Genomic DNA, 70,344 nt, shown 5'->3' with positions numbered 1-70,344 from the left:
TGTCCTTGATGTCATCACATCTATGTATTTAGTAAAAAGAATTTTTTTTCAATGTATTCAAGAGCTGACCCTAGAAGAATTAGCCTCTGAATAAAGACAGTGTGTAAAAACTCAGTGGTTAGATAAAATAAGACTGATCAGAAAAATACATTAATTTAGGTGTGTAAGATCTAATGTGAATTCATCATAAAACCATGATCTCAAAAAGACAGAATTTTTTAAAACTGGAGTACTAAAAAAAAGTTTACATGGCCATGTTCTTTTTTTCAGAGAGAGAGAGAGAATTTTAATTTTTTTTTTGTTTTGTTTTTTTTTTTTTTCAGCGGACACAACATCTTTGTTTGTATGTCGTGCTGAGGATCGAACCCGGGCTGCACGCATGCCAGGCGAGTGCGCTACCACTTGAGCCACATTCCCAGCCCCCATGGCCATGTTCTTTAGTAAAAGAGTATGTAGAACATCTTTATCAAATCAGAGTACACTTTTAGCTTAGATTAGAGTCAGTTCATTCCATTTTTCTCTTTCTGTGCTATTGCATTTAGGGAGAAACTTGTTAAGAAACCAGACTGGTAGAGTGTGAAAGTAGATAAGATAGCCAGCCAAGCCAGAAGTGGATTTAAAAGGAACACTTTTTATTTTGTCTTAACCAGTTTTCCATAAGCCTTGTAAATCTAGTAGCCTCTGTAATTTACATGTTAAATGTTAGCCAAGGAGAAATAGAGATCTAACAAAGTAAGAAGAAAGGAAGGCTTTTTTAACTATTTTTCCTTTGTAAAATTACTTTCTTAAGACGTGGTGGTACAGTTTATTTTTTCTTGGAAGACCCTGTTGCAGCAGTGACAACATTACTGACTTGGGTATTATAATTCTAATATTGTCCTGGTCAGTCCCCTCTTCCTCCAATTCCTCTTTACTCTCAGGAGGCAAGGGCTCCGGTGGAGGAGGGAAAGGTGCTGTCTGCAACACTTAACTTTTTAAGTGTTTATAATCTTTAATGGTGTTTTTAAATCCAGGAATCATGTCAGAAGCCGACCATCTCACACTTTTAGGAGATGGGTTGGGATAATCTCACACAGAAGGCCATAAAGTAAAAGTAAGCACAGGTATCTTGTCTGTGTCCCCAGCTGCACACCTAGCACACAGCTGTTTTACAAAGTCTCTCTCATTTCTCTACATTTCCTACTCCCTCTTTAGAAAACCAGGGATAAGTTTTAGTAAGAAAATTTTAAAAACTGTGACAACTGTGCCTTCTTTGATTTAAGCATAGTCATAAACAAAACAACATAGATCCCTTTCCCTGGATCCTCTATGTCTCATGTTTTACACCCAGCTATAGTGCATTCCTCACCTTTATTTAAATGACAGCATCCTCCAGAGGCATCCCCTTACCTAATCTTCAAAGATCTCCTGTGTCCGGTCCTTGTTGGGATGCCAACTGCTGTGACCTGAATGGCTAATAATTCAGAAACTGGCAAGGGGTGATGGGGGATTTAAAAAGATAAACAGACACACATAGAAAGCTGAGACCAAGTGGGACATTACATCCAGAGGATAATTCAATTACCCAGACCTAGCTTGGCATGTTTATTGTACAGGTTTTATCATAAAAAAGCTGATTTGTGTCTGAGTTTCAAGGTTAATGGTGATAACTCTGAGTTTTTGAACAGAGTGACCATGGGCAGGCATTGCCATAGCAACTGGGCAATGTTGAATTGTACTTTTGCACAGAAAGATCCCAGTGCAAGTTCACCACAACCACGAGGCAATCATACACCTTTGATCCACATTGCTGCTCCCTGCAACTGACTTAACACAATGTCAACAAAAACTGGGTAGATGCTCAGAGGACCCTGAGAGACTATCAGGTTGGATTTCATATGGGCTGACATTCAAGGACCCTTTTCCATTTGCTGCATCCCTGAGGAAAAGGCCTGTTCATGGGCAGCAGCAAAAGCATATGATGATAAGTCCATGCTCAAGACCATGAATAGCCTGGAGGGGAGGATGTTGTCCCCAACCAAAATTCTTGTTGTAATTATCAAAATCAAAGCCACAACCTTAGTAAATGAACCTATATCATCATCTACGTAATTGGGTAAATGAGAAAATGTGTATATAAATCATTTAAATATGAAACAATCAGGGAGATAACATAAGGATGAAAACCCTTCTCAGGTGCTGTGTGGGATCCCAGGCAGAGCTAAAGAGAAGGCACATTTGCATTGCGCAGCTCAATCAGTGTGCAATACCAGGCCTTTCCCCTCATATGGCTACTATGAGCATAGTTCACACACAGAGAGGGCATATCTTCTTCCATTAGGGCTGCCCAGAAGGACTGAGGATACCCAAGGCCTGGCAAAGCTCCTTTTGATCAAGTGTAGTCAGAAGAGCCTCAAGAAGTCGGCAAATGGTAAGTAAAGATACCAACTTCCTTCTGGATGTGGGGGTTCCATTCTCTGCTCTGCTCAAACCTCCTGGACAACTTTTTTTGATGATCTGAGAACTATCCCTTGGTTACCTTATTTCAAATAAAAATTACATTGAAAGAAGAGATGGAAAGTCAGGTATGCTTGATTTGCACATACTTGCCAAGTCTCACAGGATTCAACTGATTTGATAATGATTTTGATTGATAGATTGGATAGACATACTAAAGCCTCCCACAGAAGCCCATCAGGGGTCTGGCAAGATGAGCAAGCAAATATGAAAAACAATCTTTGCAACTCACTGACCTGGACCACTTTCTAATAAAACCTGCACAATACCTGGTGTTGATGGCACTCCCAGGGCCAAACAATTGACAATAGCTTTACCTTGTAGATTGGGGAGTGAGTTTTTACTGTAAAGAGATTCTCTAGCTTCTCTGGGTGCAACTCTTCATTTAGTACCAAGACATTTTCCCCCTTCCTAGGTACAATAATGAGGCCAAGAAATGATAGAAATATACCTAAGGATATTTTATCCCAAGTAGATCCTCAAATGTGGGGAACTAAAACTTCAGGGAAAGCAATTAAAGCTCAGCCTGTTTCTACTTCCTTAACGAACCCAAAAGTTTATCTCCATAAACAGAAATAACCTATCATATCAGAGGCCCACTGAGGATTTCAGCCTCTCATTACTAAATTCCCAAAATGTGGTCTTTTAGTCCATTATCATCCCTATGTAATACCCCATCCTTCCAGTACAAAGACCAAATGGGGAACACAGATGTGTCCAATATTTCTGGGCAATTAATGACATTATAATCCCACTACATTCTACAGTTCCTAATCCATATATTATTTTGACTCAGATACCAAGTGAATCTGCATGGTTCATTGTTCTTGATGTTAAAGATGCTTTCTGCTGCATGCCATTATATCCTGATTCACAACACCTGTTTGCTTTTGAATGACTGACCCTGATACCATGGAAGTTGCCTAATATACTCAGGACAGTGCTGCCTCGGGGTTCCCGGGACACCCCTCACTTATTTGGAAATGCTCTAGCAAAAAAAATTAAGGTGTTTGATTCTTGGAAAAGGGGCTCTACTCCAGCATGATCTCCATATCTGCAGTCCCACCAAAAAAAACCTAGGTAACAATATCATCAAAATTAATAACTTCCTGGGAACTGCAGAATATGGAGTGTCTCCACAAAAAGCTTAGATCTCCCAACAAAGATTAACTATTTGGGCCACATCCTAACTTCAGGGGAAGGAACCCTCACACCTTTGAGAAAAGAAACCATTTTAAAAAATAGGACCACCACAGACCAAAAGGCAACTTAGAGTCTTCCTAGGGATGGGTGGGGTTTGCAGAATTTGGATTCCCAGCTTTGGACTAATAGCTAAGCCAATCTATGAAACCATGCAAAGGCCTGATTATGCACACCTAGGCTGGATGGGAAAATAGCCAAAAGCCTTTTAAAAATTCCAGGACTTTCTGCTGTCTGCCACAGCCCTGGGAATTCTTGACTTGGATAAGTCATTTACCCTATATATAGCAAGAAGGCAGGGTGTGGCACTGGGAATGCTCATTCAGACACTGGGGAACAGCTCATGACCTGTGACTTTCTTTTCTAAACAGTTGGATTCAGTGTCACGTGGATGGCCTATGTAATAAATTTGAATTGTCAACTTGGTTGGATTAACAGATGTTTAAAATTAATAAGTTTCTCTGTGTGTCATGAAGATGAATCTAGGAATGATTGGCATGTGGGATAGCGAATTGAAGACCCTCCCTAAGCATGGGCAGCACCAGGTTGGAGGTTCTGAAGGACAAGGAGGCAGCAGTCATGAATCCATTCTTGAATGGATTCATGACTGCTGTTGTGATTGTCTGAGGACTCTCACTCCTTACTCTTCCAAAACAGACTCTGCCAGTGATTCTTGGGGAGGTTCCAGAAGTCTTCAGCCTTGGACTGGGGAAGCATCATTAATTCCTTTTGTTCTGAGGCTTCAGCCTCTTGGACTGTACAGCTACTGGTTCCTCCAGCTCTCTGGTCTGCAGATGGCCATTGTGGACTATCATGTAAGCTAATCTAATAAATACCTTTTTAAATAATTATATCTCCTATTTGTTCTGTTCCTCTATAGAACCCTGACTAATATAATTGTGGTGCCTGCAAGCTGTAGCTGCTACTGCACTCAGTAGAAGCTACTGAGTTAACCTTAGGACACTAGCTAGAGTTCCAAACCCATCACCAGGTTCAGAGTGTTCTTGAAATTAAAGGACATCAACAGATAACTGGAGGATGACTAAATAAATATCAAGCCCTAAGAGTTTAGAAACTCCAGGAATTACTCCTGAGGTCTACCAAACTCTAAATCTGAAAATTTGACTTCCCACTCTAACAGAAGGGGGAGATTTGCTTTCCTGTTGTGTGGAAACTATAGAGCAGATCTACTCAAGCATGTCTGACCTTAGAGCTCAGCCTTTAACTCACCCTGATATGAAACAGTGCACAGATGGAAGAGGCTAGATGAATGAGGGAACTTGAAAGGCAGGTTGTTCAGTAGCTGGCCCCAAGGAGGTAATGGAAGCAAAAATGCTTCCTCTAAACACTTCAGCTCATAAGGTTGAAATAACTGTCCTCATTCCAGCTTTGCAATTAGGAAAAAATAATGAGTTACTAAATATACACAGATTCCAAAGATGCTTTCTTAGTTCTTCATGCTCAATATATATATAGAAAAAGGGGTACTCTTAACAAAAAAAAATTCCCCAATAAAACATGGACCCTAAATTCTCTTTTTTGGAAGCAGTTTTGTTTACCTGCCCATGTGGCAATAATGCACTGCCAAGGACAACAAAAATGGCAATTCCCCTATTGTCCAGGGAAATGCCTTAGCAGACGGAAATGCTAGAGGAGCAGCACTTCAAAGTATTTCAGAACTGGCTCTAATTCTTCTAACCCAAACTGAAGTTGAAGACCTCCTGCACAGAATCTGAAAAGGAATGGGAAAATCAATGGTAACATAAATTAGCAGAAAATGGATGGTGGACCAGGGAAAGAGATCATGAAGTATTATTACCCTCAGCTGATCAATGGGGAAGCATTAAAGGGATCCATGATCCCACCTGGGGAGAAAGGCACTGACCATTTTGGTTGCTCATGCCTTTGGAGGGAAAGGCCTGAAGACTACCATTCAAGAGGTCATGAGAGCTCACTCCCTCTGCCTTCATAATATTCCAGCAGGCAGGCTGGGGACACCAAGCCACCACCTTTACTATTTAACCCAGTAGAAAAGTGAGGAATATCCCTTGGGGAAGATTGGCAACTGGACTTTACCCAGATGTTAAGGATATAAATACCTTCTAGTTTTGACTGACACATTTTCTGGGTGGATTGAAGCATATCCTACCTGAACTGAAAAGTCCCAAGAAGCCATTAAAGTAATGAAAAAAAATATTCCTAGATTTAGACTTTCTAGGTCCCATGTCTCAAAGATGACACAGAAGATCTCAAGAGCTCTGGACATCACTTACCTATCTTCATAATTCTTGGCATGCTCAATCATCAGGAAAAGTCAAAAGGGCTAGCTTACATTATCAAAACCACCATGACATGACATGGAGAAACTTCCCAGTGCTGGTCATGTTTACTACTTATTGCTCTGTTGAAAATCAGAATTGTTCCTAAAACTTCTCTCCAACTAAGTGTTAATGAAATCCTTTAGGAAAGACTTTTCCTGACTTCAGATCCTGTCACTGACTGTAAAACACAAGAAATGATTAATTCTTTTATTAGGGGCTGGGGCTGTAGCTCAATGGTAGAGCGCTTGCCTCACATGTGTGAGGCACTGAGTTTGATCCTCAGCATCACATAAAAATAAATAAATAAAAATATTGTGTCCATCTACAACTAAAACATAGGTGTTGAGAGCCACAGCTGAAGGGGCCCCAGCAAACTTCCAGCTGCCAGCAAACTTCCAGCTGCCGGCTGATGATTGGCTCACAGCGACCCCAACAACATCTAGCTGATTGGCTCCTCTGTGGTGATGCTCATTGGAGATGCTCATTGAGCTGTTTCCCTGCCCTTTCAGACTGCCAGCTGATGATTGGCTCACAGTGGCCCCAGCAACATCTAGCTGATTGGCTCCTCTGCGGTGATGCTCATTAGGCTGTTTCCCTGCCCTTTCAGACCACGGAGCTGCTCATTGGGGGACTTTTTTGGCTCCGCCCATGCGACCCAGCCAATCGGCCTCAAGAGCAGGAGGATTGTGGGAGGTGGAGAGGTTTGTGGTTGTGAGAGAGGCTTGTGGGAAGCCAGTGGTGGCATTTGGGCAGTTTTTCCTGAGGAGAGGTTTTGTTTGGCATGTGTGGTTCTAAAAATAAAGTTCGTTTCTTTTGACAAGTGGCTCCTGAATTGTGCCCAGCCAGACTGCGGCATTTGGTGGCTCGCACGGGGAGCGACTGAGGGTAAGTGATAAGGTAAACTGCTCACCCCTGAGGGCAGGGAGAGAGGATGGGTAGCCATTTTAAGATTCCTCCTTTGTTTTGCTTCACTTTTGTTTTAAGTTGCCTGTCCCTGGAGATGAGTGAGACGGAAGAAAAACCGCTCACATCTGAGGAAAAACTATTTACGTCTGAGGAACAGATAGGGAGAAAGGACGGATGCACATGTCAGGAGGATAGAAAGGCTATAATGACTTTTTGTTGTTCCCTTTTTATTTCATTCTGTCTCGGTTTTGTTTGGCATCATCTTGTTGGGTTGTATTATAGTAGAAATATGGGATCAGAAATTAGTAAAAAAACAAACTGAAAGAGTGTTAAGTAAATTGTTAGAGGAAGGAGGCATCTCAGTAAAATCAAGAACAGTCAGGGCATACGTTGATACAATACAAAAATGTAGCCCATGGCTTTTTAAGGAGGAGTTGTTAAATATATCACAATGGAACCATCATGGTGAAGATTTAAAAAGAATAGAAAAGAACAGCCCAGGGACTCTGCCAGTTGGCACATTGCCATTGTGGACGTTTGTATCTGGTTTGCTTAGTCCAAAGCCTTCAGTTCAGACAAAGATAGAGGAAGAAAGCTTAGAGCAGAAAAAGCCATCAGGGGGAACGTTACAAAAGGAGACTGCTACTAACACCTTTCTAACACCAGAGGACGTAAATGTCCAACTAACAAGGCCACCTCCATATGCTGGGAGGCCCCCAACCCCCGCAGTTGATAGTTCGGATCCTGAGACAGGATATCAAGTATTAACATGCCCTGTATTTGAGGTAGGAGGGCAGCGAATTCACCATGTTTTAAATTTCAAAATAGTGAAGCAGCTAAAAGAGGCTGTAACAACCTATGGTCCTCAAGCACACTTCACTGTAAGCTTGGTCGAATCCATTAACAACTTGAACATGACGCCAGCAGATTGGGCTAATATGTGTGTGTTAGAGTCTGTAAACAAGTCAAAATAACACCTGGCATTTTGCCAGGGTAATGTTAGAGTTTGTAAACAAGTCTGGATGGTGCCTGGCAAAATGCCAGAGGGAGTGGTTTGAGAAGTAACAAATGCGAGCCATTAAGTGTGGAGATTCCTGATTGGTTGACTGCTGTATCTAGTTTATGCTAATTAGATAAGCTGTGTGGAATGTATAAATACCGTTCCTGTCCTACAATAAATGTCTCCCTCTCCTGCTGTATCAATCTACACAAGTTGTTCGTCACCCCCCGGCTATTTTGCCGCAGCCGGACTGCGGCAGATGGTGGCCCGTACGGGGAGCCCCGGGACACTCGGGCGTAAGTGATGAAACAAAGCTGCCCATCCATAGATAGGACGGGAGCAAATCTGCTCGTCCCTAGGCAGATAGGGCGAGAGGAAAAATGACCATTTCGAGAAAATGGAGAAGATTGATACAGTATGTTTGTGTCTTGTTTTGTCTCAGTGTATTGTATTGTCTTTGTGATGAAAATATGGAAGGGGTGAGAAGTAAATTACTAAGGGAAGAAGGCACCCCAGTGGAACCAAGAATAGTTAGGGCATGTGTTGATAAGAGCCCAGGAACTCTAGTCAGAAAGAAAAAGAAAGTTCAGAAGAAGGAGGATTATCAGGAAAAAAGTTGCAGCAAAAGGCTATTACTAAATACTTTTCGTTACCAGAGGGTGCGTGAAGCGGAGAGGCGGCTGCCGAGTGTGCAAGCCGGTCACAGCGCAGCAAGGATTTTCCAAAAGGCGGCGGCAACTGGCCCTTCCCCGCCTCCTGGCCGGGGAGCTGGCTCTTCCACTGCCGCAAGCCCAAATCTAGACCTGACCTGGAGGCACAGTCTCGCAGGCTCTTGCTCCCTGTGCCCAGTAGCAGTTTGAGTCCGAGACACTCCCCAGGGCCATCTGGGGCTGCCCAGGCACTACAGCCAGCAGAAGATGCTACTGGTGTCCCTGATGTTTGGTCATTTTCAATGCCAATAACTAAGCTACAATGGTTCTCCCACACCTGGAAGCTGATGAGTAATGAGCACTATTAATGCTTATTTCAAATGCAAAAAAACCTTGAGATAATGTACTAAATTGTTCAGAAGGTTGTTTTCTTAGTTGAATGCTACAGGATTTTCTTTAGCCATCCAGAGTTCCTGCCTTCGTCCCAGTGCCAGTGAAGACAAAGGTGGAAGAATTTCCAGTGTTGCTGAAAACCGGACGAGACTTCGGATTAAGCTAGCTACCTGCAGAACTTACCTGGACTGTGATTTAAGCTAGCTGCCTGCAGAACTTACCTGGACTGTGATTTACCGGGACTGTGAGTTAATCTATTGAGATACTGCTTTACCTGGACTGAGACAACAAACTGTAATCTACAACAAATTGTAACTTTGCTAACGGTATCATTGCTGGTATAATTTTTCCAAGGGCTTCTTGCATGGAGCCATCAAGTGGCTTGGTATTGTGGAATTTTGTATCCTCCCCTTTTGCTTATAGCAGATTATTTATGGTGTTTGTGTAAAAACCACTATGGTCATTATTTAAATTAAACAAAAGGGGGAAATGTTAGAGTCTGTAAACAAGTCAAAATAACACCTGGCATTTTGCCAGGGGAATGTTAGAGTTCGTAAACAAGTCTGGATGGTGCCTGGCAAAATGCCAGAGGGAGTGGTTTGAGAAGTAACAAATGCGAGCCATTAAGTGTGGAGATTCCTGATTGGTTGACTGCTGTATCTAGTTTATGCTAATTAGATAAGCTGTGTGGAATGTATAAATACTGCTCCTGTCCTGCAATAAATGGCTCCTTCTCCTGCTGTATCCATCTACACAAGTTATTCGTCACCCCCCGGTTATTTTGCCCAGCCAGCCGGACTGTGGCATATGTGTAAAGCTGTGCTAAATGGAGGTCAATACCTGTTATGGAAGGTTGCCAATGAGGAATTTTGCAAGGAGACGGCTAGACGAAATGCAGCAGCTGGTTATCCTCAGAGAAATCTAGATATGTTGTTAGGAAAGGGACCTTATGAGGATAAGCAGCAACAAATTGCATATGATCCTGGCGTATACGCACAAATTGCTGTAGAGGCGGTTAGGGCATGGAAGACTTTACAAGGACATGGAGGTTTACAAGGTCAATTATCTAAGGTAATACAAGGAGCTAATGAATCTTACGCTGAATTTGTAGATAGGCTTATTCAAACAGCTACCAGAGTTTTTGGGAATACAGAACAAGCAATGCCATTAATAAAACAACTGGCTTATGACCAAGCGAATTGTTTGTGCAGAGATATCATTAGACCATGGAAACATGAAGATTTAAACACATATGTTAAATTATGTAGAGACATTAATGAACAAGAGCAAGTCGTGGCAGCTGCAGTAAAACAGGCTTTAGATGCCAGAGACATTAATGAACAAGGGCAAATTGTGGCAGCTGTAGTAAAACAGGCTTTAGATGCCAGGCCAAGAACATGCTACAATTGTGAACAAATAGGACATTTTAAAAGGAATTGCCCCATAGGAGGAGGGTTTAACAAAACTAGGTATCAAAGGAGTAGAATACCGGGTATTTGCCCACGATGCCGTAGAGGGAGACATTGGGCTAATGAATGCCGTTCTCAATCCACCATAGAGGGTACTCCATTATCAAAAAATGAACAAGGACCAGGTGTTTATCCACGATATCATGGAGAAAGGCATCGGGCTCCATTGCCAAAAAATGGACAGGGGGGACCAATGCTCCGGGGCCCAAAACCACAAATATACGGAGCACTAGAGGAACCCAGCAACCCCATCAGGGTAGTGCCCAGGACACATTGTCCATCAGATCCCTCATCAGACAAACCAGAGGGAGCGTAGGGTTGGACATCTGCGCCTCCACCAGATCAGTACTAACTCCAGAGATGGGAGTTCAAATCATTCCCACAGGGGTAAAAGGACCTCTTCCCAAAGGAACAGTAGGCTTATTATTGGGACACAGCTCTTCTACTCTAAAAGGACTTATGATAAGTCCTGGGGTAATTGATCCCGATTATGAAGGTGAAATAAAAATTATAGCCAGTTCTCCAAAGGGTATATCAGTAATTTCACCAGGAGATAGAATAGCACAGTTACTAATAATACCAAGCCTACATGATAAATTTTCCAGTCGTGCTGTAGAAAGAGGTTCCAAGGGATTAGGCTCCACAGGTGTAGATTGGGCTATGCTTTCTTTAAATTTAGATTCTCGCCTCATGCTAAAACTAAATATTCAAGGACATGAATTTAATGAGCTACTGGATACAGGTGCAGACCTTAGCATCATCTCTCGTCAAGAATGGCCAAAACATTGGCCATTACAACAAGCCACTCAAACGCTTCGAGGCCTAGGAGTGGCGACTAATCCCCATAGAAGTGCAATGGTATTAGATTGGAAGGATCCTGAAGGATGTGAAGGAACTATACAGCCATATGTATTGGATCATCTTCCCGTAAATTTATGGGGACGAGATGTCCTAGGTCAATTAGGTTTGACATTAACAAATAACATCAACCAAAATGCACCCACTATTATGACTAGACAAGGTTTTAGGAAAGGAAAAAGATTAGAAAAACAAGAACAAGGTATAGCAGCACCAATACAAATAGATCAAGGAACAGACAGACATGGGTTGGATTTTCAGAAAGGGCCACTGAGACAATAAAAATTACTTGGAAATCAGAAAGACCAGTATGGGTTCCTCAGTGACCCCTGACTAAAGAAAAGATACAAGCAGCCCATGACCTGGTCAAACAACAATTAGCGGAAGGACATATACAACCTTCTGTATCTCCCCATAATACTCCCATTTTGTCATCAAAAAGAAATCTGGTAAATGGAGATTATTGCAAGATTTAAGAGCCATTAATAATGAGATGGTTATTATGGGACCTGCTCAATTGGGGATTCCTCAATTGTCTGCTTTGCCAAAAACTTGGTATGTTTTAGTTATAGATATTAAAGATTGTTTTTTTTCAATTCCAATTCATCCTGAGGATAGTCCACATTTTGCATTTACTATCCCTGCACTGAATCATGAAGGTCCTGATCAGAGATATGAATGGAAAGTACTCCCTCAAGGGATGGCTAACAGCCCAACTATGTGTCAAATTTATGTTAACAAAGTAATCCAGCCACTTAGAAATCAAAATCCTGAACTACAAATATTTCACTATATGGATGATGTATTATTAGCACACAAAGCTAAAAACACATTGCTAGAATGTTATGCCACACTTACAAACTTATTAAAAAATTATAATCTAGAGATAGCAATAGATAAAGTACAATTAAATTTTCCAATTAATTATTTAGGAGTTCTATTATCCTCAACCATGGTCCGTCCACCAAAAATTCAAATACGAGTAGATCAACTCAAATCACTTAACGACTTTCAAAAGTTATTAGGAGACATAAATTGGATAAGGCCTTATATAGGTATACCAACAGGAGAGTTGGGACCTTTATTTGATATCCTAAAAGGTCCATCAGATCCAAATTCACCCCGAATGTTAACGCCTGAAGCAAGAAAGGCATTAAAAATCATTGAAACATATATGGAAAATATGCATTTGGATAGAATTGATATAAGTTTGCCTTTATTATTTATTGTACTACCAACAAAAAATATTCCTACAGGAGTATTTTGGCAAGAAGGTCCATTATTATGGATACATTTATCTTATTCTCCTAACACTATTCTTACTAGGTATCCTGAGGCTGTAGGACAATTAATACTCAAAGGAATAAAAGCAGCAAAGGGAGTGTTTGGAATTTCTCCCAATAAAATTATTACTCCATATACTATGAATCAAATTGATTAGTTAGCTAATGAGTTAAATACTTGGGCAATAATCATGTGCAAATCTAATGTTTCATTTGATAACCACTTACCATCTAATCCTTTATTGTTTTTTTGGTCATTGCATCCTGTAATTTTTCCAAAAATGACAAGAAAAACACCTATCATGAATGCTCCAAATATATTCACTGATGGGTCAAATAATGGTACAGCAGCAGTAGTTACCCCTGATCAAACCTTTACATTTTTAGTACCCAAACAATCAGCTCAAAAGGTAGAGCTTAATGCAGTATTACAAGCTTTTGTGATGTTTAAAGATTCTGTATTTAATTTATTTTCCGATAGTCAGTATATAGTTAATGCTATAGTGTCCCTTGAAGATGCTGGTAGGATTTCCCCTTCCTCTACTGTTTTCTCTTTGCTTTCCACTATACAAAGTCTAATCTGGGACAGAAAAGATCCATTCTTTATAGGACATATCAGGGCACATACAGGATTGCCTGGAGCCCTTAGTTTGGGCAATGATTTAGCAGATAAAACTACACATGACATACATATTTTCTCTACACTAGAAGAAGCTATAAATTTTCATAAAAGGTGCCATGTCAATGCTAATCTTTACAAAAGCATTTTAAAATAACTAAGGAACAAGCTAGACAAATAATAAAACAATGTCAAAATTGTGTGACCTTTTTACCACAAGTTAATCTTGGAGTAAATCCTAGAGGATTGATACCTAACCATATTTGGCAGACGGATGTCACACACTTGCCAGAATTTGGAAAATGAAAATATTTGCATGTTACAGTTGATACTTCTTCTGGATTTTTGATGGGCTCTCTTCATGCTGGAGAAAAAACTAAAGATGTTATAGCTCATTGCTTACAAAATTTTGCCACTGTGGGCATTCCAAAACAGTTAAAAACAGATAATGCCCCTGGTTATACTTCTACCTCTTTTAAACAATTTTGCTCATCATTTGGCATTACTCATATAACAGGAATCCCATACAATCCACAGGGACAAGGCATAGTTGAAAGAGCACATCAAACTATTTAAATGTACTTATTAAAGCAAAAATACGGAATTGGGAAGGGGTATATATTCCCCAAAGATAAACTTAAAATAACCCTTTTTACTCTAAACTTTTAAAATTTGGATTCATCAGGACTTAGTGCTGCGGAAAGGCATATGTGTCCAAAAAATGTACATAAGCCCAAGGCACTTTGGAAGGATATTCTAACAGGACAATGGAAAGGTCCTAACCCAGTAGTTGTCTGGAGTCGGAGGTCTGTTTGTGTGTTTCCACAGGGAGAACAGCAGCTGATTTGGATTCCAGAGAGATTAACTAAAGCGATTTCTATAGACCAAAAAGAAGATGATTTGGCTTAAATCCATAACAGCTGATATCCAGAACTCCAGTTTGGCTATTCTTACATCTGCAACAGAACCAGGATGCTTTTTTCAATATCTATTTTATTATTGCCCTTTCCCAAATCATGAAGTTCTATTTTGTTTTTTGAGCTCATACAGACCTAGGTTAATGTTTTGCTGATCAGTTCTATTTTTTGACTATAGAGTTTTTAAACATTGCAATGGAGATTTCACCTGTAAAAAGTTATAAGGCCTTTACTATTATGTTATGTGTTGTATGTATTATATTATGTGTGCACACTTGTGTTTTGTGTTATATGTTTGAATGTACGTATGTCCATATATCATATATGATGAGCGCTCATGAAAAAATGGATCCAAATATTTTTTTTTTATTCACGTGATTTAAATGGCTTAACTTAAATTGGGTAAACAGCTGTTGAGGATTGTTTTAAAATGTGAACAAAAAAGGAGGTTAACAGATCTGTTTGTTTACTTTCACCTTTCCTTTTCATTATATTTAATAATTCTCTTCAAGATAATGTAAATTGTTAAAAAAATTGTTTTCTTTTAGTGCCTTCTGGAATGTTACATAATTTTTTCTTTAGCCATTATTGCCAGGATTCCTATCTTCATCCCAGTGCCGGTGAAGACAAAGATAAAACCAATCTACAACTTCTGCAATAGCCATCACTGAACTGCTTGCAGAACTTGCCTGGACTATGTATCACTTGTATGCATTGTGAACTCACTTGTATGCATTGTGAACTATCTGTTTGTGCAGCGACTTGTGGTAGTGTGGGGTATTTATGCTGATGGTGTCATCGGTGGTACAATTTTTCCAAAAGGAGTCGTCAATTGGCTTGGTGTATCTTCCTCCCTTCTGCTTGTCATGATCGTTCAGCTAAAATTTGGGGGCCAACAGAGGTGAGGCAAAGAACCTCACCCCCCCGCTGGTACAAAGACCTCTCCACAGGTGTGGCTGTATACTGGACCAGTAGTCAGTGACGGGTAAGATCCAATTGCAATGGTACCAACCTAAGACAGGAGGCTGACGCTTTGAGGTCAGCTCATCCAATAATGGGTAAGGACCATATGTACTATTGGACAACCTAAGGCAGGCACGGTCCCTAAGCCACATGCTTGTTGTTTAAACAGAGAGGGGGAGATGTTGAGAGCCACAGCCGAAGGGGCCCCAGCAAACTTCCAGCTGCCAGCAAACTTCCAGCTGCCGGCTGATGATTGGCTCATAGCGGCCCCAGCAACATCTAGCTGATTGGCTCCTCTGTGGTGATGCTCATTGGAGATGCTCATTGAGCTGTTTCCCTGCCCTTTCAGACTGCCAGCTGATGATTGGCTCACAGTGGCCCCAGCAACATCTAGCTGATTGGCTCCTCTGCGGTGATGCTCATTGGGCTGTTTCCCTGCCCTTTCAGACCAGGGAGCTGCTCACTGGGGGACTTTTTTGGCTCCGCCCATGCGACCTAGCCAATCGGCCTCAAGAGCAGGAGGATTGTGGGAGGTGGAGAGGCTTGTGGTTGTGAGAGAGGCTTGTGGGAAGCCGGTGGTGGCAGTTGGACTCTGAGGGTTTTTCCTGAGGAGCGTTTTGTTTGGGTGTGTGGTTCTAAAAATAAAGTTAGTTTCTTTTGACAAGTGGCTCCTGAATTGTGCCCAGCCAGACTGCGGCACATAGGGGGATTTTTTTTAAAAAAATATTTAAGTATTTGGGCCAAAGTACAAAAAGTTTTATTAGAATATGGCAACAGGGTTCCTCTGACTCCTGATGATTCAACCTGTATGACAAAAGTACAATGCAGTGACTATGTATTACTCAAAACTTGAAAAAAAGGACTCACCTTTATATCAGATTACAACAAGATCTGATGTTTTTCAGTGTTCTAAAAATGAGACCTTACATCAAAAAGGCTCTGGGAAAGATTTCTCTGAGATTAATGCACTGTGGGCATTGTGCTGGGCATTGTCTATCTCAAGCTTCAAACACATCAAAATGAAAGATAATTAAAGATATATGGAAGGATATTTTCAAATGTGGGATGAACATATTTGCCTAACACCCACTGCAGGACAACTCAGCCAACAGGCAGCTCCCTCTTGGGAACAAAGAAAGCAATCTTCATCCCTGGAGTAATTCCACAAGTAAAATGGGATGGATTCCTACAGAAAACTGTCATTATAGGACTATATTGAAAGATACTTACAGGCTTGCCACTAATTGGAAGTGGAGAACAGAATGAGATGGCCAGTGACAAATGGCACCCAATGGCTACATGATCTTTGGCCATGGTTATCTCCAAGCTGGATAACAAGCATGAGGATATCCTTGGGTATAGGCATGCAAATTAACACTATAGATTCTCCAGCCAACTCCCAAAACCTACAGCATTGGTGGGAACAAGCAATCTTTCACTGGGGTGATCCTCTGGCTTATCTCTATTCCCCAAACCAGGCTTGAAGATGTGATACAGCATATCAAGTCCTTTAACAAGTATACACAAAAATCCCTCAGTGACATACCTCAGAACATTTCACTATTAAGCAATAAGATGAAAATGATGAGAAAGCTCATCTTACAAGATCAAATGGCCTTGGATGTATCACCTGCAGCACCAGAAGGAACAGATGCCAACATTACAGTGGAATGTTGTGTTACCCCTGATAAGTCTAGAAATGTGTCTGCTACAAGACCTTGACTCTTAAAGTAATGAGTTGTCTGATTCTTCCCAAAGTTTCAATGACTTTCTAACCTCCAGATTTTCTGGAACATCTTGGCCAGAAAAACCTCCCCTTTTCTTAGCCCTCCTACTTGGCATAGCAGTACTTCTTTGTTGTTTGATCTGTTGTTGTGGTGGGCTAGTATCTCATGTGCCCAGGCTATCAAAGAATGATGATTCCACAACCAACAAATCCTGATCTTCCTATGTCTCCCTAAGATCAATCACAACAAAACCTTCCATCTCTGTCCAGGTAGTGTCATTGTTCCTTGTCAGCCAGAATCAGAATAGAAGACAGGTCTCATCCCTAATTGCCCCTTAAGATAAAGGGATAAAAGTCTGCGGGGCTGGGGCTGGGGCTCAGTGGTAGAGCACTTGCCTAACATGTGTGAGGCACTGGGTTCAATTCTAGCACTGCATCTAAGTAAATAAATAAATGTCCATCAACAACTAAAAAAAAAATTAAAAGTCTGCAGGTGGGTGAGATAATGCAGTATAGGAGAAATAATAAAAAGGTAGAAAACAGACATAAATGAAAGAAAAAATAGGATAGAATTCAGAATTGTCCAGCCTGTCACTCTCTAAGACTGTCTTCCAGGCCTGTTACTCCCAAATTCCTGGGAAACCTGTAAATCTACCTGTGCCCTGTTAACTAAACACTCAATAAATTGATGAAGGGAGATGTCATATTTTGAGACCCCTATAATTTAAAAGACTTCTCAGCACTATGTGTTGATCAGATAATGAAGACCAAGTCTGCCTGACGATGCGGGGGAGGGGGGGGGTGTTAACCAGGCCACTAGAAACCATCCTGAGATTACTGGACTGGTGTCATTCCTACATATCTCCCCATAACCACCCCTCACCAAGTTTCCTTAAAAACAAGAGTCTGGAATCTGGAGGCCTGCATTCAATCCTTCCTGGAGCCACTTCCACTAGGACATTTACTTCTGTCCTCAGTAAGGCAGCATTCAAGCCCTCAGGAGACCTGGTGCAGGATCAAGCTGTTGCAACAGTTAAGGGTTCTGTGGTACCAAGTGTTAGCCAATCATTGACTGCGCGATGAGCAACCTGCCCAAGCACACGCTCTTTGGTTGGCGCTGGAAGCCTACCTGAGTTCCAGGGTGGGGATTTAGCTCCCACCTCCAGCAACCGGTGGAGATTGCAAGAACCCGCACTGCTGGGGCCTTCAAGGTGCCTCACAATGACTCCCAGGAGATTTTCTGAAACAAGCATCTTGCAATCCTGGCCACCCAGCCCTTCCAGGGGTCCTAGGTCACAGAAACGAACCCCCAGCTTCAGCCCCTGTGAGACATAGAAAGTCAGGTAGTTCATTTGCAAACTATGGTATTCAGCCTTAACTGGGTTCAATTGTAGCCGGTTTAATTATGGCACTGTCTTTTTGCCCGCCCTGATTTTAAAATTAGCCAATCCTATAGATTGTACCCCAGAGTTCTCCAATCAGGGCAAAGGGCAGCGCTGCATCAGGTATATAAAGTCCGCCCCGCGCACTTGCTGGTCAGGTTCTGAAGGATTTTTTTTCATCAGAGTGAATGCCTACCTCACCCACTTTCGAGCATGTTGATTTCTTGTGGCACTTCATTGTTTCCAGCACCCCTGACACACAAAGTTCCTATGTGCCTCCGGGAGGTGAAGCAAGGGCTGGGGGGGTCTTAGGCATCTACCCGCTCTACTGCCTGAATCCTGGTCATGGGGTCTGCAGCTACATGGAGCTCACCGTCAACCCCACTGGTGGCAGGAGAGGGGAGAGGGGCTGGAAGACCAACTGGAAAAGGCATTTTTGGGCTGTGCAGGTCTTCCTCCTGGGAAGCAGGCTTTGAGAGGCCTCAGGCTCAGACTGGGAGATTGATGGCAAAGGTAAGAGTACAAGCATGCAAGGGGTGAAGCCCTTGTGAGGAGGCTCTAGATGGGGCTGGAGGCCAATGATGGTTAGGGATTCTCTTTTAGTTGTGCCATGGTGGGGTGGAAATGCACAGTTTTGACCCTCTCCTCCGGGGGATATGGTCTTCCTCAGAGAAGCCTTCTGGTCTGCTTTGGCTGCCCTTCAGGTAAAAAAGTCAATGATCCACTGCCTGACTGATGGGCCCAGGAATTGTCCCCTGCCTTGGCCACCCTCGTGCTCTTCCTGTTCACAGTGTTCCCAGACATACTCACACACCTCAAACCTCCTGTGTCTATTGGAGTCACACCTGTGCCTGGAACTGCAGCCAGGTGTGTAGGGATCTCTGCACATTGCTTCTACCACAGCCCAGCATCCAGAATTGCTAGGTGGGACCCCTTGGAGACCATGACCAAGCTGGGCCTATGCCTGTGATACCTGATTCAGGTGAGATCCACCCCAGTTAGGGTGGTATCTGAGGTTCCCATAACCTGGGTTCAAGGTGTTTGTTGAGAGACCAGGCAGCTCACACCCTTGAGCTGCTCTGTGTGGGAGGCCGACTAGCAGGTGACTGCATCTGTCTCCCCTTCTGATTGGTGTGGCATCATCCTCGATCACTCTGTGATCTGGTTGCCTAGGTAACTCAGACAGTAGATCTTTAGGGTCGAGTGACTATGTCTTTACGCATAGGTGTGCCTTCCCACAGCCCCATGGGTGGAGCTATGCTCACCTATTCCTTTGTAATATTACCCCTTACTCTGTTTAGGATAGAAAGTTCCATGGAAACACCCTTTGTGTGTCCCCTTCTCTTTCTGTGCCCTTGGGTGTGGCCTTCGTAGATGTCAGTCAACCTGCTGACAGCAGACATCATGAAGCTAGACTCAGCCCCCTTGAAACCTGACTCCTTGCCTCATTTGAAAAGCTTCTCCTCAATAAGAGGGTTCAGCATGTGCAGGCTCGCTCTCCCTCTCTTTCTGTGGACCCTTAAGGTCAGAGGAGCCATCACAGTACCCCCAAAGAAAAAGGTATGTGTGTCTCTTGTGTGGTTATTTCACGCAGTCCAATTAGCCCAGCTCCCCTGGAATGAGCCCTGAGCATTTTAGTTGTGAGCAACCCAGCAGCTCTGCCCCCACTTCTAACCTGGGAAGGGAAGTGCTTGCGGGTCCTTGGACCCACCACTATTAACAGTTCCTTTGCCCTTTCTCTTGTGTGAAAGGCTCTTTCCTAGACCTTCAGAGTTGACCATGTGCCACCCTCCTGTGGAGCCCTGGCTCCATCCAAAACTATAGCTCTTCCTTGTGGATACCCTGTTTCCCCAATTTATGTGCTTATTGTGATATTGGGGGTAGAAGGTGGGGCACTTTATCACCGAGCTATAACCCCAACATTTTTTTCTTGCTGTTATTTTGACACAGAGTCTCAACAAATTAGCCAGGCTGACCAAGAACCTGTGGTCATCCTGACTTGGCCTCCTGTCTATGGGATAAAAGGTCCACCCCTCTGAGACTGGCCCACTATTGCCCTTAATGTATTTTGTTTCTTATAATTTATATATATATTAATCTTGTGATCAGCTTCCCCACTCTTCACAATAAATTCCAGGAAGTCAGTTCTTGTTCACTCTCTCACAACAGAGTATAGCCAGGCACGGTGGCACTCGCCTATAATCCCTGTGACTTGGGAGCCTAAAACAGGAGGATCACAAGTTGGAGGCCCGCCTCAGCAAATTAGTGAAACCCTGTACAAAAATCAAAAAATAAGAAGGGCTGAGGATGTAACTCAGTGGTAAAGTGGCCCTGGGATCAATACCCACTACCAAAAAAAAAAAAAAAAAAAAAGCAGAATAGCACAAGAATATGGTCCATCAGTACTTAACAAATCAACAGATGGAGATCTGGCTTCTACTTCTCAGTACACGTGAGTTGCTCCTGTCTTCCTTTCCCTGCCTGCCACCTCTGATGGGATGAACAGTGTCCCTCTGTTGCCCTCATCAAGGATTTCCTCTAGGGCCCATGTGATCTGCCTGGCAGAGGAGTCCCTTCAGGAGGAGCCAGGGCAGCTTCTGCCCCTGAGGGCCAATGTCCTAGGTGAGTGCTGTCCTCTTTCCAGCCTGGCCTAGCTCTGGGGAGAGGGGCCCAGTAGTCCAGCCCAGGCTGGGGCAGCTGAGTCACTGGCCTTCAGGGCCAGGGCTACAGGGGGCTTAAGAAGCCTGACTCTGTATCATCTCCTACCAGCTTCACCTTTGGTTATTGTGAGAAGTCATTGCTTTGGGGAGTCCTGATCTGGCTGTGCCAGATGGTCACTGAGGAGGAAGAGGATGGCTGGGAATGAGAAGAGGTGAGAGGTGATTCTGGCCCTGGCCTCCCTAGCTGCCTCCATCTTCTAGGCTGCATTTGACCAACCTCCATGGGATCACTGCATACCTGATCCTCCACAATCCCAACCCTGCCCCTACTTTTCTGTCCCCTCTCCCCTCTACCAGAAACTGGACAGCTTTCATTGAGTACAATTAGGAGTTCGGAGACAGATGTGGTGGTACATGCTATAATCGCAGAAGGTCAGGAGACTGAGGCTGGAGGATCTCAAGTTCAAAGCATCAGGAACTTAGCAAGGCCGTAAGCAATTTAGCAAGACCCTTTCTTCACTATTTAAAAAAAAAATTTAATTGGGGATGTTGCTCAGTGGTTAAAGCCACTGGGTTCTTCAATATCAAGTACAAAAAAAAAGTTTTGAGTGATGGAACCTTCTGTTGTTTGCTGGGACACCTGGGTTTGGGGAACAGAGGTGTGAGGAGGGGCCACTGGCCCAACCATGTGTCCAGCATCCCCCCTGCCTACAGACCCTTCTGAATCCCTTTCCCCAGCTTACCTCTGAGGACACACTTATCTGGGAAGGCTCAGGAGACTGACACCCATGACTCAGAGCCCCTTGACCTCCAGTTCCCAGCGAGACTGGATTTTAATGAAAACAATAAGAGAAAAAGCTGAGGCGGAGCTGGGGAGGTCCCTTACATGGAGCCCTGTGGCTCTTGTGCCCCAGCCTCTTCGTGTCTGTCTCTGGAGGCCCTGAAAGTCCAGGGAAAGAAGCACCTGTGGGGCCATTCAGCAGCCATGAGTGGTGCCCCTGAGGTCACTCAAGATCCATGAGGCAGGGCCCCCTCCCAGAACTATTAGGTTCCAACATCGTTTTTCGATCCTGTCCTGTTGCCTCAAAAACAGTTTTCCAGGAAAAAGAAAAAGTGTGGTAAAAAGCCTTCCTTGCTCTGCTCTGCCCCCATCCCTTCACCCTGCCCACTCGGCACTCTGGACCTGCCCTTCTCTCAGAGCCTGCAGTTCCAGAAATGCCTAAGGCTGCTCTGCCCTGAGCCCTGGGTGCCTTGAGACCAAACTGGAGCCACCAGGAAGGTGAGTGGCCTTGCACCCCATTTCCCCCACCTTGACGTGATCTGTTAGAAAAAGCCATCTGTTAACCTTCCCTGCAGGGACAAAGTTTGGGGAGCCCTGCAGTAGCCATGCAGTAGCTGAGAGACCATCTGACCCCTGGGCTCTTTCTCTTCATTCTAGTTCTGTTGTTTCCTGTAGGTTAAACCCACATGTTGGATTTTAAGACAGGTGTATGCCTGGATCCAGCTGAATGATAAGGATGGTAACCCTGATGTACCCATTCCCAAACCCCACCCTTCCTTCCAGAGGATAGCCATTCCCAGGACTGGCTCCTCACCCGTCCCATTGTGGACCCACAGAAAACAGCTCTGCAGTACCCACTCCACACCTCCACCAATCCCCTGCGTGCCCAGGAGGACACAAGCCTGGGTCCCTGCCCAGCTCCAATATCTTCCAGATGCTCCTTTCACTTGATCGGACACCTATTTGATCCCTTGACTTGAATTCTACCTCCCAGTTCTTTTCCCATGGACCACCCATCTCAATAGACAACTCCAGCCTGGCCCCAGTCCCCTTCCCCTCTTTTTCTGAGTGATCAGTTTTGCTCATTCATATGCTCATTCAACTGACTAGGCCCTCAACCAAGTTCAACTGCTCAATCAGTCCCATTGGTCCTGGAGCCAAGATGGAGCTTGGGTGGGGAGCTTGGCTGACCTGAAGTGTTTCCAGATGTGAAGGGCCCAGGGACTCAAGAGGGGAACATCAGAGATGAGCCCACTAGGGCTGTGTCTCAGCAGGGGAGGAAGAACAATGAGCTGCATGTTAAGAGTTAGGATGGGCAGGGCAGCTAGTGCACGGCCAGTGGTAGAGGACTTGACTAGCATGCAAGAGACCCTGGGTTCCACCCTCAGCACCACAGACAATACAAAACAAATGAAAAACAAACAAAAAGGAACAGGCAGAGCCTGCAGGAATTTCTCAACTGCTGAAGAAATCACTAGAATCACTGGGAGAGCTTCCAAATCTGTGTATCTGGACTCTAACCCCTGATATTGCTGTGGCAGGGCACTGGGGTCATGGAAAGTTCTGCAAGCAATCAGAAGGTACAGCCTGAGCTGTAAACAACGGCACTGGAGTTAAACCTTCCTTCCAATCCTAGCTCTCCACTTAGTAGTTTAGAGAAGCTGGGCAAATAACTGGACCTCCTGCAGCCTCAGGGTCCTTATCTCAAAGCAACAATCCAGCGAATGCTGTTTTTTTGTGGTATTCAGAGAAGCAGAGCAGGCGCTGGCCCCTGACTCAGCAGCATGGAGCTGGTCCAGGACACCTCCCGTCCTCCACTGGTCAAGGTGAAGGGGGTCCCGCTCATCAAGTACTTTGCAGAGGTGATGGGGCCACTTCAGAGCTTCCAGGCCTGGCCTGATGACCTGCTCATCAGCACCTACCCCAAGTCTGGTAAGTGAGGAGGGTCACCCTGCTCCCCCGCTGGGACTTCACTCCCCACCTTGGTCACCAGGGCCCAGCCCTCCATCCTGTTCATTTCTGCTTCTCTCTCTTCTAGGCACCACTTGGTTGAGCGAGATACTGGAGATGATCTATCAGGGTGGTGACCTAGAGAAGTGTCACCGGGCACCCATTTACATACGCGTACCCTTCCTTGAGTTTAAATGTCCAGGGGTTCCATCAGGTGTGTGGTGGGATCCAGGGGCAAAAGATCTTAAAGAAGTTCGCTCTGGCTCCAGCTCACCATCCTTCTGCTGCCCACACCTTAGGTCTGGAAACTTTGAAAGATACACCTGCCCCTCGGCTCCTCAAGACACACTTGCCCCTGGGCCTGCTTCCCCAGAGTCTGTTGGATCAGAAGGTCAAGGTGAGTGGCATTGGAGGCCACTAGGCCATTCCAGCTTTGGTCCTGTTCTGCAGGAAAAGTCTCTTCAAGCTTTGTCTCTGCACAAGTGGGAAGGCCACCTGTCCTCACTGTGGCAGGCCCAAGACGAGGAGGAGAGCAAGATTCTTCAGTGCAGACCCGAGGGCAGGGGAGCCTGGTGCTCAGAGGCTCACAGAGGGGCTAAAGGGTCCTCTGCCTGCCTTGTTCTCCATCTGGGTGTGTGGTGGAATCCCAGGGGTCAGATTAGGATGAAGTATGACTTCAGGGACCAGCCAGGAGTCTCCCATCAAAGCTGAGTTCAGATCCCAGCTGCTGTAGCCATCCCTGAGGTCTCCAGCAAGTCAGCCTCAAGGCCTCAACGTGTTCCCTTGTCAAGCTGAGAGGGGACCCCCCCAAAGTGGTGCTGTGAAGGGGGCCAGGCACCAGGAGGGCAGGCAGTACTGGGGTGTGTGCGTGGGGTGGTGTAGCTGGCAGAGGGTGTCGTCTGTCCCTGCAGGTGATCTATGTTGCCCGCAATGCAAAGGACGTGGCTGTCTCCTATTACAACTTCTACAAAATGGCCAAGCTGTACCCTGACCCTGGCACCTGGGACAACTTCCTGGAGAAGTTCATGGATGGACAAGGTGGGCCCCAATCTGGAGGAAGGAGAGGGCTGGAGCTGAGGACAGCCACCTAAAACTCTTACCAAATCCTGCTGGTCCCCTTCCCCAGTGTCCTATGGGTCGTGGTACCAGCATGTGCAGGAGTGGGGGGAGCTGAGCCACACTCACCCTGTGCTCTACCTCTTCTATGAAGACCTGAAGGAGGTGAGATCCCCCTGATACCACTCCATCCATGTCCTACCTGGGGGACAGGAACCTCAAGGGACCTGACAAGGCCCTCAGGACCCTCCCCATTGGCAGGCCCACCCAGCCCAGGACTCCCCACACTGCCTTCCTATCCAGGACTGCAGAGAGAGCTCATCTCAGGGCCCAGCACAGTCCTTATCTCCCAACACCTGAGTCAGCTACACATGTGGTCATGGGTCAGCTGTTTGTTTTCATGTCCCCCTGCACAAGGCTGCGCCACACCTGGGGCCACAGTTCTAAAGGAAGACTGACCCTCCTTTCTCCTAAGGCACTAAGCAGGGCTCACTCCAGGACCCTAAGGCAGAGAGCTAGTAGTTTTGGTCCAGGGAAAGAGGCCCAGGGTGAAGCAGCTAGGGCTGGGAATTTTTGAAATGGAAGGGGCCAGCTCCCCCCATGTGACACCAGAGAGGGGACTTCCCCTGTGTTTGCTCAGGAAGCAATACAAGCCCCCTCTGAAGAGCTTATGTCTTGCTTCAGAACCCCAAAAGGGAGATTAAAAAGATCCTGGAGTTTCTGGGGCGCTCCCTGTCAGAGGAGACAGTGGATCACATTGTCCAGCACACATCCTTCAAGGAGATGAAGAAGAATCCCATGGCTAACTACACCACCATACCAACTGAGATGATGGACCACAGTGTTTCTCCCTTCATGAGGAAAGGTGTGTGCAGTCCAGGGTGGGCGGCTGCAGAAGGGAGGGTGGAACCCAGAGCCTACCCTGGGCCACTTCGGACCACCTATGTTGGCAGGTACTCAGGCCTCCTCTTCCCCCCCCCCCCACCCAGGCATCACAGGGGACTGGAAATCCGTCTTCACTGTGGCTCAGAATGAGCACTTTGATGCCCACTATGCTGAGAAGATGGCAGGCTTCAAGCTCAATTTCCGCTGGCAGCTCTGAGTGGTGTCGTGGGGAGCCACTACAGGGGGGAAGCGTGGGCACAAGCCTGACCCATGACCTCAGGAATAAAACATGATGTGTCCAACAAGAGGCTCTGTTGGAAGCCAGGAGAACACCTGAGACAAAGTAAATCCCACTGGGACCAAGTAGGGCCCTCTGCCCCACAGTCTATAGCTCCTACCTGCTCTGTCGGGGAAGGGAAAGAGGATCTGCAGGAGGTAGACCCAAGAGACATGAGAGAAGAGGAAGAATATTTGATCCTGTAAGATCCTCTTTTGTTTCTCCCTCCAGTCTGCTGGCCAGCTTCACTTTTTCTTGGACTCCTTACAAGCCACCTCTCTCTCACCACTTAGCTGCATCTTGAACCCTTTTCATTTTTTATTTTGAGACAGGGTCTCACTACATTACTGAAAGTCTCCCTGTTTTGCTGAGGCTGATCTCAAACTTGCAGTACTCTTGTCTCAGCCTCCACAGTCACTGGGATTATGGTGTGTGCACCACTACGCTGGACTTAGAACAGAGCCTTGAGGAGGAGGAAGTGAGGACAGTTAAGTACCTGGGATTGGAGGCAGGGCCTGAGTTCAGCAGGTATGAGGAGATATATCAGCACTAAGGTGGCGACCCTCTTGGCTATGCTCCAGGATGGTTTTGAGGATGGTTCATGGTTTGATTGAAGGCAAATGCTGGTTGGAGATTCAGCATCTGAAGGAGATGCAATATGGCTACTTAGATGAAGGCTGCATTTCCAGTTGTTTATAGATTGGAATTCAAGCAATAAGAGTATGACGTTTTAGTGCGATGGACGAAAGAGGGAATTGGCTGAAATCCAATATTGGACAGCCAGAATCTCTGACTCGGAAATTCAGGTACATTGGATGAAGTACAAGAGAGAGTAATTGGAGCCCAACTGATAGCAGCAGCAGCAGCAGCAGTGGGGTTCATTGGAGAGAACAGGGGTAACACAAACAGAGAGAGAAACACAATAGGGCAGATTCGGCACAGGAAAACCTATAGAATGAAAAGCAGGCTGAACTTAGCTGGACTAGTGGCTGCACAGTGAACTGGGTGCCTGAAAAGTGCTCTGTTTCTCAACTGGCAAGTGGAGAACAAGCGCTGGATTCATCTTCAGGCCATGCTGCAGCTTGGGGAGCCCTGGAGATCACAGCAAACATAACCGTACTCTCCTGGCAAGTGCCTACCATGTGGCCTAGTGTGTGCCTAGCAGAATATGAGTGAAACAAACAGGCACAGAGATACCTGTCCCCAGGGGGATTCAAGTCAGAGATAAGGAAGGCAGTGCACCTCACTTTTCCTTTGAGTCTGATAACTCGTGACCAGCTGAAGAAGGTTAGGGAACTGAACAGGTGTGATTACCTTGAGGGTTTCAGCCTGGGAAGTTTGTATTCATGAGCAGTGAAATGTGTGAGACCTCTGGAGGGTTGATTCCCCAGCTCCATGAGTTCTTGGGAGGCTTCTGAGATCCAGATTCCCAGTAGAGACTGGTATCTGATTGTCACTAGGGGTGTATTGCTCCAATCTCTCCACACAATAGTACCCCTTAGGAATGAGTAGACCTAAGCCATAATTTCCGGTCTAGAACTCTGCAGTAGCCCTGTCCTGGGAGTGCATCAGTCTGGTCTGTCCAGATAAAGCTCCAGTTGGCAGTACTTCTCAGAGGTAATGACCATCTATCCCAGTTGACAGTTTTGTCCACCTCAGTGGAGACAATCCTTTCACTTTTCATTACAAATCTACTTTCTTTCTTTCTGGTATTGTTTTGTTGTCATTGTCAGGAAATAAACACCTCAATAATAACAGTGAATATAAATGGTCTCAACTCTCCAATTAAAAGACATAGTCTGGAAAAAAGGATTAAAAAACAAAACCTAAATATACGTCATTTGCAAGAGACTCACCTTGCAGGCAGAGACAGCCGCAGGTTGAAAGAATGGAAATTGATATACCATGCAAATGGAGCCCTAAAACAAGCAGGAGTAGCTACTCTCAGATCTGACAAAGCAAACTTCAAGCCAAATTTAATTAGAAGAGACAAAATGGTCACTTCCTACTGGTAAAGGGAAAAATCCAAGAAAAAGATATAATGATAATAAATATTTATGCCCCAAACATCACTTAAATACTCAGACAAACCCTGGTATAATAATACCCTGGGTGATTTCAACAAACCTCTCTCAACATAGATAGGTCATTCACACATAAACTCAGTAAAGACTCTTCAGACCTAAATATATTATAAATCAAATGGATTTAACAGACACCTATAGCATATTTCATCCAACAAGAACAGAGTATACTTTCTTCTCAGCTGCACATGATACCAAAATAAAACTCATTTTAGGCCACAAAGCAACCCTTACAAAAATACCAAAAAAATCAATATAATACCTTTTATCTTATCGGATCATGATGGAATAAAACTAGAAATCAACACTAAAAAAAAACCTGTAGAAACTATATAAACATGTGAGGATTGAAGAATGAACTTTTGAATGATGAAGGGGTGATAGAAGAAATAATCAGGGGGAAATTTTAAAACTTCTTAGAATCTAATATATCAAAACCTCTGCCTGTGGGACTGGGGTTGTGGTTCAGCGGTAGAGCACTCGCCTCAAACATGCGAGACCCTAGGTTTGATCCTCAGCACCACATAAAATAACTTAAGTTAAATAAAGGTATTGTGTCCAACTACAACTAAAAAATACATATTAAAAAATAAATAAATAAACCTCTGCCTGTAATCCCAGCAGCTCAGGAGGCTGAGGGAGGAAAATCGAGAGTTCAAAGCCTGCTTCAGCAAAAGCAAGACACTAAGCAACTCAGTGAGACCCTGTCTCTAAGTAAAATACAAAATAGGGCTAGGAGGTGGCTCAGTGGCCGAGTGCCCCTGAGTTCAACCCCTGGTACTTCCCCACCACACACACACACACACACACACACACACACACACAAAACCCTCTAGGATGCTTTGGATCATGGTCTTTGACTGCCTCAGAGCTATGGCTGCACTTTGCTCTGAGAACTTTCTGTGCAAAGGTACAGGACAAGATTTCCCAGGAGCTATGGTAAAGCCCTGCCTGAGGCAGTTCTATGCAAAGGCACAGAACAATAACAGTCTTGACCTTGAATTCAGATACCACCTTCCAGGGATAGAGAATTCTGAGCAGAACAAGATAACCACAATACCTTGCAAGTGCTGCAACCTTCAAGCCTGCCTGCTTTGCAAGAGTTTTGGATAGTGGGCTTCCTGAGTGCAGCAAGAGAATAACAGGATGTTCCTAGCACTGCAACAGTAGAATAGCTAACAAAATGTTTCTTGTTCTGTACCTTTTTAGTGCACAAAGAAAAATGCCCCTATAGTTTTGACTTCCTGATTGTTAGGCCCTATATAATAAATGTGCTGAACCAGGTCTAGGTAACTGTTCCTCCATCAGAGGTCAGAGTCCCTCCTGGTCCCAGCTCGCTCGCTCTCTCTCTCTCTCTCTCTCTCTCTCTCTCTCTCTCTGTGTCTTTCTTAATCCCCCACCACCCATCACCAGTTTCTAGGGTTTGGCCGGGCAGTTCACAGCAGGAAACTATCAAGGTAGTTCTAAAAGGAAAGTTTATAACTGTGAATGCCTATATGAGAAAATCAGAAAGATCCCAAATAAACAACCTAATGATGTATCTCAAGGCCCTTGAAAAAGAACAGATAAATTCCAAAGCCAGTAGAAGGAAGGAAATAATTAAGATCAGAGCCAAAAATCAATGAAATAGAGAATAATACAAAGGATCGATGAAATGAAGACTTGGTTCTTTGAAAAGATAAACAAGATTGATAAGCCTTAGCAAAACTAACAGAGAGAAAGAGAGACCCAAATTAAATAAAATTAGAGATGAAGGCAGGCAAGTGGCACATGCCCATAATCCCAATGGCTATGGCAGAAGAATCACAAGTTCAAGGCCAGCCTCAACAACTTAAGAAGGCCCTAAGCAACTTAGCAAGACCTTGTCTCAAAATAAAATAAAAAGGGAAGGGGATGTGGCTCAGCAGTTAAGTGCCCCTGGGTTCAATCACCAGTACAAAAAAGAAAGAAAAAAGAAATAAAAATGAAAAAGGAGAAGTCACCACAGACGTCATAGAAATCCAGAGGAGCATTAGGGACTATTCTGAAAACTTACACTCCAAAAAATTGGAAAATCTAAAAGAAGTAGATACATTTCTAGATATATGTGACCTGCCAAGATTGAATCAGAAAGTCATAGAAAAATTAAACAGACCAAAATCTAGCAATCAGATAAAAGCAGTAATAAAAAGTTTTCCAACAAAGAAAATCCCAGAACGAGATGGAGTCTCAACTAATTTCTTCCAGAACTTTAAAGAACTAATGTCAATGCTTCTCAAATTATTGCATAAAACAGAAAGGGATAGAACATCTCCAAATTCATTCTATGAAGCCAGTGTCTGATACCAAAATCATATAAGGACACATCATCAAAGAAAACTATAGACCAACATTCCTGATAAATTCAGATGCTAAAATTCTTAATAAAATATTAGCAAGTCATATTCAACAACATATTAAGAAAAGTGCACATCATGACAAAGTTGGTTTTATCACAGGTTGCAAGAATAGTTTAACATATGCAAATCAATAAATTACACATAAATAGAATTAAGGACAAAAATCACATAGTCACCTCAATAGATTCAGAGAAAGCCTTCAACAAAATTCAGCCCCCATTAATGATACAAGCACTGAAGAAAGTAGGGAGAAAAGGAATTTATCCCAACATCATAAAGTCTACATACAACAAACCCAAAACCAACATCATGGTGATGGAAAAAAACAACAACAACAAAAAAAAAACCTGAAAGCATTTTTCTTTAAAATCTGGAACAAGACAAGGAGGTCTCCTCACATCACTTCTATTTAATATAATTCTTGAAACTCTAGCCAGAGCAACCAGGCAAGAGAAGGAAATTAGGGCATACAAATAGGGAAAGAAGAAATCAAATTATGTTTGCTGATGACATGATCCTATGTCTGGAAGACCCAGAAAACTCCACCCAAAGACTTCTAGAGCTGATAAACAAATTCAGCAAAGTAGCAGATTACAAAATCAACATACAAAAACCAATAATGACTCTTCTGAAAAATAATCAATCTTTTCTATATATCAGCAATAATTTTTCTGAGAAAAAAAGTCCATAAAACAATCTCATTTGCAGTAGACTTAAAAAAATTAGGGATAAATCTAACTAAGGAGGTAAAAGATGATGAAAAATACAAAACATTGAAGAAAGAAACTGAAGAAGAACAATTAATATAGTTAAAATAGCCACAGTACCAAAAGCAATATATAGATTCAGTGCAATACCCATCAAAATAACCAGTGACACTCTACACAGAACTAGGGGGAAAAAGAGTCCTAAAATTCATTAGGAAGAATAAAGACCCAGAATAGCCAAAGTAGTTCCAAGCAAAAAAAGCAATAATAGATGCATCACAATACATGACTTCAAATTATATTGCAGAGCTATAGTAACAAAACTGCATGGTACTGGCACAAAAACAGGCACATAAACCAGTGGCACAGAATAGAAGACACAGAGACAAACCCACACAGATAAAGATCCTTAAAAAAGCATTCAAAAACATACATTGGAGAAAAAGAGCCTTTTGAACAATGGTGCTGGGAAAACTGGTTATCTATATGTAGAAGAATGAGATTATATCTTTATTGCTCACCCTGCACAAAAGTCAACTAAGAATGGATCAAAGACCTAGGAATTAGACCAAAAACTATGCAACTTGTAGGAAAAAAAAAAACATAGGATCAACACTCCAGCATACAGGCAATAACTCCCTCAATAGGACCCCTTAAGCTAAGGAAATAATGCCAAGAATTAATAAATAGAATAGCATCAAATTAAAAAAGCTTCTGCCAAGCAAAGGAAACAACAATGTGAAAAGAGAACTTTCACATGGGAGAAAATCTTTACTTGCTTCTCTTCTGACAGAGGATTAATATCCAGAATGTATAAAGAACTCAAAAAAGTTACATTAAAAAAATAACACAAATAGGAGATTGGTTTGTGACTCAGAGGTAGAGCGCTCATCTAGCATGCGTGAGGCACTGGGTTCGATCCTCAGCACCACATAAATATTTAAAAACAAATGTGGGGCTGGGGTTGTGGCTCAGCGGTAGAGCGCTTGCCTAGAGCGTGCAAGTCCCCGGGTTCGATCCTCAGCACCACATACCAACAAAGATGTTGTGTCCACCTATAACTAAAAAATAAATATTAAAAAATAACCTAATTAATAAATGTGCAAGTAAACTAAATAAGTAACTCTGAAAAGAAAAAATACAAATGGCCAACAAATATATGAAGAAATAGTCAACACCTTTAGTAATTAGGAAAATGCAAGTCAAAACTACATTGAGGACTGGGGTTGTAGCTCAGTGGTTCAGTGCTTGCTTAGCATGTGTGAGGCACTGGGTTCGATTCTCAACACCACATATAACTAAGTAAAATAAAGGTCTACTGACAACTAAAAAATACTTTTAAAAAACTACGTTGAACATTCATCTCATTCCAGTTAGAATAGCAACCATCCAGAATACAAACAATAATAAATGCTGGAGAGGATGTGGAGAATGAGGAACACTTTTGCATTGTTGGTGGGACTGTACAGTATTACAACCACTGTGGAAATCAGTATGGAGTTTCCTGAGCAGACTAGGAATGAAACCACCATATGGCCCAGCTATACCTCTTCTCGGTATTTATCCTAAAGAAATAGCATACTACAGTGAGACGTGCATACTCACGCTTAAAGCAGCACAATTCACAATAGACAAATCTGTCAATGGATGAATGGATAAAGAAAATGTGGTATATAAACACAATGGAATTTTTTCAGCCATAAAGAATGAAATTATGTCATTTGCAGGACAATGAACAGAATTTAAGAACATCATAATGTTAACATAACATATTAAGTGAAATAAGCCAAACTCAGAAAGTCAAAAGTCCTATGTTCTCTCTCATATGTGGATGCTGCATAGGAAAAAGGCAGGGTGTGGGGAGGGGAGTTCAGGGGAGGTTGATCTCAGGAAAATCCAAGGGAGATCAGTAGAGTAGGGGAAGGGGACCATGGGAGGGAGGAAGAGAGGGAAAGGAAAGGGAAGGGAAGGGAAAAAATTGTATTGTTCTACTGTATGCACCTATGGATATGTAACAATGAACCCAACCATTGTGTACACTTATAATGTACTAAAAATACAAGGAAAAAGAAGATTTAGCCTCAGCTGGTGTGGGAGTGAGTGGAGGCTCACAGGCCACCCCTCCTTCTCTTCTCCTTCCCCAGGGACATGATCCTCATCATACAGGGCTTTTGATCTGTGGTGGCCGCCCTTTGGGTAAGAAAGGAGACCAGGTCTGCTGGCTTACAGGTGAACCCCAAGGACTGTCCCCTGTCTGGACTGCCCCAACGCTCTAGTCCTCCCTGGTAGCCTAGCAGCACCCGCGTGCTTTACATTGCCAGAATCTCTGCCCGTCACTGCCACCACTACCCCAACCTGGCCCAAAATCACCAAGCAAGGCCCATTGGAGACAATGACCTGACCGTGAAGAGGACACACAGGCTCCCACTGGGCCTTAAACAATGAGGCGACCTGGATTTAAGGTTGTTGAAGGACCAGGCAGCTCGCACCCTTGAGCTGCTCTGCCCCCACTTGTCGCGTTCCTCACGACTAAAACACTCGGGGTCACTCCAGGGGAACTGGGCTGCACAAAATAACCACACAAGAGACAGAGATACTTTTTAAATCTTTGGATCCTGTGACGGCTCCTCTGACCTTAAGGGTCTGAAGAAAGAGAGAGAGAGAGAGAGAGCGCTGATCCCTTTTACTGAGGAGAAGCTATTCAAATGAGGCAAGGGGTCAGATTTCAGGGTTTGAGTCTAGCATCCTGATGTCTGCTGACAACAGGTTGACTGACATCTATGTTCACTGACATCTAGAATCTTTCCGTGGAACATTCTATCCCAAACAGGGCAAAGGGGTAGGATGACAAAGGAACAGGTGAGTATAGCTCCTGAAAACATGCCTTCTACTTCCTGGGCTGGGACAATGCCCAAGTCACCAGGAAATGTAGTGATCGATCAGAGCCTCTTGCTCCAGGATGGAAGGCTTGGGTCATTCAGAGTGCTCCCCACACCCACTTCTAACCTGGGAAGGGTAGTGCTCGTGGGTCCTCGGACCCACCACTATCAACAGTCCTTTCTCTTGTGTGGAAGGCTCTTTCCTAGACCTTCAGAGTTGACCATGTGCCACCCTCTTGGGGAGGTCTCCCCTGGCTACATCAAAAATTATTGTTCTTCCTTGTGGTCGGCCTGTTTCCCCAACATATGAGTTTATTGTGGTTCTGGGGATAGAAATTTGAGACACTCTGTCACTAAGCACATCCCCATAATTTTTTATTTTGCCATGGTCTTGCTAAGTTGGCTGAACTGGCCAAGAACATGCGATCCTCCTGACTCCGCTAACCGACTCGCTGGCCTTGCAGTTATGTGCACAGAGACTGGCCTGCTGCTGCCCAGCAACACTCACTTGGGTGAAGCATGTATTCTTGTCTCAAATAGAACAAATTTTATTATCTTGAAACCTGCCTCCCCACTCTTCCGTAAAGTCCAGGAGGGCAGGTCTTATTCACTTTCAGAACAGAACAGAACTCAGAGCAGATGGCCAATCAATACCTAACAAATTAACAGATGGAGGCCTGGCTTCTACTGACTCCTCAATAGATATGAGTTACTCCCTTTCTACTCTTCCCTACCTGCCACCACTTACTGGGTAAAGTCAGTCCCCTGTGTTGCCACATCCCGGCTGTCCCTAAAGACCCATGTGATCTGCCTGGCAGAGGAGTTCCTTCAGGAAGAGCCAGGGCAGCTTCTGCCCCTGAGGGCCAATGTCCTAGGTGAGTGCTGTCCTCTTTCCCAGCCTGGCCTAGCTCTGGGGAGAGGGTGCAGTGGTCTAGTCCAGGTTGGGAAGCTGAGTCCTTGGCACCCAGGGCCAGGACTGCAGGGGACTTGAGAAGCCTGACTCTGTATCATCTCCTACCAACGGCACCCTTGACAGCTGTGAGAAGTCACTGTTTTGGGGAGACCTGATCCGGCTGTGCCAGGTGGGCACTGAGGAGGAAGAGGATGGCTGGGAATGAGAAGAGGTGAGAAGTGATTCTGGCCACCCCTCCCTACCGGCCTCCATCCCTTAGGCTGCATTTGACCAAGCTCTTATCTCCACAGGAACACTAGACAGACATGCTGGACACCTGACCCTCAGCATCCCCAAGTCTTCCCTTCTACTTTTTTTGTGCCCCTCCCCCTGTCCACCTTGATCTGGACAATTTTTATTTGAGTATAATAGGAAGTTTTGAGTTAGGGTAACTTCTTCTGGTGTTTCTGGGGAGGTCTGGGTAAGGAAACAGAAATTGGAGGAGGGGCCTCTGGACCAACCATGTGGCCAGCCTCTCCCCTGCCCAGAGGCCTCTCTGCCTGACTCTGTCCAGCTTGGCGCTTAGGACTCACTACACTTGGGAGACTCAGGAGACTCCCACTGTGACACAACCTCCCACCTTCAGTGTGCAGCTAGAATTTGATTGTGATCCAAATAGAAAAATGCAGAGGATCCATGTGGCCCTCTAATCTTCCTGCCCCAGCCTCTTCAGCCCAGGGAAAGAAGAGCACCTGTGGGCTGTGCTCCACCAGCCGTGAGCCACGCTCCTTGAGATCCCAAAGGAACCATGAAGCAGGGGCTCCCTTCAGTGCTAGAAGGTTCTAGCAACCTGTTCTTTCTAATTCCATGCTGCCTCAAAACAGCCTTCCTTGCTCTGCTCCACCCCCAGACCCTTGGCCCTGCCCACTCAGCACTCTGGTCTGGCCCCATGAGCAGAGCCTGCAGTTCTGGAATATCCATGGCTACTCTGGCCTGGAGCCAGCAGGAAGGTGAATGGCCCTGAACTCCACCTTTCCTCTCGCCTTGCCTCCCTGAACTTGGTCAGTGAGAAGAAGCTGTTTGTGCATGTCTGTAATCCTTGACTCAGGAGGCTGAGGCAAGAGGATCACAAGTTCAAGGCCAGCCTCAGTAAATTAGTGAGACCCTAAGCAACTTAGCAAGACTTCTGTCTCAAAATTGAATATAAAAGAGGGGGCTGGGTATATAGATCAGTGATAAAGGGCCCCTGGGTTTAGTTCCTAGTACAAAAAAAGAAAGAAAGAAAGAAGAAGAAAAGGTCCTCTGTTAACCTGCTGTGTAAGGGTGGAGTTTAGAGGAGTGATCCAGAAGCCCCGATTAAACCTGAGAAAACATCCTCCCCTTGGGTCCTTCCCCTAATTTCTCTAGTTTGTTCTACATGCTAAATGCACATCTTGGGTTTTCAGACAGGTGTGTGTGCGAGCCAACACTGACACGCCCCATCCCCAAACCACACCCTTCTTTCCAGGAGGACAGCCATTCCCTGGGCTGGCTCCTCACCCCTCCCACTTTGAACCTACAAAACCTTCAGCTCAGAGAGCGGCTCTTCAGTCCCATGTCACACCTCTGCTAATCCAGTGCCCGCCAGAAGGCCGGAAGGCCAGTATCCTGAAAGGTCAGATGAGTGCCAGATTAGGGGTGGCTGGGCAAGACACCCTTGTCTGGCCCGGCTCCTGGCTCCAACATCTTCTAGGTGCTCATTTTCTTGTTCAGGCACCATTGGTTCTCTTGGCTGGGGCTTCTACCTCCCTGTTCTTTTCCCATGGACACCCATCACAATAGGACAACTCTACCCTGGCCTGAGTCCCCCTCCCCTCTCTGCTGAGTGATCAGTTTTGCCCATTCACATGCAAGACTGGCCCACCAACCACGTTCAGCTGCTCAGTTGGTCCTGTTTGTCCTGGAGCCAAGATGGAGTTTGGGTGGGCAAGTGGCTGGCGGGGGGGGGGGGGGGTGTTTCCGGATGTGAAGGGCCCAGGGAGCTATAGAAGAGGAACAGCACAGAGAGGAGCCCATGGGGAATAATAAGAGCAACCAAGCTGACCGGCAAAGCAATTGGCTGGGCAGGAGAGGTGTACATCACAGACAGAGTGCTTGCCTAGCATGCAGGAGGCACTGGGCTCCCTCCTCAGCACTGCAAGCAATACAAAACAAAAATGGAATGGACAGGCCCTAGAAGATTTGTTTTAAGCACTCACTGGAACCTCCTGGAAATCTTCCCAAATCCAATGTCTGTGACCAGATGCCAGGAACTGCTTACACTGCCCTAGAGTCATGGAAAATTCTGCAGAAGGTGCAGCCCAAGCCGTGAACCACTGCACTGGGGTTTAGACCTGCCTCCCCATCCCAGCTCCCCGCTCACTAGCTTGGTGAGCTTGTCAACTCACAGAGCCTCCTGAAGTCTGTGTCCTAATCTCAAAGCAACAATCCACAAATACTGTTTTGTGGTGGTATTCAGAGAAGTAGAGCAGGCGCTGGTCCCTGACTCAGCAGCACGGAGCTGGTCCAGGATAACTCCTGTCCTCTGCTGGTCAATGTGAAGGGGATCCCCACCCACCAAGTACTTTGCAGAGATGGTGGGGCCACTTCAGAGCTTCCAGACCTGGCCCAATGACCTGCTCATCAGTACCTACCCCAAGTCTGGTAAGTGAGGACGGCCACCCTGCTCCCCTACTGGGGCTGCAGTCCCTACCTTAGTCAGCGGGGCCAGGCCCTCCACCCGGATCATGCCTGCTTCTCTCCCTTTCCAGGCACCACTTGGTTGAGTGAGATACTGGAGATGATCTACCACGGAGGAGACCTAAGGAAGTGTCATTGGGCCCACATATATTTTAGGGTGTCCTACCTTGAATTCAAATGCCCAGGTCTCCCCTCAAGTGCCTGGTGTTGTCCTGGGCCAAGTTCCAGGTTCCAGCTCATCAGACCTTCCCCTGCCCACACCTTAGGCCTGGAGTCTCTAAAAGACACACTTGTTCCGGATCCTCAAGACCCACTTGCCACTGGCCCTGCTTCCCCAAGTCTGTAAGTCAAGGTGAGTGGCAGGGGGCCCAATGGACCATTCCAGCTTTGGTCCTCTTCCTGGGAAAGTCTCTTCAAGCTGTGGGAAGGCCACCTGCCCTCACTGTGGCAGGGCCAAGAAGACAAGGAGAGTGAGACTGTTCTTTTGGCGGGGCTGGGGGGCAGGTACCTGGCATAGAACCTGGTTCATTTAACCACTGAGCCACATCCCCAGCCCTTTTTAAATATTTTAGAGACAGGATGTTGCCAAGTTGCTTAGGGCCTAAGTTGCTGAGGATGGCTTTGAACTTGGGATCCTCCTGCCTCAGCTTCCTGAGCCATTGGGATTAAAGGCTTGGGGCCCCATGCCTTCTTTAGTTCAGACCTGAGAACAGGAAAGCTCAGATGCTTGGAGGCTCATACAGGGGCTCGAAAGACCTCAACTTGCCTTGATCTCCATCTGGGTGTGTGGTGGAATTCAAGGGGTCAGATTAGGATGAAGTACAGCCAGGAGTCTCCCATCAAAGCTGAGTTCAGATCCCAGCAGCCACAGCCATTCCTGAGGTCTCCAGCAAGTCAGCCTCAAGGCCTCAGCATGTTTCCTTGTCAAGCTGAGAGGGAACCCCCCACAGGGGTGCTGTGAGGGGGCCAGGCAGGCAGGAGGGAGGCAGTCCTGGGGTGTGTGCATGGGGTGGTGTAGCTGGCAGTGGGTGTCGTCTGTCCCTGCAGGTGATCTATGTTGCCCACAATGCAAAGGACGTGGCTGTCTCCTATTACAACTTCTACAAAATGGCCAAGGTGCACCCTGACCCTGGCACCTGGGACAAGTTCCTGGAGAAGTTCATGGGTGGACAAGGTGGACCCCAACATGGAGGAAGGAGGGGGCTAGAGCTGAGGACGGCCACCTAAAACTCATACCAAACCCTACTGGTCCTTTCCCCAGTGTCCTATGGGTCATGGTACCAGCACGTGCAGGAATGGGGAGAGCTGAACCGCACTCATCCTGTGCTCTAACTCTTCTATGAAGACCTGAAGGAGGTGAGACTGCCTACTACTTCTATCTATGTCCCACCCAGGAGGCAGGAACCTCAGGGGACCTGACAAGGCCCTCAGGACCCTCCCCTTTGGCAGGCCCACCCAGTCCAGTTCTCCCCACATTGCCTTCCTGGCCTGGAACCACAGAGCCAGCCCAGCTCAGGACCCAGCACAGCCCTTATGTTCTAGCACCTGCCCAAGGCTGCGCCACACCTGGGGCCACAGTTCTAAAAGACTGTCCCTGCCCTCTCTCCTCAGGCACCACACAGGGCTCACTCCAGAACCCTAAGGCAGAGAGCTAGTCATTTTGCTCCAGGGAAAGAGGTCCAGGGTAAAGCAGCTGGGGCTGGGAGGTTTCCAAGTGGAAATGGCCAGCCCCCCACTTCCCATAAGCAATCCAAGCCCCCTCTGAAGGGCCCTTCTGCTGCTCTAGAACCTGAAAAGGGAAATTCAGAAGATCCTGGAGTTTCTGGGGCGCTCCCTGTCAAAGAAGACCGTGGATCACATTGTCCAGCCACATCCTCCAAGGAGATGAAGAAGAACCCCATGGCTGACTACAGCACCTTTCCTACTCATATCCTAGACCACAGTATTTCTCCCTTCATGAGGAAAGGTGGGTGCCCCAACAGGAGGGTATTTGGGGAGGGAAGGGTAGAAGCAGCTGCCAGATCCTGCCTTGAGTCTCTTGGGACCACCTGTGTACGGGACTCCAGCATTACTCTGTCCCTCCCCAGGCATCCCAGGGGACTGGAAATCTGCCCTTACTGTGGCCCAGAATGAGCACTTGGATGCCCACTATGCGGAGGAGATGGCAGGCTGCAAGCTCAACTTCCGCTGGCAGCTCTGAGTGGTGTCGTGGACACAAGCCTGACCCATGACCTCAGGAATAAAATACAAACACAGAGAGGTTCAGGCCTATATGCCCAGCTCTCAGGAGGCTAAGACAGGAAGATCCCAAAGTTTGAGGCCAGTCTAGGCTACCTCAAAATAAAATAACATTAAGGAAAAAAAAGAAAAAGGCAGGGAAGGTTACAAATGCAGCCGAGAGGTAGAGTGTGGGTGAGTTCAATTTCCATTATCACCAAAAAATAAAAATTTAAAATATCTATATAATCTGTTCAAGACAGAGATTCTCTTGGAAGACTCTCTGGAGCAGGTAGGGCCCTCTGCCCCTGCCCCCTACAGAGGAAAGCCAGGAGACACAGGAGAGGGGGAAGAATATTTATTTGATCCCAGAAAATCCTCTCTTGCCTTCTCCCATGAGGACGGCAGCAGCAAACCTCCAGTCTGCCGGTTAGCTTCACTTTTTCTTGGGTTCCTTACAAGCCACCACGTACCTCTGGGCCACATTGAGGGGAGGGGAGTAGCCATCTGCATAGGAGGTGTCTTCAAAGAGAACCGAGTAGTCATCTTGGGGCTGCCAGGGCAAACAGGAGGGGCTGGTCAGAGGCTGCCGGGACAGGCCAGCCTCCTCCTGGCCTGGAGCCTGGCCCAGCAGGAACCCTGTGAGCTCCCAGCCTCTCTGGTCCTCATCTTTCACTCTGGAGTCAAGGGGTCCAGATGCTCACCCCAGTCCCTGCTGCTCCAGAGCTAGTTCTCCAGGCAGCAGATAAAGAGTGGGAAAAAAGAGAGACTCGCTACCCAGGGGTCAGCCTAGACCTGCAAGGATGTCTGGGGCCATTCAGGAGCCCTGTGTTGAGAGGATCAAAGACAGCCCAGAGAGCAGACAGGTGTCCTAGAGGCACAAAGAGAACAGCCTTTAGCTGCATCAGGTTACCAATGACCAGAGTCTCATGTGTCAGTGTCGGCAAGAGCTGGGGTGACGGAGGGAATCAGGAGACATTGGTATGTGCTCCTAGCTTAGGCCTGGGGTCCAATTATGGTCAAAGTGAGGAAGGACAGGAGGGCAGAGCAGCCTGCTCAATGGGGGCAGGCTCCGGCTCAGGCTGGGCAGGAGGGATTCACAAGGTAGATGTAGGTCCTTTAAGTTATGAGGCCATGAGAGGAGAAAAGGGAAGGACTCGGAAGATGACCCCATGCCCTGTCTTGGAGCCGGGTGTCATGAAAGGCCTGTCCACGGAGGCTGCCTTACCCGCTGTGGGGGCGTATGGATCAGGGCACGGTAGAAGCAGGTGGTCTGGGGATACAAGGCCAATACAAGCTGCTCCTTCTGGAATAAGGCCTCAGGGTCCGTCTCAGGGTTGGCTTTCCACTGGGGCAGTGGGATGATGCGCCGGCGGCTCAGGGTGTGTCTCCTGAGGGGAGACCCAATCAGCCCAGGGCCAGGGAGACCACTTGCCAGGAGCCTGGCCACCCCATTCCCAGATGGACACTCACTCTTTGCCTTCTTCATCAATGTCATCTACCTCATACCTGTGGGGGAATGGAAGGAGGACACCGGGTGTAGCCAGGTGCCCACTGCAAGCCAGGGAGCCAGAAAGAGGAGGAGGGGGAGATGGAGAATGGGAAAGTGGCCCGAGGAGCCCAGTGCCTCCCACACCTCCTGCCCAGGTGCCCTCCGGGGAAGCTCTTCTCCCACTGTGCACACAGGCTGAACAATGCCAGCGGAAGAGGGTGTGGTGAGCAAGGTTCAGCGGGGTGGGTGTCCACTCACTTGTTGGTGGCATGGCTGTAACTGACCACCTCTGCCAGGATCCACTGCTCATCCCCATCCACAGCCTTGACCCGCGCAGCCACCTTGTCTCCAGGCTTGGCCACATAGTCCCCTGAGGCTGGAATGGCTCCACAGAGGGGTGGGGGCCTGTGAGTGGAAGGAGCATTAGTCTGGGCCTGGACACCAGGCCCCCCCTGCTGGCTGCCACCCTCACTTGTCACCAGGCTTCCCGATCCACAGGGGCAGGGTCATGGCCGACTGCTGCAGCAAGGTCATCAGCACCCCTCTGCGCATGGTCTTGCGAGGCGGCTCCGAGTCATTGTACAAACCTGCGATCTTGGCCGCTGTGGGTAGGAGGTGCATCCTTGAGGCCCCAGGGAGGGGCACCTGCCCTGAGACCCCCCCCCCAGCACCCTGCTCTGTGCTGTCAGAGGAGCTCAGCAGGGAGCCCCCACCTCCCAGTTACTACCAAGGGTCCAGCCCCTTCCCTGCCCATCCATCAGATGTCCAAGTTGGGACCCTGACAAGCTAAACTGCCAGGGTGATGAGGTGTGGGGACCATGGTCACCCTTGAGGGGAGGAGCTAGAAAGTTGCCAAAGGGTGGTTTGGAGGTGCAGTCACCTCTGTCTCCTGACCTGGGCACCGTTGGCCTGAGTGTGCTGGGTCAGCAAAACCCGCAGGAGCCTTACCCTTCCGGGCACTTTTCTAATCATCTATTCACCCAAAATTGAGAACCAATCATTCAGTGTGGACCTTTGGCCTCTCAGGCATGGTTCCACGTACCCCTCAACATCAAACAAAACCAAACTGGCAAGGAGACAAGACCAAGGGACAAGGGGTCTGCCCACTTTGGCAAGAAAGGCGGGGAAGCCAGGGCAATGGCGTCTGTGGCCTGGAAGGCAGCGCCTAGGTGGCAGCCACTCGTGGGCCTTGCTTCATGACACAGAGTGGGGCTCTGCCAAGCTCTCCAGGTTCCTCCCCCACAGCAAGAAGCAGAGTGGGTGGTGGGAGGAAGGAGGGAGGCACAGGCCCTGGGTCACAGAAGAAGGGAGAACCAGAAGGAAAACCCTTCCTGAGGCCATGTGCAGTGATAACCTGTCAGTGCCACTGGCTCTCCACAGGAGGCCTGATGGCTGTCCTAGCAGCCCCCACTCTGCCTGCTCAGGAAACCCTAGTGCATCCCCCAACTCACCAATCCGCCTCTCTTCCAACAGCGACTTGATCTCAGCAATCTTATCCAGGGCTTTGCGGAGGATGCTGAGGGTAGGAAAGGCAGAGAAGAGGTTTTGGGGCGTGCACTTTCTTGCTTATGTCAGGCTGGGCTCTTCAGGCAACCCTAGTGCTACAAACTAGAGATCCTGAGGACAACACGGGCCATGTAAGGACCGTTCAATGGGCACAAGGAATGCACACAAGGGAGCTGGAAACCTCCTCTCGCCCAATGACCCCACAGCCATCTCAACATCCTAATGCAACACACTACATGTGTGTGGCAGTAATAGTGTAGACAAACCTACTGCATGGCCAGGTGTTTGACAGTAGAGCATGCGTACTTACACACAGTACAGTACACTCGATAACAGTGACTGTGCTACTACTGGGATTTGGGGGTTTTTTCTTTTGGTACTGTGGATTGAACATGGGGCAGTTAACCACTGAGTCACATCTCCAACCCTTTTCATTTTTTCTTTCTGACAGGGTTTTGCTATATTGCTTAGGGTTTCACTAAGTTGCTGAGGCTGGCCTTAAACTCATGATCCTTCTGCCTCAGCCTCCCAAGATACTGGGATTACAGGTGTGCACCACTGCGCCTGGCTATGCTACTAGATTGAGCATTAACTTCACTTTCTTTTTTTTTTTTTTTTTTTAATTTTTTTTTAGTTGTAGATGGACACAATATCTTTATTTTATTTATTTTTTATGTAGTGCTGAGGATCGAACCCAGTGCCTCACACTTAGCGCTCCACCACTAAGCCCCAGCCCCAGCCCCTTCACTTCACTTTTGATTGTTAGATTATACTCCTATTTATTAAATAAAGAAATTAACTGGAAAGCAATATGCCCTTGACACCAGTAGCTGCCTCTCTCATGTTTACCGCATGTCTTGTTTGCATCGATAGGTCCCCGAGTGAGGCCTATAGCATCTAGATTTGCTTAAGTTCTCTGTCATGTTCTCACAATCATGAACCTACCTAATGCCACACATCTCAGAATGTTAAGTAATCCATGCCTGCGTTTGTAATCTGCATGTGTGTTTGGGCGGGGGGGTCCCTGGGGCTCAAAATCAGGCCTGGTGCATGCCAGGCCAGAGCTCTGTCACCGAGCTAAATTCCCAGTCCTGGCTTAGCTAAAAGTACAAATGGCAAGGCAGCAGGAAGAACAGGCCCGAGGCCCTAAGATAAGGATCCTATGAAGGAAGGCAGGTCTGGCTGGGCTGCCTGTGCTGAGAGCACATGACATATCCTGCAGAAAAGCAGCTGCGGCTCAGGCCACTCTAACATCCTGCTGAGGTGATGAGGACAGAAGTGAGAACCCAGGGTCTTCCCTAGGTAGGACAGAGCCAGTGCTGTGGAGACTGTCCTGGCTAAGAGCAACGCTGGAGCACAGGAAACTCATCCATGCAAGACCACAACCAGGCACAGACCTCTGCCCAGACTTGTGGCCCCAGGAAGCTAAGGAAGTCAGTTTATGGAGGTTCCAAGTTGATAGAAACCCAAGTCACCTGGCGCAGATATCACCACAAAACTTCATGGAGGCAGGCTTCTACTCCTGTCCCGGTACTGGGAATTGAACCAAGGGACACTCCCCTGGGTTCTCATCCTCAGTCCTTTTTATTTATTTATTTTTAATTTAGAGACATGGTCTCGTCAAGTTGCCCAATCGGGTCTTGAACTTGCAATCCGCCTGCCTCAGCCTTGGCATAGCTGGGATCATAGGCGAGTACCACTGCAACCAGTCAAGGCAGGCTTCTTTATTTGAGATCTTGGGGAACCACCCCAGAGGGCATTTCAAGAGCAATGTGCTCCACTACGGGTCATTTTATTACCTGCTCCCAGAGCAGACCCGAGCCCATTCCTCAAGCAAAGCTTTATTAAACACCCCTTGGTACAAAGGCCTCTGCCCAACAGGAAGGAGACACATGAACAACCACAATACAGCATTCCAGAATGTGACCCTGTGGGTGTCCAGAGCAAGTGACTCACAGCGCTCAGCAGGCAGAGGCCAGGGGACAGTGGAAGACAGCAGCTACACCAAAGCAGGACAGGTGAACTGCCACCCCACTGTGCGAAGCACTCAAGTTCAATGGGTTTGATATGTGGGGCAAGGGAGGCTTAGCCACCACAGGCTTGGGAACACTGGGACACTGGCAATCGGGCAGCCTAGAGAGCAGAAGAAGAATAAAAGCCAGTAGATCAAAGGAAACTCTGAAAGGCTGGTCACTGATGCTTGACTCATTTGGAGGACAGAGTTTTTGTACAGCATGTCCAAAGTTCTACTCCGTGTGATACCAAACAAGTGGTTATCCACCCTATCTGGACATGAGACTCTCCTGGTGAAATCCCAATTATTTCAGGCAAGAATCATAAAATGGATACTCAAACTAATGGTCTGAAGTGAAACAGGATGTATGCATAGTTACAAAGTATCTCCCAGAGATGGGCCAAAGACACCACCTTGACCAACAGACAAACAGCACCTCGGGCCTTCTAGTAGGCGCACCATGGACCTTACGTCTGTGCCGCCACTGCCCAAAGCATAAAATCTGAATCTAGCAGTAAGGAAACGTCAGACACATCTACATGGAGAGATGTGCTACAAGATGACCTATGTCCTTAAAATGATATATCATGAAAGGCCAAGACAGCCTGGAACGGTTCCAGATTCAAGGAGACCAGAGATATGACATTAAATGCAATGCCGACCTGCACTAGAAAAAATGGTCCATTCCTTTTGCTATACAGGACCTGAGCAGAAAATGATGAAATATGAAGAAGGTCTCTAGTTCCTCAGTATGTATCTGAGTTAATGTCCTGATTTTGAGAATTCTGTACTATAGGGTCGCATAAGAATGTCTCTGTTGCTGGGAGGTGTAGTGTAATTCCAGCAACTTGAGAGGCTGAGACAGGAGGATTGCAGGTCTGAGGCCAGACTAGGCACCATAGTGACACCCTGTTTCAGTGGAGAGTGCCCCAGGTCAATACCCAGCACTGAGGGAAAAAAAGAAAAGAATGACTCTTTCTTTTAGGAACCACTGACACGTGTTATAGTGGCCAGATCAGGGCACACGGTGAGACCCAGCTGCATGGGTCCTCCCCAGCAGCTAGACTGGAGTACCCCTCTTGCCCATGCCCCTTTCCACCCTAATATTGGGCTGAGAAGGTTTGATTCAGTATTTATGGAGCAAATGAAAGAAGGTTAAAGAGTCTGAAAAAGTAAAACAACAGCAGAACTTCAGGGTGGGCCCTGCATCCACCAAATAAGCTTAAAATGTTTCAGCTTGTGTGCAGTGCCAGCGGTGGCCCACGCCAAACTGGTTCCAGAGTCTCTTCACTCCGCGAGCAGTCAGACTGGGATGTGAGTCTGCTCTTTAAACTCAAATGAAGGACTGGGGCTGCAGCTCCATGGTAGAGCCTTATCTAGCCTGTATGAGGCCCGGAGCACCCAAGAAAAAGAAAAAAAAAAAAAGGTACGCCTCTGACTCTGCGAGCCACCCCGCCTCGGTGAGTGAAAAACGGCCCGACTTCAGCCAGGTGATAATCTGCGGACCAGAGAGAGGGCAAGGTGGGGAGGGCTGGCCAGCCAGGAGGAGGAAGCTGTTTCAAGACGCCTCAGTCAGAATCCAGAGGCTCCTGCCTGGGTCAGCCCCACCCTTCTGTTCTGCTTCCCAACCTGGCATAAGGGACCCCACCAGACCCCTTTGTCCAAGCTGGAAACCTTGGAATCTGAATTCAATCTCCCCTTTGCTAACTGGCCCCTAATTTGATTCAGAAATGGCTCCCCCAACCCCATACTGGGGATTAAACCCAGGGGTGCTTTACTACTGAGCTGCTACATCCTCAGCCTATTTTTATTTGCTATTTTGAGATAGGATCTCACTATTGCTGAGCCCGGCCTCAAATTTTTGATCCTCCTGCCTTGGCCTCCTGAGAAGCTGGGATTTCAGGTGTGCACCCAGACCTAGCTCAGAAATGGCTCTGAACCTATCCTTGCTCCCAGTCCCCACTGCCATTGTCCCATTCACTTCTATCACCATCTGGGGCCTAGTCTCCTACCTAGCCTTGAACCCACCCAACCATTCTTTTTCATTCCTGCTTTAAGTCTTCACTGGCCTGCCCGGCCCCCAGGATGAGGCCCACAGTACAACAGGCCCTGGTGTCCTGCCCTCCTCTTCCCCAGTCCTGAGGCCTGCTCTCTGGACTGGGCCCTTGAAGGCAGGGTTCTCCCCTTTCTTGTGTCACCTGCAGAGATGGCCCAGCACCAGACTCAGGTGAGCATCAGCAAAGCCTACAGGACGGTGGGCAGACGGCAAAGAAAACCAAGGAAGTAAACGCAGGACAGAGCCTGAGGGAGCCACACAGGAGGAGGAGGGAAGAGCCCTGGGGCCATCAGCAATGCTGAGCAGCGACTCTGGCCCATGGTTGGCATCCCAGGTCCCTGAACAAGCTCAACAGTTATTTAAACTGCAGACCACAGCTTATTATGTAATCATGAAATTATCATCTTGGGTACAACCTGCATTAAAAAGTAAATAAATAAAGTAATAGCCTATACTTAGTAACACTAATAACTTTTGTCCCTATTCTGTAACATATATTCATGTAAAATAAATATACCCTGTGGAAAGGCACCATTTTGTCATCTAGCAGGGTATTAAAGAATACAGGATTTGGGCCTCAACCCAGGTTTCTGGTGGATTATATAACCCTTCTGGGGCCTGTTTTCTTATCTGTAAAATGGGGGTAATTTCTTTAAACTACTCAAAGGAGTGCTGTGTGGATTAAATGAGATAAACATAAAAAGTACTTAGAATGGTCCCAGCAGCACAGTGAGGCTGCAAAGCAGCCTTTATTATATCACTGGGCCTCAATACAGAACGTATCTCCACCGTGGGGGATGGCCCCAAGAGCCCACCAACCCTGGCATCTGGCATTGTCTATGCTTTATCCCATTTTATGTTCACAATCCTGTAGGGAGTGACTGTCCCAGCTTTCCTGAAGAGGGAACAGAGTCTCAGCTGAAGCTGTGCCCCAGGGCAAAGGACTAGGGAATGGCAGTGCTGGGACCTGACTCACGCTGTGCCGCCAGGTACCCAGTGGCAGGCCTCCCTGGAGGAGGCACTAGGAGGGCGGGAACCAGGGGAGAGACCAGGCAGGATGACTCTCCTCCACAGGAGACCCAGGCTGGGGGCTCTAGTGCGCGGGCGCCCAGAGCCCAGCGCCAGGCTAGGAAGGGAAGAGGGCAACAGCAGGGCCGGGACAGTACTCACTTGCACTCAGCCTCCGCATCGGCCTTGGCGGTGGTGTAGAGGCCTCGCAGTTTTGTCCGGTAATAAGGAGAAACTGTAGAGCGAGCACAGGGTGAGAAGGCATGGGTGAGGGGGCGGCAGCCACATGGCACTGCTCCCAGGACACCAGAGCCATATTTGGGAGGCTCAGAGAGGCCAGGACCCAGAGCCTGGGCTTTACTGGCTCCGCAGTGTACCCAAGGGCCGACAGCTCCTGCTGAGCAAGTTCATGCTCAGACACTACCACAGCTAAGGCAGCACGTTCTGCCTCTCCCCATCATGACACAGCAGAAAATGCTGGTCAGCATCAGACAGAGGGACAATTTTCAAAGCTACTCAGGACTAAAAAGCACAGCCCAGATGTGTGACCACCCGGGAGCCCCGGGGGTGCGTGCAGGGGACAGCTGCATTCCACAAACCCCCCCTCCACCTAACAGGGTGGCTTTTCACTCAAAGGGGAACTTTCTCTAGATGCAGCCTCAAGTCACAGGCTTTCCAGTCCCCAGACTCGAGGGATTTTGAGGTTCTTTAGAGCTGATGAGTCCATCACCAGTCTCCTGGGTCACTTAAGGTCACTCAGCCTAAGGGAACACTGGCTCCCACCCAGTCAGCCCCTCCCTCCTGAGCCCCGCTACTCACTCTTATTCTCTGTCTGCATCCGCTCATGGGTCTTCTGGATGTTCACTAGGTTGTGTTCACTCCTCGATCGCTCTTCCTGTGAGCATGAGGTTGAGGGGACAGGAGCAAGGCCTTCATTTGGCACCCTGCATCTTGGGCCAGAGCCCCATCCCATCAATCCGAATGTACAAGTTCAAGACAAGCTTTTCCCCTGACTAATAATGCAAAAACATTACAAAAGCCATTAAGAGTTAAATCATGAGTTACCCTTTAATGGCACCCTTTATCAAAAAGAGATAAATTACAGATTCCATGGAATCACCATTAAAATTCCTGGTGATTTCTATGAAGAAATTGACAAACTTATCCTAAAACTCATATGGACACTCGAGGACCCACATAAGCCCAAACAATCTTGAAAAATGAAAGTTGAAGGACTCAATTCAAAATCTACTACAAAGCTACAATCATCACAAGGATGAGGTAGGCTGGGGTGTAGCTCAGTGGTCAAGCACTTGCCTCGCATGCTTAAAGCCCAGGGTTCCATCCCCAGCTCTATACAACAAAAACAAAAACATAACAGCCCAGTGGCACATTCCTGTAAGGCCGGAGGCTGGGGCAGGAGCCAGCCTCAACAACTTAGCAAGACCCTGGCTCAAAATAAAATAAAAAGTGCTGGGGATGTAGCTAAGTGGTAGAGCGCTCCCAGGCTCAATCCCCAGGGCCACCAAAAAAAAAAAAAGAGGAATGAAGGTATGTCACTAGCACATGGAACAATAGAACAGAATCAAGAATCCAAAAATTAGCACACACAGCTGTGATCAATTGATTGGGATAAGAAGTTGAAGGTGGATGTACTGGTACAATTCTTCCCCATATACTGGTCCCTGGGAGCAGGGCTACAGCTACAGACACTGGAGGCAGGGACGACCCCTCAAGAGAAGGTAAAATTCTTCCTTTTAACTCCGATGTGGGATTTTTTTAAGTACATGAGGTTTAGGCTGTGCCTTTATGCCATGTGGGGCAAAACAGTGGGGCAAACAGTGAGCACAGCCTCACTGTGGAGAGAGCCCAATACTCTGCTCCTCGTAACTAACCCTATGTGGATGGAATAACAGGAAATGGACGAGACAGTACCGCTGCCAGCCACCCAGACAGCACAGGGGCCAATCTAACACCTCCCACGGGTGGAAAAGTATGGACAGTGTTTACCACTGACAAAGGAGAGGAGCACTCGCTCTCAAATGCTCTCCTGGTGAGTGTAAGGTTAGGAGGACAAGGGGCGGCCTGCATCTGTTATCCTGCGTCTGAGGCCAAAGAATGAATACAGGGGTTATGTGATGAAAGAAGTCAGTCTTATAGTAAAACCTAAGAGAGACTCAGAGCGAGAGAATATGGTGTCCCTTCACTCTTACACCAGGTGCCCGGACGCCGGCCAAGACCACTCCTGCTTCTGGAAGCTGACCAGGTCAAACAGAAGCTGGCAGACCTGAGTGGCCTCCTGAGAGACGTTCTGACGACCAGGATGATGATAAACTGAATGGAACTCTAATGCTGTGCCAGCGTCTTTTTCTGTTCTTCAAATTTTACTTCATTAGTAAACTATTTTTAGAGCAGTTTTAGGTTTAAAAAAACAGAGCACACAGCACAGAAAGTCCCCATATTCCTGCTCTCTTCGATGCAGTTTCCCCAATCATTCACATCTTGCTTCAGCATCGCTCCTCTGCTTCGAGGACGGACCAGTACTGACACACTACTAACTGCAGTCCGTGCTCTAACAAGGCTGTGGTTTTGACAAATGCTTACTGTCATGTATCCGCCATTATAGTATATTATAGACATGGCTGCACAACTCTGAATATACTCAAAACTACTGGATTACACACTTTAAATGGGGCATAGGATGCTATGTGAATTATCTCCCAATACAGCTGCTAAACAAAAAGAATCCGGAAATCCTGTACGTTACAGAAAATCCAACAGGAGGCCCAGTCATGCCCACACCACCCCCCACCATCTTCATTCCTGCATTCACATTCTCTGGGAACACAAGTCCCACCGGCAATCCTCCTCAGCTCTGCATCACAGCCCTGACCCTCCTCTCGAGGGCTATGGCTTCCTACCTGGGTTTGCTTGATGAGCTGGTGGAGCTCTGTGAGAAGTTCTGCAATGCGGGAGTCGGCAGACACGAGGGCCATGGCGTATAAGGTGCCTGGTGGGGAAGGGAGAGGACATTAGTGGTTCCTGTGGGCTGAACTGCATTCCTTCAAAAGATACGTGGAAGTCAAAAATGAAATTAAAAAGAGAATTCCATTTACAATAAGAGAACAAAATACTTAGGAACAAGTTTAATAAAAGTATAAAATCTTTACTCTTCAGCGTAAAACACTTTTGAAAGATATTAAGAAGACCTAAATAAATGGATCTTAGAAGACAGAAAATTAAGATGATAATATTCCTCAAATTGATCTACAAATTCAAAGCATTCTATATGAAAATCCCAGCTGGCTTCTCTGTAAAAACTGACAAACTCATCCTAAAATTCATAGCAAAGTCAAGGGACCCAAAACAATTTTGAAAATTAAAAAGTCAGAGGAACCATATTTCCCAATTACAAAACTACTACAAAGCTATAGTAATCAAAATGGTGATTACATGTAGACCAATGGACCAGAATCCAGACACTGAAATAAACCCTGACATCTAAGGTCAACTGAGTTACAAAAAGGGTACAAAGACAACTCAATACGGAAATAGTCTCTTCAACAGATGGTAGAGGAACAAGTGGATATCCACATACAGAAGAATGAATTAGGACCTCTAATCTCAGATCACAGACAAAAATTACCTAAACAGAAACTTCTCAAAAAGATATACATATATTACTGACAAAAATACCTGAGACAATCAACTTATAAGGAGAAAAGGTTATTCTGGCTCTCAGTTTCAGAGGTTTCAGGCTGAGGCAACTTGGCCTTACAGCACATCATGGTGGGGGCATGTGGCCGAGGAGACCTATTCACTTCATGGTGGCCAGGAAACAAAGGGGGGAGCCAGGACTTAATATCCCCTTCAAGGACATGTCCCTGATGATCCAATTTCCTTCCAATAGTCCCACCCTAAAACTTACACTACCTCCCAATAGTGCCAGGCTGTCAACCAAGCCTTTAACACATGGGTCTTTGGGAGACATTTAAGATCCAAACTTATAGCAGAACAAATGACCAACCAGTACATAAAACCACATTCCACCTCTTTATCATCAGGGAATGCAAATCAAAATCACAAGGAGATATACCATTTCATTCATAAAAAAAAGAGACATAAGAACAATTGTTGCTCAGTACAATGGCACACGCCTATAATCCCAGCAGCACAGAAGGCTGAGGCAGGAAGATTGCAAGTTCAAAGCCTGCCTCAGCAAAAGCAAGGGTGCTAAGCAATTCAGTGAGACCCTGTCTCTAAATAAAATACAAAATAGGGCTGGGGATGTAGCTCAGTGGTTGACTGCCCCTGAGTTCAATCCCCAGTACCAAAGTAAGGAAATAAATAAATAAGAAAAACAATTGTTGGCAAGCAAGTGGAGAAAATGAATGGGGAAGTGTGGTATTATACACATAATGTAGTATTACTCAACAATAAAAAGAAATGAAGTACTGACACATGTTATGACATAGATAAACCTAAAAAACCTATGCTAATTAAAGACGCCAGCCACAAAAGACCCCATATTATGTTTCCATTTATAAGAAATATCCAGAATCAGCAAATCCATACAAAGATAAGTAGGGAAGTACTGGGGGAGACAGAGGAAATGGATAAGACACTTTTGACAGGGGATTAAAAAAAATTCTTGGGCTGGGGATGTGGCTCAAGCGGTAGCGCACTCGCCTGGCATGCGTGCGGCCCGGGTTTGATCCTCAGCACCACATACAAACAAAGATGTTGTGTCGCTGAAAACTAAAAAAAAAAAATAAATATTAAAAAATTCTCTCTCTCTCTCTCTTTAAAAAAAAAAAAATTCTTAATTTGAATGTAATAGTTGCTTAAACCCACTGAACTGTACACTTTAAAAAGGTATACAATTCCCATTCACCTAAGTCTAGGCACATACTGATGTACTTTCTGCCTATTTTTTATTGGGGGGGGGGGGGGGCCTGGGATTGAACTCGGGGACACCCAGCCACTGAGCCACATCCCCAGCCCTATTTTGTATTCTATTTAGAGACAGAGTGTCACTGAGTTGCTTAGCACCTCGTTTTTGCTGAAGCTGGCTTTGAACTTTCGATCCTCCTCCCTCAGTCTCCCAAGCTGCTGGGATTACAGGTGTGCATCACGGTGCCCAGCTTCTGCCTCTTTAGATTTGCCTGCACTGCACTTCATTTCCTCATACTACTGAATAATATTCCATTGTTTTGGTACACCACATTTTGTATATAAATTCATCAACTGATGACCATTTGGGTTGTGTCCACTTCTGGGCTATTATGAATGATGAACACTCACATATAGTTTTTGTGTGGACATATTTTTAAAAAAATATGGATACAATATCTTTATTTTTATGTGGTCTTGAGGATCAAAACCAGTGCTTCACGCATGGCAAGTGCTCTACCACTAACCACAGCCCCAGCCCTGGATGGACATATTTTTTTCATGTTATATTTAGGTGTGGGTATCCATCACTGGATTATATGGTGACTCTATGTTTAATATTCAGAGGAACTGCCTATTCCCAATGTGGGTAAACCATTTTACATTCCCACCAGCAATGTGAGGGCTCCACTGTCTTCATCTATACTAACACATCTGTCACCTGTCTTTTTATTACAGCCATCCTAGTAAGCCTGAAGTGATATCACTAGTTTTGATTGACATGTCCCCGATGGCTAATGACAGGAAGCATCTTTTCTTGTGCTTGCTTGTTGGCCATTTATGTATCTTAGAGAGTTGCCTTCATCCATTTTTAAGTTGCTTTGTCTTTTTTGAGTTGTGTCCTTGGATGTTTTTAAATTGTTATGAAATCCAATTTCTTTTTTTTCTTGGTCACCTGTGACACTGATCTGTTTTTTTACCACATGTGCAACACTATTTTTACCATCATAGCTCTAGGAATCTACTCTGTAGCAGGCACAAGGGATATATAACAGTGAATGAGACAAAGAGTCCCATCTTCCTCTTAGGAAACAGTCCAGAAAAGAACCCAGGCATTAAACATTTATACACTGCATAATGCCATTTTAGTCAAGAATAGACCAAATATTGATGGTGGTTGCATAATATTATAATGGAGCCGAAAAATTCCTACTGCCTAATATTTTTACTATAACTTTCCTTATGCTTGGATACATAAAAGGTACTATTTTGTGACAATTACCTACAGTATTTAGTACAGTAACATGCTATACAGAGTTGTAGCCTAGGAGCAACAGGCTATATCTTATAGCCTAGGAATGTCTGGGTTTGTATAGGTGTGCTCTATAATGCACAATGAAAACACCTAAAAATGCATTTTTCAGAATGTTTTCCTACAGCTAGCTGCTGTATGACTACAGTTCCATATAATTATCCGTAGGAGAAATAAGCACTAAAGGAGACAGAAGATAAAGCAGATAAATGGATAACCCTGAGTTATTATTAAGACATTAGAGAATGTCAAAGAACTGAAAACAAATTCTCAGGCAGAAAGGCCCTCCCAGGCTGAGTGCATCGGCATGTGCCTGTAACCCCAGATACTCAGCAAGCTGAGGCAGAGGGATCATAACTTGGAGGCCAGCCTGAAGAACTTCAGCAAGATTCTGTCACAAAATGTGATTTAGAAAAGGCTGGAGTAGAGAACGAGCTTGCTTCGCATGGGCCAAAGCCCTGGGAAGTTCTGGGTTCAATCCCCAGTAATGCCAAAAAAAAAAAAAAAAAGTAGGGGGGTGAGGGCATACCATGTACCATGTGCCAAGTGCCAAAGAGAATACTCACAATCAGACACCCGGAAATGAAACTAAGCCTCAAGGGTAAATATGTGCTAACAGAATGAAGGAGAAGGAAGCGGGGACAGGGGTCAACAAGGGGCAGAAATCTACTGCATCAAATCCTGCTCAGGACCTAGAACTAACTGACCATTGAACTTGGTGACCCAGAAATCATTGGTGGCTTTGGAAAACCACTAGTGGGCTGTTTCAGGGGACTAGCGGAGCAAACGGCCTGCCATAAGGGAGTTGAAGAGACTGGAAGAGAAAAAGCTGCTAATGGGTCTATCCCTTGGATGCAAATGAGGTTAATTGGAGGTAGCTGGAAGGTGAAAGAGAGTGAATGAGGTTGTTGGGCATTTGGGGGACAAGGAGAAAAAAGTGCAAGTGTCCAGGGACTCATCCTCACTGCTCAACTTCTAGCGCCTGAGTACCCTACCGGGGGCGGGCTCCCTAGTCAAGCTGGGCGCGGCGCGGCGTGGCGTGGCGTGGCTTCCCACCCTCGCCGGGGACGAAAGGGCGCAAGCGCAGACCCCGGGGGGCCGGCGCCAGGCGCCCTTCCCGAACTCCGCCCCTTTCCGCTCAGGGCGCGTGCGCACGGCCCCTCGAAGGCGGCTCTCAGCGAGGCCCCGAACCGGAGCGCGGAAGAAGGACCTCGGCCCTCCGTGCCCGCCTTTCTCAGGCGTTCCCAGGCCCGCGGCACAGCCCCACCTACCGAATCTCAAGCGGAACAAACGCGTCGCGCTGGAAATTGCGACGGCGACAGTAGGTGCGTCCCGCGAACGCTTTTTCAGAGTCTGCGGATGGTAACGCGCTTGCGTTCGAAGATTCGCGGCACGTCGAGAACCACACACGCTTTTTTTTTCCTTTTATGAGCTTGGTTGAGCGCTGAGGGCTTTCGTGCGCATGCGCGGCCTTTCCTCTGTGACGTGCCGCGCTGCCTCTTGGGAAATGTGGTTTTTAAATTGACACCTGTGCACGACTCCACAAACCACGGTGCTTGTGTGTTTTCAGTGCTTTCTCTCACATCCCAAAGCTGCTGTAAAAAGCAAATGTACTTAAAAGCGAGAGTGGAGCGCTCGCCTAGGATGCGCGAGACCATGGGTTTCATCCCCAGCATCAGAAAAAAAAAAAAAAAATAGAGCAGATTTTTGATGGGGAAAGGAGTACCCCACAGGGGTTGTAAAAAATCTGCAATTTCAACTCAGTTTAACTGCTTAAAAAATATAAAGTGTTGGGCTGGGGATATGGCTCAAGTGGTAGTGCGCTCACCTGCCATGCGTGCGGCCCGGGTTCGATCCTCAGCACCACATACAATCAAAGATGTTGTGCCCGCCAATAACTAAAAAATAAATATTAAAATTCTCTCTCTCTCTTTAAAAAAAAAAAATATATAAAGTGTTTTAATAATTAGAAACAAATTATAAACCGTTCTTTAATCTAGAAAATCACAATTTTACAGAATCTCCCCAGGAAATTAAGAATGTGGATATGCAAATATTTAGCTCCTATGATGTTTGTCAAAAGCCATCTTGTACCTTATGATTTCTTACAGAACTCCTATATAATATATAATTATATATTAGTGGATTATTTGATAGACTTGCAAGCTCTCTGGGGTGAGGCTCATCTGTTTTGTTCATCGAAGTATTCCCCGTACTTAGCACAGTACCTGGTACTTAACAGGCCATTGATATTTTCCTATTTATTAGAAAATCTCAGACTTCATCACTGAAACTTTCAGCCCCCAAATTAACATATCATTTTCTTCCATCAAACTTGAATTTCTTCTCTGTGGTCTCTAGCTCAATGATTGGTAGGAACAGTCTACCCAATCTCAGTTCTACCTCCTGTATTTTGTGAATATTATGCTATTTAAGGATTTCACAAATTTTACATTCATGAAGTTCTTAGGAGCTTTCCCGAATGACAAATATCCGCTGTAGTTGCTCATGAGGAGAGATTTGAGGCTCATAATTGCTTTTTTCAATATTTTTATTTATTCTTTTTACATATACAGGATAGTAAAGTATATTTTGGCATCTTATACATACATGGAGTATAACTTATTCTAATTAGGATTCCATTCTTGTGGTTCACAATTTTTTTTAAATTTTTCGTTAATTCCTGATTTTCTACAGTAAACATATATTAACTTAGAAAACGTGTTAGTGGCACATGCCTGTGTTCCCAGCTAGTTAGGAAGCTGAGGATCATTTGAACTCAACCTGGAAAAAATAGGGAGACGATGTCTCCAAAAAAAAAAAAAAATGGGTGTTGTAGAGTATTGCCCACATGTAAGGGAGAGCTCTGTCTTTCTTTCTGTCTTCTCATTCATATCCAGATTTCTCAAAAGAATTATCTATCATCATTTTCATTTCTTCACCTCATCTCCCACTCAGCATAATTTTTTTTTTGAGGCGGGGGTACCAGAGATTGAACTCAGGGGCACCTGAGCCACATTCCCAGCCCTATTTTGTATTTTAGTTAGAAATAGGGTCTCCCTGAGTTGCTTAGTGCATCCCTTTTGCTGAGGCTGGCTTTGAACTCCCAATCCTCCTGCCTCAGCTTCCTGAGCCCCTGGGATTACAGGCCTGCGCCACTGCACCTAGCAGTCTCAGCATAATTCTGAACTAGTACCTATCCTCAACATCACCCTTTCCTTTCCTCTCATATTCAACCTATCACTAAGTATTTGCTGTATAAAAACAGACTTGTTGGGCATTTACTGCGTGTCAGGCACTGCAGAAAATGCTTTATATGTGTTCATCCACAGAACACAATCCATCTACTTCCCCTCCCCCTCTGCCCTGGTACTGGAGATTGAACCCAACATTTTAATATTTTTTTAGTTGTAGTTGGACACAATGCCTTTATTTTATTTGTTTTTATTTTCTATATGGTGCCAGGGATCAAACCCAGTGCCTTATGCGTGCTAGAAAAGCACTCTACCACTGAGCCACAATCCTGGCCCTATCATAGCCCTTTTAAAAATTTATTTTGAGAGAGGGTCTCTCTAGGTTGGTCAGGTTGGGCCTCAAACTTGTGATCCTCCTACTCAGCCCCCCAAGTTGCTGGGATTCCAGGCCTGTGCCAGCATGCCAGCTATTGTTTTAATCAGGTGCTGAGGTTGAGATGCTCATTTCTCCTTCATGACACGCTATCACCACTTGGCTCTGCTTGGCCTCTCTCTGGGTTTATATATTTTTGTCCCTTTAACTTTTTTCTTTACTCTTCCCCCTTTCACCAGTAGGACATGGGAATGTCCTTGTAAAACATGGTCAGTGGTCTCATATTTTCATCGTGGTTTTTTTTTAAGGCGGGGAGAGAGAGAGAGAGAATCTTTTTTGTAGATGGACACAACACAGTGCCTTTATTTTTTTATGTGGTGCTGAGAATCGAACCCAGGTTCCGCCCATGCTAAGTGAGCGCTCTACCCCTGAGCCACAATCCCAGCCCATCATGGGTTTTTTTTGTCTGTCTATCTGTCATGCCGTGCTGGAGATTGAATCTGGGGGCATTCTAAAAGTGAGCTACACCTGCCCCCAGTCCTTTATGATTTTTATTCCAAAACAAGGTCTTGCCAAATTTCCCAGATTGGCCTCAAACTTGCAATCCTCCTGCTTCAGCCTTCCAAGAAGCTGGGACTACAGGCGTGCACCACCACACCCAGGCTCATTGGTATTGTGCTATAAAGCTCATTCGATTTCTTTTTCCGTTCAGGACTTACTTTTTAGAACTGTCCTTGACTTATTCTAAGTCACATATTAGTACTTCTAATATGTGACTTAGAATAAGCATGTGGCATTTCAAAGCAGGTACCCACATTTTAGTCATTTGGACCCCTGATGGTGGACTTCTAAATTTCCTCCCATTACTTGCTGCCACAATGCCATAGTGAGTGACCTCCTGCTTGTCCCCTCATGGCCTATGTGGGGATTTCTCTGGGATAAGTATCCACCACTAGGATGGAGCTATACACTCTTAAATGGACTCCCCAAATCTCTTCTGACCAGAGTGGTCTTTTAAAAATGCAAATGTGGGGCTAGGGTTGTGGCTCAGTGGTAGAGCATTTACCTCGCACACATGAGGCACTGGGTTTGATCCTCAGCACCACATAGAAATAAATAAAATAAAATAAAGCTATTATGTTCATCTACAACAACAACCACCCACAAAAAGCAAATGTGTTCATGTTCTGGTATCCCTGTCTTCTTTCCTGCCTCCCTCCCTCCCAACCAAACCCACCTCCCTCTTCATGTCAGTCTCCTGGGCCTCTCCAGAGGCGCCTGGAGCATATTTATCTGTGTCCTCACCTCCATGTCTCCTGTTCATCTGCACATCTCCCTGACTGAGTCAAACACGTTTGGTTTTTTGTTTTGTTTTGTTTTTTGTTTTGGGGGTTTTTGTTTTGTTTTGTTTTGTTGGTACCAGGGATTGGACTCAGGGGCACAGCTCAAACACCTCAGGCAGACAGGTGCAGGAAACTTGACAATTCAATGGTTTTTGTCCCTGATGCATACACAAAAAGCCACCAGAAGGTGGCATCATATGCATGGAATATGAAGAAGCAAGAGGATGAAATACATTAACTCATAAAAATTGCCTTTTATCTACTTATAAATTATACATTGTAAAGCTGGGCGTGGTGGCCACTGCAATCCCAGCAGCTCAGGATCCTACAGCAGGAGGGCTGTAAGTTCAAAGCCAGCCTCAGCAACTTCTCAAGGCCCTGTCTCAAAATTTAAAAGGCTGGGAAGTGGCTTATTGGTTAATCCCCTCTGGGTTCAGTCCCTGGTACCAAAAATAAATAAAGTCCAAAATCTAAAATATATAATGGAGAAAATAAAATTCTCTATAGTTCCAGTCTAGGATGTCACCATTATGGAGAGTATGTACATCCCATATTCTCTCCTTTTTATTTTCAGTAACTAAAAGATATTTTCTCACAAGAATAGGATTACAGAAGTACAGCCTCAGGCTCCTAGGCTGCCCAGGGCTGTGTTGGGCTTGGGCTCAGGGTCGCTCTTAGGGGGTGATGCGGACAGCGCCATCAATGTCTGGGGTGCCCTCCGGATTCATGGCCCCTAGGGGTCTGGGTCTGAAGCAGCATGGTGGCTCAGGTTCTGCACCAGCAGCACAGCGGGCTCAGCTCCAGGAGGCGCCCCGTCTCCTAACGCGACTCAGTGTACACTAACCTGACAGCCCTGCAAAACTGAATCCATCTTCCCCATCTGGACCAATGCATGTCTCAGAGTGAAAGCCACCAGGCTGATCTCAAAGATCATCCTGGGAATCCTCTTGTCCTTCCTCAGAACTTGACCTTTGAAGATCAGTAGCCCATAGGCAATCCCAAGAACTGACCACCATCCAGGACAGCAGGGCAGCAACGGCACCTCTATGGGGCACGCGTGGCCCATGGTTCAGATCCTTCTAGTAGGAGTGATTTTTTTTTTTCATTTAAAAATGTATTAAAAGCCCAGCACAGTGGTTCACGCCTGTAATCCCAGAAGCTGGGGAAGCTGAGGCAGGAGGATTACAAGTTCAAAGCCAACCTCGGCAACTTAGTGAAGTCTTGTCTCAAAATAAAAAAAAAAAAAAATTTAAAGGGCTGGGGATATGATTTCATGGTTAAATGCCCTTGGGCTCAATCCCTGGTACAAAAATTAAATAAATAAAAAACCGGCATCCATTTATATTCAAGTTAAGGATATCACAAAGCCAGGAAAATTGCAAGCACAGCTGTAAAATTTCAGAGTTTCTCTGGACCAGGGTTATGGGGTCTTAGCAACACATTTAGGGTCCCCTAGCCATGCAGGGTATTGAACCCGGGGCACTCTACCACTGAGCTACATCTCCAGCCCCTTTATTAATCTTAATTTGATAATGTTGAACACATCATGCCTTAGCTCAGGAAATCTCTGGATCCTTTGAGCCAGTGACTTCTGTATATTCCTCAAACTAATCCAGGACTTTCTGATTCCTGTTTAACTCCTGGCGTTGGGTGTGTTTTGCTGTCTACCACACAGACCCCTGCTCCACAACCCCCTGAGTTTACTGCAGGTGGATCCTACTGGGTTGTAATAGGTGTGTTTGGCAACCTGCTGGAATGTCACAAGGTATGATCCTAAGCAGAAAGAACGTAGACTTCCTCGTGCCTGCTGCTACACACAGCTGGAGGCTACAGGATGTAAAACCTCATCTCTTGACTTTTCCCGTTGAGTCATCTTTGGGGCCCTATAAGTCCATGTGTAGCATTTCCCAGAAATACCTTCTCTTTTGACGACTGGCCCTCTGCCTGGCCTTCTCCCCAGGGTTTAGATTTCCTCCTTCCACACCTGCAAGATCAAAGCCAAAGAAGACGCCCTTGCCTGGCTCCATTGCAGCTGATCACATGTCTTCATGGTCCTCTGTGTGACTAGGGCAGGGCCTCTCAGATCCCTCAGAGCAGAGAATCTGGAAGCTGAACAGCAGTATTGACCTCAGCAAAGCTTCATGTATTCACCTTGTCATTTATTAAGCTCTGACTGTGTGCCAGGCATCTAAGATACAATGATAAGACAGGCAAGACTCCTGCCTTAATGAAGAATAACTAAAACAGCAAACATTAATGGAACACTTGCCACCTTCTAGGCACTATGCGCAGCCTTTATAAGAATGACTTTTTAGCCAGCTTTTCACAGTGGCAGGGTGGTAGCCAATGAGGTTTATCCAAGGCGTGATTGTTACTATTTGAAAACTTTTCCCAATATCCTGCCATGACAATTTGCAACATGTAGTCAGCACTAGTTTAATAAAAGAAAGAAAAAAATTGGCTTTTCAATTCTCATGAGTCCCTCACCCTGGACTCTGCCCAGAATAGTCAGTACCATTATTAATCTCATGATTTGTACCCAGGGTCTACCTGACCCATATTAATGTCATTTGTCTTTCTTTCTTTGTTTGGTACTGAGGGTTGAACCCAGAGGCATTTTACCAATGAGCTAAGTCCGCAGCCCTTGTTTACTTTGAAACAAGGGTCTCACTGAGTTTCTTAGGTCCTTGCTAAGTTGCTGAGGCTGGTTCGGAACTCACAATCCTCCTGTTTCAGACCCCTGAGAAGCTAGCATTACAGGCACACGACACCAGCCCAGCATGTGTGTTATTTTGGATAAGAATGTGTTGATATGCTGAGGAGCCATCTGCTTCACTGCACAGAAATTCCAGAAGGTACAGCTTATGGTGGGTCTCTGCATCCTCAGCAAACCAGGTCCCGAGCAGGAAGAAAGGGAGGAAGGAGGGAGAGAGAACCCCTGACAGGTGCCTCCACACAATGGAGGAGGCAAACCTTTGCCAGTGTTTGGTCAGCTGTGCGCACTTAGAATGAGCCCTGGAACTGGGGTCAGGTAGACCGTGGGTACAAATCATTCATTACTCACCAGCAGTGTGACCTTGAGCAAGTCACCCTCAGAGCTCCCCCCACCCCCCGTACTGGGGATTAAACCCAGGGGTGCTTTACCACTGAGCCACATCCCCAGCCCTTTTTGAGACAAGGGTCTCACTGAATTGCTGAGGCTAGCCTCCAACCTGCAGTCCTCTTGCCTCAGCCTCCCAAGTCACTGGGATTGCAGGAGTGCGCCACTGCATCTGGCAGTTTTTGAATAATGGGGAAACGGGAGTAAGTCCTGTGCCTTGCTCTGGGCCAAGTCCTCTCACATATGGATGCTCTCACTGTCCTCCCTTTATAGGTGAGTAAGCAGACCCAGAAGTGGGAGGGCTGGGTGTGGCTCAGTGGTAGAGCACTTTCCTTGCATGTGTCATACCCTGGGCTCAATCCCCAGCATTAGGAAAAGAAAGGAAAAAAAAAAAGAAGTGTGCCCAAAAGCTCTCAGCTTGTCACCCAGTAGGCCTGGTGGCAGAGGCCAAAAAGTGAAACTTCCCCATAGGGAACTCCTTAGAAATCTACGAGGGGGTAGTTTGGGTGTCACAATAAGAGGGAAAGGAGCCCAAACAACTCTGTATGGTTAAGTATTGTCCCATGTCCTGCTAGATAGTCATGTAAGTAAAAAACTTATTTTTGATGATCTGAACCTGAAACCTAACCCTGTCCCATGTGATAATAAAGGAGTTATTTTGCTACCACAGTGATAAAGCCCACCTCTTGCTGGGCTGAGTGGCACTGGCCTGTGATCCCAACTACTTGGGAGGCAGCCTCAGCAATACAGCAAGACCCTGTCTCAAAACAAAAAGGGTGTGGCCAGGTGTGGTGGCACACACCTGTAATTCTATGGATTTGGGACGCAGGAGGATCACAAATTCAGAGCCAGCCTCAGCAATTTAGTAGGGCTCTAGGTAACTTAGCGAGAACCTGTCTCAAAATAAGAAATAAAGGCCTGGGGACATGGCTCAGTGGTAGAGTACCTCTGTATTCAATCCACAATACCAGGGAGGAAAAAACCAAAACCCAAACCACCATGTCCCAGGAACACATATTTCCTAGTTTTCTCCATGTCGTCTTATCTTGGTGTGTTATCTGTGTTTAAATTAGGGTTCTTTTTTTTTTTTTTTTTTTATTTCAAACCTTTTAATTCATGGGTTAAGGAAAAAAAAATAATGTCTTGCAGTCAAACAGCCTCAGAGCAGCTTCCCTGAGGATGTATTTCGGGGAGGAACCCAAGGAATTAAATTTAATGTCAACACGAAGCAATTAAACAGAAATTAGGTATTGCTGGATCAGGGAAAAAAGTTCATTAAAGGAATCAAGTCTCAGTGTTTTTCTAAAGATAAATCCCAGCTATTCTTTTTTTTTTTTTAGAGAGAGAGAGAGAATTTTTTTAATATTTATTTTTTAGTTTTCGGCGGACACAACATCTTTGTTTGTATGTGGTGCTGAGGATCAAACCCGGGCCGCATGCATGTCAGGTGAGCGCGCTACCGCTTGAGCCACATCCCCAGCAAATCCCAGCTATTCTAAGAGCCATTAAATCTTAATGACAGAGCCAATTTGTTGGTGGTGTTTATAAATGAATTAGCATATTTCTGTAGCCCAGGAGTTTAGAATTGTGATCACTTTTCCATTTTAGAGAAATCAAATCTCTAAGAAGATTTACAAGATGGGGAAAAAAATTGCCAAGATAAAAAACTAATTTTTTCTGTATTTGTCCTCTTTAGGTATTGGGAAGACCAAAGAAAGGATTTACCAAGAAAGGACTGTCGCTGTAGACATTCACTACAAACCAAGAGCTATTTGGATATTTACACTATTATCCGACAGTTATCCAGCACCCCATGTCTGCAGGCTAGGAATACAGAGATCCAGAGATGTAGGCTTGATAATTACAACAGAATGTAGAAAGACTTACATGAATTAAGAGGAAACTTGGAGAAAACAACTAGTTTTTACAGATTTTCTTATCTCGGTGGAAGATATTTATTAGCTCTAATAGTTTCTTTGTAGACCCTTTTGGGTCTGCTAGGTATAGAATCATGTCATCTGCAAATAGTGATATAAATTAGGGTTCTTTTTCCTCCTCTTGTCATCTGGTCTGTTATTATCCCAACTCTGCTTTGATTGGAGAGGCCTTCCGTTTTCACTTTTGTTTCCTGAGTGTTAAAGAACAGGAAAACAAAAGCTAAATTTAGTTGATTCAGGAATGCAAGCAGAAGGACAGCTTCTGAGCAAACCAAGGGTGACCCTGGGCTATGAGAGGGCTTGGGTGAAGGACGGGATTTGGTGACACTGAGATGACACAGGATTTAATAGATTCACAGGAGTGTGAGCAGAGATTCATAGCTGGCCTGGCCTGAGAAAGTCTTGCTTCATTGGAAACCAGAGTGCTTTGTTTGTTTTTTAAAACGAGGAACATTTTGTCTGTCCACCTCCCTGCCAAACCACAGCAGGGTGGAGAAAATGTGGGTGGGCACCTCTCTGGGCCAAAATGACTCATATGATTTAGATCCTTTAGGCAAACATGGAATATTTCATTTCCACATGTTTCTTATCTAAACTTAAAATTAGTATAATTCCTATTAAATTCACATTTAAGGACAGGTGCCATGGCACTCATGGGAGGATCTCAAGTTCAAGGCTGGCCTGGCCAACTTAATGAGATTCTGTTTCAAAATTTAAAATAAAATTTAAAAAGAAAGAAAAAAAAAAGACCTGCAGACCTAACTCTGTGATAGAATGCCCCTGGGTTCAGTCCCTAGTACCAAAAAAGTCACACTTAATTCATCCTTAAATTCACAATAATTCATAATTTTTTTGTACAGGGGATTCGACCCACCCAGGGGTGCTTTACCACTGAGCTACCTCCCCAGCCCTTTCTGTTTTTTATTTTGAGCCAGAGTATCACCAAGTTGCTGAGAGTCTCACTAAGTTGCCCGGGCTGGCTTCAAACTTGTAATCCTCCTGCCTCAGCCTCCCAAGTCTCTAGTATTACAGGTGTGTGTACCACCAGGCCCGGCAGACTATGATTTTATCATTTTATTATAAATTAACTTCTTCTGTCCCCTACATATTACAGGGAGGGCACTATGTTAGAAAATGTGACCAGCCTTTATGTAGCCCTCGCACAGCGTCAGGCAATGCTGTGAGGGCCTTTCCGTGAATTCGCTCATGGACTCCTCTCACTAATTCTACGGTGTAGATAGAATGTCATCTTGGTCTTTAGAGGAAACTGAGGCACAGGAGGTGCAGTGACATGTCCAAGGTCACAGAGGCAGGAGTGGGTGGCGACTTTGAACACAGGGCCTGAGGCTACAGAGTCTGTGTTCTCAGCCACCTGGCTGTTCTCCCTCAGGAGAGGACAGTCACTCAGGGACTCCATGCAGGATATTAAGGGAATTTTCCTTAAAGAGACAGAGGTGGGAAGCACTCGCAGGTCACATGGTATGTTGAAGTCCCCCCTCCCTCCTTCTTCATTCCATATTTGACTACCACAACCTGAGTCTGAGCCTGATTGGGGAACAGCATGGGGGCAACTCTGTGGCCAGACCCAGGCCCAGGAGGAGCCAGTGGCAGAGGGTGGAGGCCGGACAGGAAGGAGTGGCCCAGGTGAGGCCCTCTGTCTCTGCTGGCCAAGATCTCAAGGACTGTTTATGCCCAGACCCTGCCTCCTCCCTCTTCCCCCTGAGAGGCGGGAGTCTCCACTGTGGAAAAATACCCAGCAGAGAGGGAGGAGCAGAGGCTCGGGCCCAGCTGCCGGTTCCCCTCCTAAGACCAGCACTTATGGGCTGGGTTCTGGGAAAACCAGATTGCATCAGACAGGCCCGAAGGCCTGAAGCCAGTCTGTGGTCGAGGCCAGCCTTATAAGTAGGGCTGAGTGAGCCGGAGCGCACAGGCACTTGGCCCGAAAACCAGACACAAACAAAGCCCTAGGAGAAGAGGAGAGGCAGAGAGCGGCCAGACATGATGGCCACCTTGCCCCCCGCCACCAGCCCCTCCCGGCAGCCCCCAGGCCCAGAGGACGAAGAAGCCAGCCTGGATGAGTATGACCTCTACGGCCTGGCCCACCCTCACGTGGGTAAGGCCACTCCACCACCTCCCCGGTCCTTCCACTTCCGAGCCCCTCCGCCACCCCAGACCCCGCTACTTGTCTCCCCCAGGACTTGCCCTTCTCTGGTCAGCAGGTTCCTGTGGCCCCCATAGTCATGTCCTTCTAATCCCTCAGCCCTGGGGCATCACACATCTGGGGGACCCTCATTCCACATATGGGGAAACAGCAGGCAGGGGTGCTGCTGTCCCCTGGTTGCATGGTGACGCCCCTCCAATGTCCCTGCCCCTTCTACCCTGGCAACCCCCATCAACCACCTCTCCCCTGCATCACGGTTCACCTCCATTTCCCTCTCTGGGTACCAGCCGGTGGAGGCCGGAAGGGTCGCACCAAGAGAGAAGCTGCTGCCCACACCAACCGCCCCAGTCCTGGAGGGCACGAGAGGAAACTAGTGACCAAGTTCCAGAACTCAGAGAGGAAAAAGGCCCGGCGCTGAGGCCGAGCTGGAGGTAAGGAGCCAGGGAACAATGGGACCAGGGGAGGTGTCTCTGCCGTGAAAGGTTGGGCCTGAAGGTGTGCGGGGAGGGAGGAAGAGCTGCCTCAACATCAGAATAAAATTAGACGAGTTTCCCAGCACACAGAGAGGAACGCAGAATCTTTCCAATGGAGGGACATTTGGTCTACAGCGGGGGAAACTGAGACCAGAGAGGGTCAGGCTCTTCTCTGGCATCACAGACGAAGTGAGTGGGAAAGGCCAAACCTGAACCCAGGCCTCTGTCCTTTCCTCCCCCCAGATGAGGCCAGACCACGGACACTCCACCCAGACATGAAGACAGGATTGCCAGGAATGACCCAGAGGCAGCATCCGAGCCTGCCAGCCCCTGACCCTAACCCCAGGACTCACCCCGCCTGAGTGAGGCCCCAGGGACCCACCAAGGAAGCATCTCCAGGCCCAGCAAAAGGGCAGGCTATGGGCAAGGCAGGGATGGACAGGCAGAGTCAGGACGGTCCACCCCCCTCAAAAGAAACGCTGAAGACACTGGAGCCCCCACCCAGGGCACAGTGACAATAAACAACTCTAGCAGCAGCAGCTCGTCTCTGTGTCTTGTGTCCTGGCTCTGTGTGTATTTTTCGTTGGGCACTTTCTGCCTGTGTGTCTCCTGTGCATGAACCAACAAGAGAATCTGTGGTGAGCTGGCTCTTCCTGGAGGGACCCAGGCTGGGCGCCGTCTCTTGTTTTTATACATACGCTCCAGTGTGTGCATTTCTGTGATTTCTTATGTGGTGTAAGGGCATTTCCTGTTTCTTTGCAGTGATGCCCGTGAAACGTGCCCCTCCTCAGTTCCTATCCATTCTTGGATATGATGATGTCACCTTTATATAAAACTGCCTTTGGAAGAGATTGTTAGTTATTGATGCCATCTGCAAGATGGAAAAACAAAATAAAATTCAAAATATGGAGGGATTTGCTTTCCGTGACTCAGGGCTCAAATTCAAGGACTCAGATTGTTCCCAAAGGCCCTTCCAGGAGAGGGTTCTGGGCAGTCAGCTGGGGAAAGATTCTAACCCAGTGTGGTCGGTCTCAGGACCAGCTTTCGAAAGAACGTGGTGTAAACAAGAATGTGGTTGGACCTAAGTGGATATAGTGATTACCAAAGATTCAGACAACACAGGCTAGAAAGTTCTTTGTCTCTCACACAACAGCCCACAGGGAAGGGGCTAAAATGGCAACTCCAGGCTTGTGGGCTAAAATGGCAACTTGTGGGCTAAAATGGCAACTCCGGTGTGTCAGGGATTCCTGCTACTTTTAACCCATTGTTCTGTCATGCTCAAAACATTCTGTATTTGGGGTAAAATTGGGAGTTCATAACCAACTTGAATCTATTGTATGAAATATGATATGTCAATAGCTTTATAATGTTTTGAACAACCAATAAAAAAAAAAATTAAAAAATAAATAAAAAAAAAAAACATGGCTTCCACTCCAGCCCAATGTAACTGCTCTAGTACCTGTCATCACACCTGTCTCTCAGCCCATGGAAGAGGTAAGAGACCAGAGGAGACGGTACCTATTCATTTCTAAGGGCATCATCTAAAAATAGAACCCTCAGATCTGTTCAGAATTTAGTCACATGGCCACACCCAACTACAAAGTTCTGGTAAAGTAGTATTTAGTTGCTTAAGCCCCATGGTTGACCAAACTTGGATGAGGGCAGGGTTTTACTATTAAAAGAAGTGGGAAAGGTGGGCTGGGGTTGTAGCTCGGTGGTAGAATGCTTGCTAGCACGTGTGAGGCACTGGGTTTCATCCTCTGCACCACATAAAAAAATAAAGCAAAGGTATTATGTCCATCAACAGCTTAAGAAAGAAGAAGAAGCAGGAAAGAATGAATTCTGGAAGAAACTAGCAAGCGACGTTGCCCACTTACAGACCCAACAGAAATAGGAGGAGAAAGCCCTAACTCCAGCCCGGACTTCACCTTCCTCCTTTTCTCCTGTCCCTTCCATATAAGCTCTAGGTTTTTCTTAGGCACCCAAGAATATGGACAGAGGACAGAACCTGTTGGAGCAGTAACAGATCACAGCAGACTGTGACTAGCAGGAGCACCCAGGGACCTCTATTCAGCCACCTCCCCTGAGTCCAGCCTGATAACAGAATCACAGAATCCACACACAGCTGCGAAAAGACATCTGGTCAACCCCACCCCTCACAGCACAGGATGGCCGCTGCTTACCCAAACTCCATGGGGCTCGGGACCTGGCTTCCTGTGGAGGTTGCCTCATCCACCCTGGGGCGACTGCTTGATGCGGGCTGAAATCTGAGTCGTCTAAACCACCTGCCCCTGAACAGGCTTCTGTTTTTCTTGTCCTTTCTGTCACACACCTTGCGAAGCTTAGCTCACGGGCCTCCTTCTCTTTAGTCCTGTGCCCTGGAGCACCGACTCCTGACCTCTCCACAGCCCCCTTCTCTGGGATTGCACGGTGAGCCTCAGCCCAGAGTCTCATCCTCAAGATGTCACGGGGCTCCTCCAGATTTCTCCTGGAGCCTTGTAGATTATTCATTCAATGTTTACTAGATACCTACCATGTTGCCAGGGCCCGACCGAGATATGGACTGCAAGGAGGGACAAATGAGACCCTGGTATGATGGGGACCAGGCCTCATGGCCACTATCAGCTTTACAACCCAGGGCAAATGACAGCCCAGCACCAGCTATCGTGCTCTTGGCCTGGCACTGACCTGGACAGTCAGCTTCAGAAAATCCCAGCGGCAACTCCATGTTTCGGATTTCTGCTCTGTGGCAACTTTTTGTTTGCTTATTTGTATTTTTTTTCAGTGCTGTGGATCGGACCCAGACCCTCTCACACACTGAGTAGCAATCTATCACTAAGCTACCTCCCCAGCCCCGTGACAAGTGTTTTATAGTATTTGTTCCATGTCATCCTTATAATAACCCAATAGGACATATTATTATTGATCTCATTTTTTTTCAGACCAGAAAACTAAGGTTCAGAGAGGTTAAGTAATTTGCCCAAAGTCACACAGCCTCGGGTCTGTCTGATTTTCAAAGCCTGGACTTTTTTCTTTTCTGCTACATGCCTGAAAAGAACCAAAAGATATCGACAATGAGGGATCCTAGACTGTAATTAATTTCTGGAGAATTATTCCTCTGAGCCTTCTTTTCCTCGCCTGTCAAATGGTGAGACTAGTCTCCCTTCTGTCAAAGGAGAAAGTAAAGGCTGAGAAGTGCCTGTCCCTAGCTGTTGCAGCCACATCCCAACAAGAGTTCTTTGCCTCTTGCCAGGAGGCCCTACACACCACCCCTCACTCTTGGCCTCTGATTGGCCTTCCCCTGCCTCACCCCTCCCTGGCACAGCCTCCGCCTGAGAGGCCTCCTCTCTGTTCCCAGAACTGTCAGGGCAATTCTTCAATCACAGAACTTCTGGATCAGGAAGGGCCCTGTTTAGAATCTCCCTCCTCTGTCTCTGCCCCCTCTTTCCTATCCCCTTTCTTTTTCTTCTTCTGGTTGCATGTAATGTATGTTTCCCCATTGGTGGGGGAAGGGGTTCCTCCTGAGAACTGGAGAAATCACTGACTTGTTTCCCCTTGGGGGCAGACAGAAACTTCCCTGTGAGGTTTCCATAACCCAAAGGATTCCCAGCAAATTGTGAAGAATTGAAAAACTTGCTACGGGGTTGTCCTGGTCCTCTACATACCCAGTTTCTCAAAAAAACAGCCCAAATATATATATCTTTAAATCTCAGAATGACCCAAAGTTAATTTTCAACCAGCACTCCTTCAAGATAATACTAATAATAGTCCTAGTCATAGCTGCCACTATTGATGATCTGGCTCCGGGTTTTCCC

The 70,344-nt window shown here is 46.2% G+C and overlaps 3 protein-coding genes and 2 pseudogenes across 6 annotated transcripts; 4 read left to right on the top strand and 1 right to left on the bottom strand.

Annotated features, from left to right (window-relative positions):
- The first annotated feature begins 23,408 nt into the window (after positions 1-23,408).
- Positions 23,409-25,742, top strand: LOC114103012 (sulfotransferase 1A1-like). 2 transcript variants are annotated; one of them, XM_071605803.1, is made up of 7 exons: positions 23,409-23,556; positions 23,663-23,788; positions 23,874-23,971; positions 24,486-24,612; positions 24,701-24,795; positions 25,315-25,495; positions 25,620-25,742. In XM_071605803.1, the coding sequence occupies exons 1-7, from the start codon at positions 23,409-23,411 to the stop codon at positions 25,730-25,732; spliced, it is 888 nt and encodes a 295-aa protein (XP_071461904.1). In that variant the 3' UTR covers positions 25,733-25,742. The 2 variants fall into 2 exon arrangements, with proteins under 2 accessions (XP_071461904.1, XP_071461905.1); XM_071605804.1 differs by lacking the exons at positions 24,486-24,612; positions 24,701-24,795.
- Positions 25,743-33,805: 8,063 nt separating this feature from the next.
- Positions 33,806-39,650, top strand: LOC114103110 (sulfotransferase 1A1-like; annotated as a pseudogene).
- A 360-nt stretch (positions 39,651-40,010) lies between these two features.
- Sgf29 (SAGA complex associated factor 29) lies at positions 40,011-55,387 on the bottom strand. Of its 2 annotated transcripts, XM_027948656.2 has the most exons (10): positions 55,220-55,387; positions 50,665-50,753; positions 48,563-48,638; positions 47,906-47,978; positions 42,611-42,675; positions 41,632-41,761; positions 41,418-41,564; positions 41,141-41,176; positions 40,896-41,058; positions 40,011-40,220 (listed from the first exon to the last, which is right to left on the bottom strand). In XM_027948656.2, exons 2-10 carry the CDS (start codon positions 50,737-50,739, stop codon positions 40,104-40,106), a joined length of 882 nt encoding a protein of 293 aa, XP_027804457.1. In that variant the 5' UTR covers positions 50,740-50,753; positions 55,220-55,387; the 3' UTR covers positions 40,011-40,103. The 2 variants fall into 2 exon arrangements, with proteins under 2 accessions (XP_027804457.1, XP_027804458.1); XM_027948657.2 differs by lacking the exon at positions 55,220-55,387 and having other exon boundaries at positions 48,563-48,693; positions 50,665-50,748.
- Positions 55,388-61,175: 5,788 nt separating this feature from the next.
- On the top strand, positions 61,176-61,352 carry LOC139702985 (U4 spliceosomal RNA; annotated as a pseudogene).
- A 2,683-nt stretch (positions 61,353-64,035) lies between these two features.
- Positions 64,036-68,825, top strand: Nupr1 (nuclear protein 1, transcriptional regulator). 2 transcript variants are annotated; one of them, XM_071605411.1, is made up of 3 exons: positions 64,036-66,008; positions 66,344-66,487; positions 68,337-68,825. In XM_071605411.1, the coding sequence occupies exons 1-2, from the start codon at positions 65,894-65,896 to the stop codon at positions 66,472-66,474; spliced, it is 246 nt and encodes an 81-aa protein (XP_071461512.1). In that variant the 5' UTR covers positions 64,036-65,893; the 3' UTR covers positions 66,475-66,487; positions 68,337-68,825. The 2 variants fall into 2 exon arrangements, with proteins under 2 accessions (XP_071461512.1, XP_027804419.1); XM_027948618.3 differs by lacking the exon at positions 68,337-68,825 and adding an exon at positions 66,773-67,065 and having other exon boundaries at positions 64,060-66,008.
- The last annotated feature ends 1,519 nt before the right edge of the window (positions 68,826-70,344 follow it).

The sequence above is a fragment of the Marmota flaviventris genome, chromosome 19 (assembly GCF_047511675.1).
Source record: "Marmota flaviventris isolate mMarFla1 chromosome 19, mMarFla1.hap1, whole genome shotgun sequence".
NCBI classification, from domain to species: domain Eukaryota; kingdom Metazoa; phylum Chordata; class Mammalia; order Rodentia; family Sciuridae; genus Marmota; species Marmota flaviventris.
Note: the sequence above shows the minus strand (reverse complement) of the source record. Positions and strands in the feature narration are given on the sequence as shown.

Coding starts and splice junctions, on each gene's coding strand:
- LOC114103012 (XM_071605803.1), top strand. CDS start 23,409: ATGGAGCTGGTCCAGGACACCTCCCGTCCTCCACTGGTCAAGGTGAAG. Junction 24,796..25,314: donor TCTATGAAGACCTGAAGGAG/GTGAGATCCCCC, acceptor GTCTTGCTTCAG/AACCCCAAAAGGGAGATTAA. Junction 25,496..25,619: donor TTCTCCCTTCATGAGGAAAG/GTGTGTGCAGTC, acceptor CCCCCCACCCAG/GCATCACAGGGGACTGGAAA.
- Sgf29 (XM_027948656.2), bottom strand. CDS start 50,739: ATGGCCCTCGTGTCTGCCGACTCCCGCATTGCAGAACTTCTCACAGAG. Junction 47,979..48,562: donor GATGCAGACAGAGAATAAGA/GTGAGTAGCGGG, acceptor CTCGCTCTACAG/TTTCTCCTTATTACCGGACA. Junction 41,565..41,631: donor ATCGGGAAGCCTGGTGACAA/GTGAGGGTGGCA, acceptor TTCCACTCACAG/GCCCCCACCCCTCTGTGGAG.
- Nupr1 (XM_071605411.1), top strand. CDS start 65,894: ATGATGGCCACCTTGCCCCCCGCCACCAGCCCCTCCCGGCAGCCCCCA. Junction 66,009..66,343: donor CCTGGCCCACCCTCACGTGG/GTAAGGCCACTC, acceptor TCTGGGTACCAG/CCGGTGGAGGCCGGAAGGGT.